Source organism: Papaver somniferum, chromosome 1 (genome assembly GCF_003573695.1).
Source record: "Papaver somniferum cultivar HN1 chromosome 1, ASM357369v1, whole genome shotgun sequence".
NCBI classification, from domain to species: Eukaryota; Viridiplantae; Streptophyta; class Magnoliopsida; order Ranunculales; family Papaveraceae; genus Papaver; species Papaver somniferum.
This window is the reverse complement of record NC_039358.1, coordinates 90,115,296-90,166,563: the sequence shown is the minus strand read 5'-3', so window position 1 is coordinate 90,166,563 and position 51,268 is coordinate 90,115,296. Positions and strand designations below refer to the sequence as shown.

At 35.6% G+C, this 51,268-nt stretch overlaps 6 non-coding genes and 1 pseudogene across 6 annotated transcripts; all 7 read right to left on the bottom strand.

Annotated features, from left to right (window-relative positions):
- Nucleotides 1–35,044: 35,044 nt before the first annotated feature.
- LOC113342324 lies at nucleotides 35,045–35,141 on the bottom strand (annotated as a pseudogene).
- A 296-nt stretch (nucleotides 35,142–35,437) lies between these two features.
- On the bottom strand, nucleotides 35,438–35,544 carry LOC113342314. Its single transcript, XR_003356601.1, has one exon. It is a non-coding gene; the product is annotated as a small nucleolar RNA snoR97 (small nucleolar RNA).
- A 117-nt stretch (nucleotides 35,545–35,661) lies between these two features.
- LOC113341964 lies at nucleotides 35,662–35,775 on the bottom strand. Its single transcript, XR_003356277.1, has one exon. It is a non-coding gene; the product is annotated as a small nucleolar RNA Z278 (small nucleolar RNA).
- A 94-nt stretch (nucleotides 35,776–35,869) lies between these two features.
- On the bottom strand, nucleotides 35,870–35,958 carry LOC113341882. The gene has a single exon (XR_003356196.1). It is a non-coding gene; the product is annotated as a small nucleolar RNA Z223 (small nucleolar RNA).
- Nucleotides 35,959–36,026: 68 nt separating this feature from the next.
- On the bottom strand, nucleotides 36,027–36,112 carry LOC113342442. Its single transcript, XR_003356663.1, has one exon. It is a non-coding gene; the product is annotated as a small nucleolar RNA U36a (small nucleolar RNA).
- A 3,456-nt stretch (nucleotides 36,113–39,568) lies between these two features.
- Nucleotides 39,569–39,657, bottom strand: LOC113342038. The gene has a single exon (XR_003356347.1). It is a non-coding gene; the product is annotated as a small nucleolar RNA R16 (small nucleolar RNA).
- A 68-nt stretch (nucleotides 39,658–39,725) lies between these two features.
- LOC113342024 lies at nucleotides 39,726–39,817 on the bottom strand. The gene has a single exon (XR_003356332.1). It is a non-coding gene; the product is annotated as a small nucleolar RNA R16 (small nucleolar RNA).
- Between the last annotated feature and the right edge of the window lie 11,451 nt (nucleotides 39,818–51,268).

Here is a 51,268-nt window from a genome sequence, read left to right as displayed (position 1 = left end):
ACTCTCACCATAGGTGTCCACATCAGATTATGTGGGACCAGAATGAAGGAGAATCAAGTTTTTTTTTTTTTGCAAACAAGGAGAATCAAGTATTTAGATTCAATTATCATCTTGTTAGATAGATTGATGACCCTAAAATTATTTATACATGTTTAGTTGTTCAAAATGTCCACATCGATTCAACAATAAATGCAGTGTATTCAAATCCATTTTGTAATTCCATAATTACTAGAACACCGCTGCCAAGGTGAAGGGTCGGTCGAAGAAAAACAGATCACCGCCAATTGCATAACGTCTTATACATCCTTTTTTTGTTGGAATGTTATTTTTGAGGTATATACATTGTTAGAGCATTGCTCGGTCGAATTCTCATGCGTTGCTATCTCAAGCATGTTTGTCAATGTTAGTGATCAAAACTATAAGTCCTGATTTCTAGCCTACATAGCTAAAGGTCTCGGACTAGGATAGAAAGTGTAGTTGAGCTCAAGACTCCATGGCAATCATCATACAAGACGAAGGACTACTCAAGGAACTGGTGGATCTTCATCGACTAAAAGGTATGTGGAGACTTGAACTTATCTTTCACTCAAAAGTCTATTTATTCTATCTCCTACTCTTGAGACAAAAGTCGTGTTGATGTATAGACTTTCATTATACACATTTGTTATTTCGAGCCGAGTTTAACTCGCCTATCTATTTTTCGAAATATGAGTTGATAAGCTTTCGCTTTAGCCAAATTCATCTTTACCTAGTGACAAATGTCATGTTATGTTTCAATCACTTTGAAAATTTCTCTGACGAAAAATGGTCTGTGAATAACGGCTACATAACGTCCTCTGAGAATGTTTCAATGATTGAAATGAGAGTTTAGATTACATAGCCATTGGTAGGATATAAGCATTATTGTGGAAACACATATATGTATAAGTCCTTATTCCTTGAACAAAAGTTTGCGAACTTTGTTGATCAAGAGAAACGGAATGTGTCCGCGAACTGGCGGAAGTTCTCGACCCGAGAATTTCTATTGGAGTTTGTGAACTCCTTCCGTGAGCTTAAGTCCGCGAACCCAGTCCGCGAACTTGAGCAGGTTATATCTAAAACTGGTTGTTCTTGAACTCATGTTTATTTAAACTAAGGAATGCTTTTGCAAACCGTGGCTATAAAGTTCATAAACCGATTCGAGTGAATCAAACCGTTTTTTCTTCGATTGTGTCTTGTGTAGTTACATAAGATCTAAGCAATTGAACAACTCTCTAACTAGTTCATTTGAGTCACTTGAACTAGTTTATGGTGAAGAAGAATATGGTGGATATGAAAGTGATCATATGGCTAACCATTTGGTTAACTATTGTTGAACCAACAAATGTTAATGTTTGGGAACGGTTCGTAAACCCAAAATTGGACATTTCATTTGTGTGTAACAAGCTAAGTTTTCGATCCAACGGTTGAGAAATATTAGCTTGAATCTAATCAGGTTTTCATCTAACGGTGAATATTGAATGATTTGATACCAAGCTAACATTGATTGCAAACCCTGATTTGAAAGACTATATAAAGGAGAACTCTAGCAACTGGGAAACCTAATCCCCACACCTTACGTGTGATACTAGTTGCATATCTAGAGTCGATTCTCTTTTAACCTTTGGTTTCTTCTTCTAAAACCAGGTTAACGACTTAAAGACTTCATTGGGATTGATAAGCCAGACCGAAACTACTTTTCTTGTAGCTTTGTGATCTGATCTTGCATCTTCTATCGTTACGAATACGATTGTAATAATTGGCTCGAGATTTATATCTCCGATAGGCAAGATAGAAAAGTAATCACAAACACTCTGTCTCATCGTTTGTGATTCCGGAATATCTTTTTTCGCTGCGTCGATTAGGATTATTGTGAGGTGATTGATAATATAGGCTGTTCTTCGAGAATATAAGTTCGGTTTATCAATTGGTTCATGTTCACCTTGATTTATCAAAAGACGGAACAAAACTCATAGGTATATTCGTGGGAGACGGATTTATCTATTACCGTATACTTTTCTGTGTGATACAGATTTGTTTATTAAAGTCTTCGACTTTGGGTCGTAGCAACTCTTAGTTGTGGGTGAGATCAGCTAAGGGAATCAAGTACGTAGCATCCTGCTGGGATCAGACGCGTAGGAGCATAACTGTACCTTGGATCAGTGTGAAATTGATTGGGGTTCAAGTACAGTTCAAATCGAAGTTAGTTTGGAGTAGGCTAGTGTCTATAGCGGCTTAATACAGTGTATGTTCAATCTGGACTAGGTCCCGGGGTTTTTCTGCATTTGTGGTTTCCTCGTTAACAAAATTCTGGTGTCTGTGTTATTTATTTTCCGCATTATATTTTGTTATATAATTGAAATATCACAGGTTGTGCGTTATTCGATCAATTAGAATATCCGACCTTTTGGTTGTTGATTTAAATTGATTGACACTTGGATATTGGTATTTGGTACCATCCAAGTTATTTCTCTAGTATTTGATAAAGACTCGCAGATTTATATTTGCTTGAGTATATATCAAATCGAGAGATTGAGATATAAACTCTTTGATATACTTTTTATCTAGATTGAGTCTGACTGTCTAGTTGATTCTCTAGAAAGTATATTGGAGTTTGTCCATACAGATTGCTAAGCGAAATATTAGGTGTGGTTGTTGTACCCCCACTTTTTCAATTGGTATCAGAGCAGGCAAACACGTTTAAGACCTTACAAGTCTGTGTTTGTAGCAATCTGATGATGGATGATAGTATCTCTGATAAACGCGTCACCAGAAATAAAGGCCCTGTCTTGTCTAATTCTACTAAAGAGAAAGATTCCTCAATCTCGAATATAGACGAACCATGTGTTCAAACAAGACATACAGGCTCCGACATGAGTATTTCCGATTACCCTTCAAAAGAGTCTATCTCTCCAAATGAACGGGAAACAGCTGAAGAGAGTGTCTTGATTCTAAATTGTTAGAGCATAGCTCGGTCAATCTCGCATTCGTTGCTACCTCAAGCATGTTTGTCAATGTTAGTGATCAAAACTATAAGTCTTGATTTCTAGCCTACATAGCTAAGTCTCGGACTAGGATAGAAAAGTGTAGTTGAGCTCAAGGACTTCATTGTGAATCATCATACAACGAAAAAGATCTATACAAGGAACCGTGGAACTTCATGATAGACGCATTTATGTGTATAATATATCTCAATTGTATAGATTGTTAGTGCTCGATTTTGTACTTATTTGGTTATTTTATGCTTTTGTAGGTGTTTTTGGAAAAATAAGCTTTTGCAGCGAAATCGGCTCGATATGTGGCATTTGAACCTCCGCAAATAACGTATCAGAAGCACCACAAAAGTGTGTTGGAGACACCCCAGAAACACCCCGGAGGAACCCCGAAAAATTACTGTTTATGCCCAAAAATTACTATTTCCACCCCAATTGCTAAAGGGATCCCCGAAATGGATAAGGGGGGGGGGGGGTCACCTTCTTCCCAAAATTCAAAACAGAAATTTTGGCGGGAAAGAACTTTGCTGACGGAACAGATTTGGAACTCGATTGTTGGACGTTCTTTGGAGAGATTCAACCGCCAAACTAAGTTGGGCTGGATTCGAATGGAGTAAACAGGGTTTGTACATGTGTTTTGATCGATTAAATTGGGATGGATAATCCGGAATATCGACTAACATGGAAGAAAAATACTCGGTACAAACAGAGAAAGAAAGTCCGGTCATGTTTGGTTTGTCGCCAGAAATATAGCGTGACTAGAATGCAGATATATCTTCCCACAGATTCTAATATATCTTATAAAGTCTTTGGAAAGTATACGGCTCAAAAGGAAGACGCGTAAAGAGAGTTTGGCAGAGAAAAAAACCCGTAACTTGTTGTGGAGATAAACGAAAATATTGGGGAAGATTTAGTCGACCTATTGTGTATAAAAAGGATGTTACGAGTCCAAGATAAGTTATCAAGAGTTTTGGGGTCGATCAGAGACTAGAGGGAGGTTGCATAGGCGAAGAACAGGAGTTGCAGGAAAGCTTCCTGCTACTGCTCGAGGAGGAAGAAGAAGACGAAGAACGGACCCTCCAGGGACGTCGTTCTTCAATAGTGCAAGCAGCGGAGAGGAAGTGTCGTAGTTTAGCTGCAGTTACCATCTATCGTTTCTTTCTGGACGCTAACTGAGGGTCGTAGATCCTCTGTGTTATCCTTTTTCAATCTTTTAAACATCTTGTGAGTCTTAGAATCATTGTTCCATAACTTTTGACTCTTTTAATCATATTTTGAGCATCAAATATATATTTTTAGAACATGATTATTATGAATAGCTAAACCCCATTACTGGGATGATGGAGGAAACCATTCTTTATGCATGAGTAATTCTATTTAATTCTTTTATGACTATTTGCACTATTATGAGTTGATTTATGATTTTTCTTGACTATTTGTGATTTTATCTGATGATGTATGCTTAGTCTAGGAACTCTTGATGCATCATGCTTATGATTTACATCTAATACTTTACAAAATCTATTTTTTGGCAAAGAAAAGAGTCGATATTTGTTATCATTATAAGCTATAATTGTCTAGAATTAATAGTTGATTCGCATGAGTATAAGAATTGGTGGAATCCTGAGTCCTAGTATCTCTTGATCCTGTGACAAATTTTGTATATATTTTTGTTTTAAAAATCTTTTCAAGTCCGAGCAACGAACTCTTATTTACCGCAATCGAAATATTACAACACTTTATCAACAAAAAGGTATGTGGAGACTTGTACTTATCTATCGCTCAAAAGTCTATCTCTTCTATCTCCTACTTCTTATGAGACAAAAGTCGTATGCTATATAGACTAGATCATACACATTTGACATTTCGAGCTGAGCATTCATTGCTTATCTTTTATCTCGAAATCGTGTGTTGGTAAAGCGTTTCGCTTTGATCAAGTTTATCTTCACCTAGTGACGAAAGTCATGAAAAGTTTCAATCACTTTGAGAATTGCTCTGACGTGAATCGGTATGTGAATAACGACTACATAGCGTCCTATGAGAATGTCTTAATGATTAAAAGGAGAGTATAGATTACATAACCATGTATTCCTTGAACCGAAGTTTTCGAACTTTGTTGATCAAGAGAAATCGGGAGGATTGTGGAATTGGCTTGCCAAGTCCGCGAACTGTCGGAAGTTCTCGACCGAGAATTTCTGCTGGGATTTTCCAAAACTCGTTTGTGTGCTAAGTCCGCGAACCCAATCCGCGAACTGGCGGAAGTTCTCTTTCCGAGAATTTATGCTGAGTTTGGAAAACTCAACCGATTAAATTAAGTCCACGAACTTGTTTGTGAACTTAAGAGGTTATGATCTAAAGATGTGCTCTGAACATGAAACATTAAATTACTAAGGAATGCTTTATGCAAACCGTGGCTATAATGTTCATGAGCCGATTCAATCGAATTGAATCATCTTTGTTTCAATTGTGTCTTGTGTAGTTATATAAGATCTCATAGCAATTGAACAACTCTTTATCTAGTTCATTTGAGTCAATTGAACTAGTTATGGTGAAGAAGAACAAGGTTAATATGAAATGCTCATATGGTTAACCTTTTGGGTTACTATGTTGAACCAACATACACGTACACGTTTGGGCATGGTTTTCACGAACCCAGTAAACGTCTACCCAAGTGTGTGTGACAAGCTAAGTTTTCAATCTAACGGTTGAGAAATATTAGCTTGAATCTAAATCAGGTTTTCATCTAACGGTGAATAAGGATTTCTTTGTAGTCAATGCAAAACCCTGATTTGAAGGCTATATAAAGGAGACATCTAGCATTGTGCAAAACTAATCCCCACACGTCTGTGTGCTACTAGTGCGCCCGCTAGAGTCGTTCTCCATTAACCTTTGATTTTCTTCTCTAAAATCAGGTTAACGACTTAAAGACTTCATTGGGATTGTGAAGCCAGACCGATACTACTTTATCGTAGTTGTGTGATCTGATCTTGCATCTTCTATCGTACGAGTACAATCGATTGATTGACTTGAGATCGTGAGAGTTCTCCGATAGGCAAGATGAAGAAGTCACAAACATCTTCGTCTCACTGTTTGTGATTCCTCGACAATCCGCTTATGTAGTCAGGAAGGATTGTAGAGAGGTGATTGATTAATCTAGGTTGTTCTTTGGGAATATAAGACCGGATTATCAATTGGTTCATGTTACCTTGATTTCATATCTAAAGACGGAACAAAACCTAGGGTTTGTCTGTGGGAGACAGATTTATCCTCTTATAGACTTTTCTGTGTGAGACAGATCTGTTTATTATCAAGTCTGTGATTTTGGGTTACAGCAACTCTTGGTTGTGGGTGAGATCAGCTAAGGGAATCAAGTGCGCAGTATCCCGCTGGGATCAGAGGCTTAGGAGTACAATTGTACCTTGGATCGGTGGGAGACTGATTGGGGTTCAACTATAGTCCAGTCTGAAGTTAGTTTGCAGTAGGCTGGTGTATGTAGCGGCTTAATACAGTGTGTATTCAATCTGGACTAGGTCTCGGGTTTTTTCTGCATTTGCGGTTTCCTCGTTAACAAAATTTCTGGTGTCTGTGTTATTTCTTTTCCGCATTATATTTTATATAATTGAAATAATACAGGTTGTGCATTCGTGATCATCAATTGGAAATCCAACCTTTGGTTGTTGATTGATATTGATTGATCCTTGGACATTGGTCTTTGGTACCGTCCAAGTTATCTCTCTTTGATAAAGACTCGCAGATTTCTATTTGCTTGAGTAAAGATCAAATCAAGAGATTGAGATAATAACTCCTTGAGATACTTTCTATTTAGATTGAGTCTGACTGTCTAGTTGATTCTCTAGCAAAGTGTTTCGGAGTTAGTCCATACAGATTTCTAATCGAAATATTGGGTGGTGTTGTTAGACCCCCGCTTTTTCATAAATCTTGCTAGAATCCAGCTGATAGATTTAATCGGTTAAAACATCATGTCGGTGTTCTGCTTGGTGTAATAAGAGACTGCAAATTCAAAGAAAATATTGAAGATCATTCTTCACGTATGAGTCTTGAGGCTAGCCTCAAAAAGGATGCTTTGTAAATTGAACATCGCTTGAGTAAACTCTCTATTCAAGGATGCTCTAAGCAGTTTAATATACCAAGTACTTCTGCTACGCATGAAAACGTTCCAGCTCTAGAAGTAAAATTGGAATCCCTTCCTGGTGCAAAGAATGTGTCTGAATTTCCCATTGTTCAAGGATGTTCCACATCACATGAAAGGAAGAAATCCCCTAACGAGGTTGTTAAGACTACCTTGTCTAGTCACTCTTGTGATCAGAAATTTTGCCTCTTTTGCGATGCAAAAGGCTCTGCTAAACAAAAGAGAAACTCTAAGTTGAATAAAACCTCCTTGGTTCAACTTCAACACACCTTAGACTTAATTCTCAAAGGTGTAACTGACAATCTTATGTCTAAACCAGTTGGTTTTCGTACTTACCCTTTGTATGTTACCAGGAAGGTCAGTTCAATGAGTTCCTCAAATGCTCTAAAGCAGAATAAGAGTCTTAACAAGAATCGTCCAAGGAAAGATCAAGTCGTTTCCTCCGGAAATAACATTTCCCTTAATATGAACGAAATTCCAGAAGAAAGAAGAAAAATTAATGATATGAGAAATAACCTGATCGAAATAATTGAAGGATATAAAGAAATTGTCGACAGGTTGTCATCCTCCGCAAGTCAAAATTCTTCTGGTAAGAACTCTAACTATGTCTTGTATTTTGATGACAGTAAGTTTATGATAATTTCTCACATAAAAAGGGATCTCTCTCTAATTCAGAGGAAAAAGAGACTCGATCATAAACACGGTTCTTTTGATGAGCTCAGAGCTCATACTTGTGCTAATTAATCACAAGGATTAAGAACTTGCTCATAAAAAATCCTGTTGAGCAAGATGTGTAAGGTTCAGGTATACTATGACAAGTTAGTGTTCTGCTTAGTTGAGCTATCCTCTTATCGTTTATAGCTAAACTAGTGCATGGAAACAATATTGCCTAAAAAGTATTTTTGTATCGTTTCTCTCTTTATGCATTTTCTTTTGCATCTTTGTGGGCTGCTACACATGTGCTCTAAATTACTCCTTTGGTAAGGAATTTATTGATCTATTTATGATTTTTCATGTAGCAAAAGTTCTTTTGTTGTTTTATTATTTATGGGCCATGTTGTATCGTATGTGTACACTTGTTACCATCACGAGTCAACCGTTTGGAAACCCTAAAGGTCTTCTTCCCTAAGAAAACATATAAATACCAAACCGCTGAGTCACGTTTGCGTACTCTAGGTTATTTAGGTTTATCAAGAATTTCGTCCTCTTCACAATCGTGTGGTTTTGCTAAAGGCTTTCTTGATAAAGGTATTGGTTTTGAATCCGAAGGGAGGAAGAAAAAAACCCTTGCATATGAAAATCATCCCAATGCCTCGTGTTACTATGCATATACTCATGAGAATGTTAAGAAGGATGATATGATTTATGTTATTGCTCGGTCGAACTCGCATGCGTTGCTATCTCAAGCATGTTTGTCAATGTTAGTGACAAAAACTATAAGTGTTGATTTCTAGCCTACATAGATAAAGGTCTCGGACTAGGATAGAGAGTGTAGTTGAGCTCAAGAACTCCATGGAAATCATAATACAAGACGAAGAACTACTCAAGGAACTGGTGGGTCTTCATCGACTAAAAGGTATGTGGAGACTTGAACTTATCTGTCACTCAAAAGTCTATCTATTCTATCTCCTACTCTTGAGATAAAAGTCGTGCTGATATATAGACTTTCATTATACACATTTGCTATTTCGAGCCGAGTTTAACTCGCCTATCTATTTCTCAAAATATGTGTTAGTAAGATTTCGATTTAGCCAAATTCATATTTACCTAGTGACAAATGTCATGTTATGTTTCAATCACTTTGAAAATTGCTCCGACGAAAAATGGTCTGTGAATAACGACTACATAACGTCCTCTAAGAATGTTTCAATGATTGAAATGAGAGTTTAGATTACATAACCATTGGAAGGATATAAGCATTGTTGTGGAAACACATATATGTATAAGTCCTTATTCCTTGAACCAAAGTTTGCGAACTTTGTTGATCAAGAGAAGCGGAATGTGGCGTGAGCCAAGTCCGTGAACTGGCGGAAGTTCTCGACCCGAGAATTTCTGCTAGAGTTTGTGAACTCCTTCCGTGAGCTTAAGTCCGCGAACCCAGTCTGCGAACTTGAGCAGGTTATATCTAAAGTCGGTTGTTCTTGAAATAATGTTTAAATAAACTAAGGAATGCTTTTGCAAACCGTGGCTATAAAGTTCATGAACCGATTCGAGTGAATCAAACCGAATTTGCTTCGATTGTGTCTTGTGTAGTCACATAAGATCTAAGCAAATGAACAACTCTCTAACTAGTTCATTTGAGTCATTTGAACTAGTTATGGTGAAGAAGAATAAGGTTGATATGAGAGTAATCATATGGCTAATCATTTGGTTGACTTGTTGAACCAACAAATGTTAATGTTTGGGAACGGTTCATAAACCCAAAATGGGCATTTCATTTGTGTGTGAAAAGCTAAGTTTTCGATCTAACGGTTGAGAAATATTAGCGTGAATCTAATCAGGTTTTCATCTAATGGTGAATATTGAATGCTTTGTTACTAAGCTAACATTGATTGCAAGCCGTGATTTGAAAGTGTATATAAGGGAGAACTCTAGCAATTGGGAAACCTAATCCCCACACATTCTGTGTGATACTAGTTGTGCTAAGCTAGAGTCGATTCTCCTTTAACCTTTGGTTTCTTCTTTTAAACCAGGTTAACGACTTGCCAGACCGATACTACTTTTCTTGTAGTTGTGTGATCTGATCTTGCATCTTCTATCGTACGAGTACAATTGAAATAATTGGCTTGAGATTTTATATCTCCGATAGGAAAGATAGAAAAGTAATCACAAACAAATTTCGTCTCATCATTTGTGATTCCACAATATCTTTTTTTCGCTGCGTCGATTAAGCTTATTGTGAGGTGGTTTTATAATACTAAGATGTTCTTCGGGAATATACCTCGGGTATTATTGATTGGTTCATGTTCACCTTGATTTATCAAAACACGGAACAAAACTCGTAGGTATATTCGTGGGAGACGGATTTATCTATTATCGTAGACTTTTCTGTGTGATAATGATTTTTTATTAAAGTCTTCGACTTTGGGTCGTAGCAAATCTTAGTTGTGGGTGAGATCAGCTAAGGGAATCAAGTGCGCAGTATCCTGCTGGGATCAGAGGCGTAGGAGCATAAATGTACCTTGGATCAGTGTGAGATTGATTGGGGTTCAACTACAGTCCAGACCGAAGTTAATTTGGAGTAGGCTAGTGTCTGTAGCGGCTTAATACAGTGTGTGTTCAATTTGGACTAGGTACCGAGGTTTCTTCCTTCCAGCTCCAGAGATTGTTAAGACTGCTTTATCTAATCACTTTTGTGATCAGAAAGTATGCCTCTTTTGCAATGCAAAAGGCTCTGCTAAACAAAATAGAAACTATAGGTTGAATAAAAACTCCTTTGTTCAACTTCAACACACCTTAGACTTAATTCTCAAAGGTGTAATTGACATTCGTATGTCTAAACCAGTTGGTTTTCGTACTTACCCTGTGTATGTTACCAGGAAGGCCAGTTCAATGAGTTCCTCAAATGCTCTAAAGCATAATAGTGGTCTTAACAAGAATCGTCCAAGGAAGGATCAAGTCGTTTCCTCTGGAAATAACATTTCCCTTAATGTGAACGAAATTCCAGGAGAAAGAAGAAAAATTGATGATAACTTGATGGAGATAATCGAAGGATATAAAGAATTGTCGACAGGTTGGCATCCTCCGAAAGTCAAAATTCTTCTGGTAAGGACTCTAACTATGTCTCGTATTTTGATGACAGTAAGTTTTATGACAATTTCTCACATAAAAGGGAATCTCTCTCTAGATTCAGAAGGAAAAAGAGACTCGATCATAAACACAGTTCTCTTAATGAGCTCAGTGCTCATACTTGTGTTAATTAATCACAAGGGTTGAGAATTTTCTCATAAAAATCATGTTGAGCAAGATGTGTAAAAATCAGGTATACTATGGAAATTTGGTGTTCTGCTTAATTGATCTATCCTCTTATCGTTTATAGCTAAACTAGTGCTTGCATACAATATTGCCTAGGATGTATTTTTGTTTTATCGTTTCTCTCTTTGCATTTCTTTTGCATCTTTGTGATCTACTACAAGTGTGCTCTAAATTTCTCCCATGGTAAGGAATTTATTGAGCCATTTATGAATTCTCATGTAGCAAAAGTTCTATTATTGTTTTATTCTTCATGGGCCATGTTGTATTCGTATGTGTACACTTGTTACCATCACGAGTCAACCGTTTGGAAACCCTAAAGGTCTTCTTCCCTAAGAAAACATATAAATACCAAACCTCTGAGTCACGTTTGCGTACTCTAGGTTATCAAGAATGTCGTCCTCTTCACAATCGTGTGGTTTTGCTAAAGGCTTTCTTGATAAAGGTATTGGTTTTGAATCCGAAGGGAGGAAGAAAAGAAACTTTGTAGATGAAAATAATCTCAATTCCTCGTGTTACTATGCATTTACTCATGAGAATGTTGAGAATGATGATATAATTTATGTTGAAGTGGTTCATGACTTTATTAAGTATTTTGAGGAAGCAAAATTGCAGCTCATTGATACTCTGAAAAGTCTTTATGTGTTGAAAACTGAGTTGAAAAAGGTTTCATCTGACCTTGGTCTCATAAAATCCCACATCAATGATCTTCACAAAGAGAATCTCTTCTCTGAAGATGCAATGAATGATGCTAATCACAGTCTCAAAGACACCAAGACTCGTGGGGATCATGAACCGTCTATTTGACCTTAGTTCGTGTTCGACCATGGCACTGGAGTCTGTTTTTGTTCCCTAGCTTGTTGATTTCTCTTATTGTCTAGTAAATCTTCTATTTTTCTGTTTTTGTTTAGAAGAATAACTAGAGGTTGGAATATCCATTATTGTGATTACACATAGCTATGACCAGCGTTTTTCATCTTCATGTTTTTAGATTTATTGGTTTAAATTCTAAACTTGTTTGGAAGATGATTCTTGCAGTATTAATCTTTATGGTTTTATATATTGCAATATTGTAATGGGATATGTGTGTTTGCGTCCGTGAACTTGATTTTCCCATATCTTGTCAAAAGTAAAGTCGTTCGTGAATTGATATGCATGTATTGATGAAAGAATGAATGAACTTTTGACAAATACAAAAGTTAAGCCTATATTGTCAATCTTTGACGGAAGATAGGTTAAAATCTTTTGTTTGCAAGGATTATGTCTATTAAATATCGTTATGCAAATAGTGATGGAAAATAGAATGAATCCTTGTGTATTCCGCAGTAATTGATCTTCCATGATCCATATTTTATGTATTACTGTGAAGCTCCGTAAAGTGTCTTATGTTGAGCATTAAACAACCAAGTTGATTATTTTTTATTAGCTATGTTGTTGTTCCGTAAGGTACTTTATGTCAAGCATTTTCAACTAAATTAATCATCTTGTTTGGTTATTTAGTTTTGACTCCATAAGTCTTCTTATGTTGAGCGTTCATGACTGGGTTGATTGTTTTCATGATTAATTTAGTCATTGCTCCATAGACTTTCTTATGTGAGTATGACCAATTAAATTGATTACTTTGTGATTAGTTTAATTGTGTATTTCGATTAGATTAATTATGGGTTTGCTTGTGATTAATCTAATTGAGCGTTGTTAAGTCTCCATAAGTTTACTTGTGTTGAACATTTTGTGTTAAATTAATCATGAACTTCTTGTGGTTAATTTAATCTTTGGATTCAAATTCATACTTGTATGTGATTTGTTATGTCCAAAGAAATCCTTCTTTTCTCTTTCGAAATTAAGGTCGCTCTTGTTGTTCCCTTGGGAATGACATTTTATGGGGGAGAGTTCTTTTTGAACTTGCACTTAATTGTCAAATCTTTGTGGGGAGTGCGGTTGTGGAATATTATATGGGTTATCTTGTATCTTTATAAACTCCTTGATGAATGCATTTAGCTTCGGCTTTATGATTGCATCTAAAGAACAAGTTGATATTTTTGCTTTCTTTTGGTCATGAAATGTCTCTTTCGGAAATTTCATTAGGATCCCGTTCTTGTACCTTTGCCAATTTTATTGACAAAAAGGGGGAGAATTAATATGTAATTCACACTACAAATACATATGGTTTTCGGATCATTATGTAAGGGGGAGTGGTTTCCATGTGAGATGGAGTATTGACTAAGGGGGAGTGATGCATATCACCATAGTATTGTTGTTGGTTGTGATACAATTGAACTTTGACGTTGTATAATGATACTATGACACTGTATAACAATGATTGAGAACTATTGTTTTCTTCTTGTTATAACTACGGATTTTCAACAACGATGATACTAAACTTACAACCTTTGGGATCATTGGAGTACTTGGAAGTGACGAAGATTTCGAGTAATGTTGAAGATTAGGGATGTGGAATAGGAGCTACAAAAGTTAATTTATTTATTTTTTGTATTCCATATGTATTAATAGTTTTGCCACTAAATTGACAAAGGGGGAGATTGTTAGAGCATTGCTCGGTTGAACTCGCATGCGTTGCTATCTCAAGCATGTTTGTCAATGTTAGTGATCAAAACTATAAGTCTTGATTTCTAGCCTACATAGCTAAAGGTCTCGGACTAGGATAGAAAGTGTAGTTGAGCTCAAGAACTCCATGGCAATCATCATACAAGACGAAGGACTACTCAAAGAACTGGTGGATCTTTATCGACTAAAAGGTATGTGGAGACTTGAACTTATTTGTCACTCAAAAGTCTATCTATTTTATCTTCTACTCTTGAGACAAAAGTCGTTTTGATATATAGACTTTCATTATGCACATTTGCTATTTCGAGCCGAATTTATCTCGACTATCTATTTCTCTAAATATGTGTTGGTAAGCTTTCACTTTAGCCGAGTTCATCTTTACCTAGTGACGAAAGTCATGTTATATTTCAATCACTTTGAAAATTGCTCTGACGACAAATGGTCTGTGAATAACGGCTATATCCGTCCTCTGAGAATGTTTCAATGATTGAAATGAGAGTTTAGATTACATAACCATTGGTGGATATAAGCATTATTGTGGAAACACATATATGCATAAGTCCTTATTCCTTGAACCAAAGTTTGTGAACTTTGTTGATCAAGAGAAATGGAAGTGGCGTGAGCCAAGTCCACGAACTGGCGGAACTTCTCGGCCCGAGATTTTCTGCTGGAGTTTGTGAACTCCTTCCATGAGCTTAAGTCCGCGAACCCAGTCTGCGAACTTGAGCAGGTTATATCTAAAGTCGGTTGTTCTTGAACTAATGTTTAAATAAACTAAGGAATGTTTTTGCAAATCGTGGCTATAAAGTTCATGAACCGATTCGAGTGAATCAAACCGATTTTGCTTCGATTGTGTCTTGTGTAGTTACATAAGATCTAAGCAATTGAAGAACTCTCTAACTAGTTCATTTGAGTCATTTGAACTAGTTATGGTGAAGAAGAATAAGGTTGATATGAGAGTAATCATATGGCTAGCCATTTGGTTGACTTTTTGAACCAACAAATGTTAATGTTTGGGTACGGTTCATAAACCCAAAATTGGACATTTCATTTGTGTATGACAAGCTAAGTTTTCGATCTAACAGTTGAGAAATATTAGCTTGAATCTAATCATGTTTGCATCTAACGGTGAATATTGAATGCTTTGTTACTAAGCTAACATTGATTGCAAACCCTGATTTGAAAGTGTATATAAGGGAGAACTATAGCAACTGGGAAACCTAATCCCCACACATTCTGTGTGATACTAGTTGTGCTAAGCTAGATTCGATTCTCCTTTAACCTTTGATTTCTTCTTTTAAACCAGGTTAACGACTTAAAGACTTCATTGGGATTGTGAAGCCAGACCGATACTACTTTTCTTGTAGTTGTGTGATCCGATCTTGTATCTTCTATCGTACGAGTACAATTGAAATAATTGGACTGAGAATTTATATCTCTGATAGGAAAGATAGAAAAGTAATCACAAACAAACTTCGACTCATCATTTTTCATTCCACAATATCTTTTTTTCGCTGCATCGATTAAGCTTATTGTGAGGTGATTGATAATACTAAGCTGTTCTTCGGGAATATAAGTCTGGTATTATTGATTGGTTCCTGTTCACCTTAATTTATCAAAAGACATAACAAAACTCGTAGGTATATTCGTGGGAGACGGATTTATCTATTATCGTAGACATTTCTATGTGATACATATTTGTCTATTAAAGTCTTCGACTTTGGGTCGTAGCAACTCTTAGTTGTGGGTGAGATCAGCTAAGGGAATCAACTGCGCTGTATCCTGCTGGGATCAGAGGCGTAGGAGCATAACTGTTCCTTGGATTAGTGTGAGATTGATTGGGGTTCAACTACAGTCTATACCGAAGTTAATCTGGATTAGGATAGTGTCTGTAGCGGCTTAATACTGTGTGTGTTCAATCTGGACTAGGTCCCGGGTTTTTTCTGCATTTGCGGTTTCCTCGTTAACAAAATTCTGGTGTCTGTGTTATTTCTTTTCCGCATTATATTTGTTTATATAATTGAAATAATACAGGTTGTGCGTTGTTCAATCAATTAGAATATCCGACCTTTTGGTTGTTGATTTAAATTGATTGACACTTGGATATTGGTCTTTGGTACCATCCAAGTTATCTCTCTTTGATAAAGACTTGCAGATTTCTATTTGCTTGAGTATAGATCAAATCGAGAGATTGAGATATAAACTCTTTGATATACTTTTCATTGATTGAGTTTAATTGTATAGTTGATTCTCATAAAAGTATATTGGAGTTTATGCATACAAATTGCTAAGCGAAATATTGGGTGTTTGTTAGACACCCGCTTTTTCAATTTCTGCTGAAGTGGTCCATGACTTTCTTAAGTATTTTGAGGAAGAAAAACTGCAGCTCGTTGATGCTCTGAAAAGTCTTGATGTGTTGAAAACTGAGTTGAAAAAGGTTTCATCTGACCTTGGTCTCATAAAATCTTACATCAATGATCTTCACAAAGAGAATCTCTTCTCTGAAGATGCAATGGATGTTGCTAATCACAAGCTCAAAGACACCAAGACTCGTGTGGATCATGAACCGTCTATTTGACCTTAGTTCGTGTTCGGCCATGACACTGGAGTCTGCTTTTGTTCCCTAGCTTGTTTATTTCTTTTATTTACCTAGTAAATCTTCTATTTTATTTGTTTTGTTTAGAAGAATAACTAGAGTTTGGAATAGCCATTATTGTGATTACACATAGCTATCCAACGTTTTTCATCTTCATATTTTTAAATTTATTGGCTTAAATTCTAAATTTTTTTGGAAGATAATTTTTGCATTATTAATCTTTATGATTTTATATATTGCAATATTGTTATGGGATGTGTGTGTTTACGTCCGTGAACTTGACCGTCCCATATCTTGTCAAAAGTAAAGTCTTTCGTATGTCGATATTCATATGTTGATAAAAGAATGAATGGACTGTTGACAAATACAAAAGTTAAGCCTATATTTTCAATTTTTGATGGAAGATAGGTTAAAATATTTTGTTTTCAAGGATTATGTCTATTGAATGTCGTTATACGATAGTGATGGAAAATAGAATGAATCCTTGTGTATTCCGCAGTAATTGATCTTCCCTAATCCATATTTTATGTATTAATGTGAGGCTCCGTGAAGTGTCTTATGTTGAGCATTGAACGACCAAGTTGATTATTTTCATGATTAGCTATGTTGTTGTTCCGTAAGGTACTTTATGTCGAGCATATTCAACTAAATTGATCATCTTGTTTGGTTATTTAGTTGTTGCTCCGTAAGTTTTCTTATGTCGAGCATGACCAATTAAATTGATTACTTTTGTGATTAGTTTGATTGTGTATTTCGATTAGATTATTATGAGTTCTCTTGTGATTAATCTAATTGTATATTTTGAGTCTCCATAAGTTCATTTATGTTGAGCATTTGTCGATTAAGTTAATCATGGGTTCTCTTGTGGTTAGTATAATTGAATATTTTGGATTCAAATACATACTTGTATGTGATTTGTTATGTCCAAATAAATCCTTCTTTTCTTTCGAAATTAAGGTCGCTCTTGTTGTTCTTTCGGGAATGATATTTTATGGCGGAGAGTTCTTTTGAACTTGTGCTTAATTGCCAAATCTTTGTGGGGAATGCGGTTTTGGAATATTGTAGGGGTTATCTTGTATTTTTAGAAACTCCTTGATGAATGCATTTAGCTTCGGCTTTATGATTGCATCTAAATAAGATGATATAGTTTTGCTTTCTTTTGGTCAAGAAATGTCTCTTTCGGAAATTTCATTAGGATCCCGTTTTTGTACCTTTGCCAATTTTATTGACAAAAAGGGGGAGAATTAATATGTAGTTCACACTACAAATACATATGGTTTTCGGATCATTATGTAAGGGGGAGTGGTTTCCATATGAGATGGAGTATTGACTAAGGGGGAGTGATACATATCACCATAGTATTGTTGTTGAAGTTGTGATACAATTGGACTTCGACGTTGTGTAATGATACTATGACATTGTATAACAATGATTCGGAACTATTTTTTTCTTGTTGTTATAGCTACGGATTTTCAACAACGATGATGCTAAACTTACAACCTTTGGGATCATTGGAGTACTTGGAAGTGACGAAGATTTCGAGTAATGTTGAAGACTAGGCATGTGGAATAGGAGCTACAAAAGTTAATTAATTTATTTTTTGTATTCCACATGTATTAATAGTTTTGTCACTAAAATTGACAAAGGGGGAGATTGTTAGAGCATTGCTCGGTCGAACTCGCATGCGTTGCTATCTCAAGCATGTTTGTCAATGTTAGTGATCAAAACTATAAGTCTTGATTTCTAGCCTACATAGCTAAAGGTATCGAACTAGGATAGAAAGTGTAGTTGAGATCAAGACTCCATGGCAATCATCATACAAGACGAAGGACTACTCAAGGAACTGATGGATCTTCATCGACTAAAAGGTATGTGGAGACTTGAACTTATCTGTCACTCAAAAGTCTATCTATTCTATCTCCTACTCTTGAGACAAAAGTCGTGCTGATATATAGACTTTCATTATACACATTTGCTATTTCGAGACGAGTTTAACTCGCCTATCTATTTCTCGAAATATGTGTTAGTAAGATTTCGCTTTAGCCAAATTCATATTTACCTAGTGACAAATGTCATGTTATGTTTCAATCACTTTGAAAATTGCTCCGACGAAAAATGGTCTGTGAATAATGGCTACATAACGTCCTCTGAGAATGTTTCAATGATTGAAATGAGAGTTTAGATTACATAACCATTGGAAGGATATAAGCATTGTTGTGGAAACACATATATGTATAAGTCCTTATTCCTTGAACCAAAGTTTGCGAACTTTGTTGATCAAGAGAAACGGAATGTGGCGTGAGCCAAGTCCGCGAACTGGCGGAAGTTCTCGACCCGAGAATTTCTTCTAGAGTTTGTGAACTCCTTCCGTGAGCTTAAGTCCGCGAACTTGAGCAGGTTATATCTAAAACCGGTTGTTCTTGAACTCATGTTTATTTAAACTAAGGAATGATTTTGCAAACCGTGGCTATAAAGTTCATGAACCGATTCGAGTGAATCAAACTGTTTTTGCTTCGATTGTGTCTTGTATAGTTACATAAGATCTAAGCAATTGAACAACTCTCTAACTAGTTCATTTGAGTCATTTGAACTAGTTTATGGTGAAGAAGAATATGGTGGATATGAAAGTGATCATATGGCTAACCATTTGGTTAACTATTGTTGAACCAACAAATGTTAATGTTTGGGAACGGTTCGTAAACCCAAAATTGGACATTTCATTTGTGTGTAACAAGCTAAGTTTTTGATCCAATGGTTGAGAAATATTATCTTGAATCTAATCAGGTTTTCATCTAACGGTGAATATTGAGTGCTTTGTTACCAAGCTAACATTGATTGCAAACCCTGATTTGAAAGACTATATAAAGGAGAACTCTAGCATTTGGGAAACCTAATACCCACACCTTACGTGTGATACTAGTTGCATAGCTAGAGTCGATTCTCCTTTAACCTTTGGTTTCTTCTTCTAAAACCAGGTTAACGACTTAAAGACTTTATTGGGATTGTGAAGCCATACCGATACTACTTTTCTTGTAGTTGTGTGATCTGATCTAGCATCTTCTATCGTTACGAGTACGATTGTAATAATTGGCTCGAGATTTATATATCCGATAGGCAAGATAGAAAAGTAATCACAAACACTCTGTCTCATCGTTTGTGATTCCGCAATATCTTTTTTCGCTGCGTCGATTAAGATTATTGTGAGGTGATTGATAATATAGGCTGTTCTTCGGGAATATAAGTTCGGTTTATCAATTGGTTCATGTTCACCTTGATTTATCAAAATACGGAACAAAACTCATAGGTATATTCGTGGTAGACAGATTTATCTATTATCATAGACTTTTCTGTGTGATACATATTTGTTTATTAAAGTCTTCGACTTTGGGTCGTAGCAACTCTTAGTTGTGGGTGAGATCAGCTAAGGGAATCAAGTACGTAGCATCCTGTTGGTATCAGAGGCGTAGGAGCATAACTGTACCTTGGATCAGTGTGAGATTGATTGGGGTTCAACTACAGTCCAGACCGAAGTTAGTTTGGAGTAGGCTAGTGTCTGTAGCGGCTTAATACAGTGTATGTTCAATCTGGACTAGGTCCCGGGGTTTTTCTGCATTTGTGGTTTCCTCGTTAACAAAATTCTGGTGCCTGTGTTATTTCTTTTCCGCATTATATTTTGTTATATAATTGAAATATCACAGGTTGTGCATTATTCAATCAATTAGAATATCCGACCTTTTGGTTGTTGATTTAAATTGATTGACACTTGGATATTGGTCTTTGGTACCATCCAAGTTATCTCTATAGTATTTGATAAAGACTCGCATATTTCTATTTGCTTGAGTATATATCAAATCGAGAGATTGAGATATAAACTCGTTGATATACTTTTTATCTAGATTGAGTCTGACTGTCTAGTTGATTCTCTAGAAAGTATATTGGAGTTTTTCCATACAGATTGCTAAGCGAAATATTGGGTGTGGTTGTTGTACCCCCACTTTTTCATACATCGTTTTGCGGTTGCAGAACCAAAATACGATTGTATAAACTGTTATGCATCATTTTTGGTCGCTCCGTAGTTCGTTATGCATCTTTTTTTGTTGGAATGATATTTTTAGGCATATATTACCTCTATTACGAATCCTATTATTGGGGCTTAAGTCCTTTTACTAAGGTTGATTCTCCATATGACAAGATCAGGACGATTTGGATTGAATCCATCATTGACTTGCACAAATTATAATGATTATAAAGGTTTTGAGCCACAAATTTAAGATTTGGTTAATGAATATGTCCAAGTGAATGTGTTCAAACACCAGAACTTGATAAAACTCGAAAAATACACCATTTATTTAACATTAGATTGTCTTAACATGTAAGATTGATGAATTTAGGGTTTAGGAAATCTGTTTCTGGGCTTATTACGGCTAGAGGTTCTAGTCGACCAAGTCGAAAATAGGTGGCTATGGGTGGGACACGAAGAACTCCCAGCCATGAAGTACCTCCAACGGTTGGGTCTTTCCTATCAGTAAATGGTCTTGTATCTGCACAAAAAAAAACTTAAAAATTTTCTTGACTTCGACTATGAATTCCTCTCCGTAACTTTAGGGTCGCAGCCGCGACAACCATTTTCAGGTCGATTACTGTTTATGGCTTGGTTGTACAATTATTTTAGCCGTAAATGTTATTGTAGTTGGGTTGGGAAGCACTCCTCAGCCATTAACCTCAACAACGGCTGTTTTTTTTAATCATTTCCTAATCGTGGGTGTCTGAATGAAAGTAAATTGTTTCTCTATTCTTATATAATGTTGCAGCTTTAGGGACCAAGGAAAAAATGCATACATATTTCATTACATTACATTTCATTGAAACTGAAAGGGAATACATATTTCATATCATAAACTTTAAATAAAAGATCATTACATTATGGGTATTAGTAATAGTGATCGGAATCAGCATAAGTACTTTCTACCAAGACACTATAGTAACCATGAAGGTCAAACTCCAAGTCGTGGACATCCTCATAATTGGCTTCGACCATCTCCTACTGAAAAACAAATCAATTAAAATTTTATTTTATGAAAAACAATACTTGATGGACGAATTACTGACAAACTTACTCTTTGAGCACGTGGCATATTGGGATTATTTTCCATTACAACTTAAGTTTCCTCTCTGAAAACATCCAATTGTGTAAAGAGCTTCTCGAATCTTTTCTTAATGAGTTTCATTGATCTTCCATTACAATTTTCATCTAACGCCACAAAAACGATACGCAAACGGTTCCAAAATAATATGAGGTTTCATCTATGAAAATGAGGGCATCTTCGAAATGCTTTGATATCGTTAACCACGCTTTGACGATTGCAACATCTTCTTTGGTGGTGTAGCGAGTAACCATGTTTTTCTTTTTTATTGGAACAATTAGAGGTTGAAAGTTTGTGAGCGAGAGTTTTTGCAAAAATTCAAGGTGGAGAAGGGTTTTTTTTATAGCAAAGAATGACCGAACGACTAGTTTTTCAAAAACTAGCCGTTCCTCAGAAAACTCAATGCATTGACACAGATTTACGGCCAGAAAACATGGAAAGACACCTGTATTTACCATATCGACTGGGTTTCATCCGTGACCAAGCCGTAAATCTGAAGTGAGATATCTCAGATAAACTTGCGGCTGAGACATATTTAAATCGGCTGGGAATGTTCATATTTACGGATTGGTAAGGATTGAAACCCAGCCGAAAGTGGAATACGACCTGGTCGTTCCATGGATTATGACCTTAAATCTGGGATTTCATATGATTTACTGGAAAATTCATAGTTACGACTTGGTTTTCCAACCTTAATGGCCGTAAATAGTTTACTGTCATGAGTTATTGCATTGAGTTTTTCAAGGAACAACTAGTTTTTTCAAAAATTAATCGTTGGGTCATTCTTTTCTATAAGAAGACCTTTATCCAACAAAGAATTTGCGCAAAAACTCTCTTTCTCAAATTGTTGTAACAAAAAATAAGAAAAATGGCTGCCCGATACACTACCGAAGAAGATATTGCAATCGTAAGAGCGTCGTTCACAGTGAGAAAGCATGACGAAGATCAAGGAATTAACACGGTCGAAAGAGTTGATTTTCAATGGAACCGTGTATTTATGATCTTTTTTTGCCATAGATGGTAATGAAAATGGAAAATCAATGAACCAAATAAAGGAAAGGTTCGAGGAAATCTACCTAGAAATGGAAGTTTTAAGGTGGAAATTGGAACGGGTGAAGACGAAGTGTCCCGAAAAATCCTTTTTCAAAAGAGTGAGTATGTGCAAAAGTTTTTCATCAAGTAAGTTTTGAATAATATACTAACTTAATCTTGATTTGTTTTTTAGGAAGCCTTGTCTCTTTCCAGATACAAAGCCATTCGTCGCAAAGAATTTGAGCATGAGAAATGCTATTGGATCACGAAAGAGTTTATTGATATTTTCAAGCAAGCTTGACTATTTAGGTGTAATACTAATGTTTTTTTTTCCATTTGGGTATAACTATTGAATGTAACGCGACCTAATTATGTAATGGTAACATTATGAATTGATGAATGTAAAGTGAAAAATTTGACGGAATACGGCAACAAAATTTACAAAACCAACCAAAATACGGCTAAGTAAACCAGCCATAAGTAGTCGTAATTATAGGAATCTCAACAAACGGCCAGAATATCATGTTGTAACCCGTTAAATCCCAGCCGAAAAAATAATTTCCAAATCGATATCAGGTTTACGGTTTGGAAACTATAAGAACCCAGCCGATTTATGGTTTATGGTTTGGTCAAGGTTCATTATTCAAATCGTAAATCTGAATTTTTCAGTTTTTCTGGTCAAAACGGCTAGGTCGTTTGTGATTAAAACCTGGCCGAAAATACTTTAAAAAATTTGAAAGTATTCGTTTTCTCTTTTAAGAAACGGAACAAACATAATACTTAATAGACTTTCTCAAACTCTTTCCCATGAAGTGCATCATATGTAAGATATATCATAACATTTGAAATAAACCCTTATTCATATCGGACAAAATCATAGGTAGTATTTTTCAAGATGTGATAGCTATCATTTTGTTCAAACTCTTTCCATGAACTGCCTCATATGGCCGGTGAGCCCTCGACCACTATAGAAACAAATACATTATGTTAGATAGTGTTATTTAAAATGATTTTTAATGAAAAAACTTATTAAAAAACTTACTCTTATCGCACCTGGCATTGTGGGATTGACTTCCTTTTGGGCTTTCATTTCCTTTTTGAAAACTTCGCATTCTTCAAAGACTTTGTCAAAATCTCTCCTCAACGATTGGCAAAGTTCTTCCATTACGATTTCCGTTTAGCGCAACAAAAACTATAAAAACACAGTTCTAAAAAGACATGAATGTTTGATCTACGTCAATGTATAGATCTTCATCATGTTGTTTGACCGTCGCTCATGCTCTAATAATCGTAGAATATTCTTCATTGTTGTAGGGAGTCACGATAGTGTTTTTTCTTGTTTTTTTGGATGAGAAATAGATGAGAATGAATATGAGGGCTTAAAACTAGAATTAGGGTGAGGAAGATATGATAGAATGTCTCCTTTTATAGGGTTTAATGACATAACGGCTTTTTTTTTTTTTTTGAAAATTAGTCGTTTAGTTTAAAAATAGAGGTCAACCGATGCATTTGAGAGTGATCAAGCCACAAAACGGCTGGGTATCACATCCGTGTATTCCTTTAACGGTTAAGTTTGCAGCCGTGATTGAGACACAGGTGACTCTGGATAAGTATTCGGCCGGGAGTTCATCTTAACTCAGCCGTAAATTGTGATTATGCCCAGGAGTTCTTAAATGTCGAACAGTAAATATTTATAACGGCTTGGAAAAGAGGATAGACAAAACTCTCTTTTCTAATGGCGTTGTATTATCGTTGGAAACTAACTTCTTCGAAGAGGATAAAATCTTACATACCTCAGTGGTTTTTTGAACAAGTTTAAGCTTGTTTGCTAGGCGATTTGCTCTTCGTTGAAGTTTCTTGACATGTGTCATCTTGTGTTTATACTTGAAACACTTTGAAAGTTCATGACCCTTGAGTGAACAATAAGAGCATGTCAATGGATAAGATGATTCAGACGCCTGAAATGTGGAAGCTGCTAGGCACAGAGTGGAACCTGAAAAATCAGACAGAGAGTTTCCAACATGAAGGTCAATTTTTTACTTCCAGATTAGTTTAGTTTTCTTCTGGAAGAATATCAAGATTGATGTATGTATTGCTACAATTATCAAAATCAATATCTTCACAAAGAAGTGCAACACTCAATTTTTCGTCTTCATTGGAATCATAGTGATCAGACATTTCATCAAGAGTTGCAGCAAGACCTTTGTTTCCAGTGTATTTTCTACGGTTCGGACACTCATTTGAAAAAATGACCAAAACCTTTACACTTAAAGCACTGTGGCATATCCTCATCATCAGCCTCGTCAGTATCCCTGTTTTTATGAGGAATGCGATTGTGAGGTTTAACTGACGACCTAAGTTTGTCTCTGGAAAACCGTTTACTTCTCTTCAATAAAAGATCCCTAAACTGTATTGTGATCATATAGACTGATTTGTCAAGATCTTCATCTGATGAATCAGTCTCAGAAAGATCATCCTCAGAGACATAAACACTTTTACTTTTATCAAGTAATTTAGTGTTCCTTTGTGCTTTGAAGGCAACATCCTTTCCAATTTTGGATGTATGCTCATGATCAAAGATATTTAGATTCCCAACCAACGTATTTCTGGAGAGAGCATCAAGGTTATTTCCTTCAACGATGGCATGCTTCTTAGAATCATATCTAGATGGCAGCGATCTGAGAATTTTCATCACAATGTCCTTTTCAGGAATAGTCTTGCCCAATGCAAAAGATGCATTAACAATTTCAGATACTTTGTGATTAAACTCATTAAATGAATCTTCATCTGCCATACGAAGGTTTTCCCAATCAGAATTTAGGTTTTGAAGCCTGGCTTCCTTTTCACTGGTATTTCTTTCGAACACGGTTTCAGAGATATCCCAAGCATCTTTAGACCGAGTGCACATAGTCACATGGTGGTGAAGATCTGGGGTAATGGCATGTATGATGGCATTCAAACCGTCGGAGTTTTGCTTTGCAGCAAGTATCTCAGCAGCATCATATGCACCAATGTTCTTTGGAACGGTTGCATTACCCGTTGCCACAACGGGAGCCTCATAGCCATTAACCACATAAAACCATGATTGAAAATCACGCGCTTGAACAAAGGCACGCATAACAATTTTCTACCACAAGTAATTTGATCCATCGAAGACTGGTGGTACGTTTATAGAGATAACACCTCTGACCATATCAGATCGCTACAAACACAGACTTGTAAGGTCTTTAACGTGTTTGCCTGCTCTGATACCAACTGAAAATACGGGGGTCTAACAACAACACCCAACAATTCGTTTGGAAATCTGGGAGGACTTACTCCAATACACTTTCTAGAGAATCAACTAGACAGTCAGACTCAATCTAAAATAAAGTATATCAAAGAGTTTAATATCTCTAACTCTTAATTCAATCCGCAATCAGAAAATAGAAATCTGCGAGCCCGATTGAATATAAGAGGAATTACTTGAACGGTACCAAAGACCAATGTTCAAGTGTCAATCAATGTAAATCAACAACCAAAGGTTGGATATTCTAATTGATTGATCTTAACGCACAACCTTTGATATTTCAATTATAAAACAAAATATAACGCGGAAAAGAAATAACACAGACACCAGAATTTTGTTAACGAAGAAACCACAAATGCAGAAAAACCCCGGGACCTAGTCCAGTTCGAACACCACACTGTATTAAGCCGCTACAGACACTAGCCTACTACCAATTAACTTCGGACTGGACTGTAGTTGAACCCTAATCAATCTCACACTGATTTAAGGTACAGTTGCGCTCTTTACGTCTCTGATTCCAGCAGGATACTATGCACTTGATTCCCTTAGCTGATATCTCCCACAACTAAGAGTTGGTACGACCTAAAGTCGAAGACTTGATAAACAAATCTGTATCACACAAAAAGTCTATAGGATTGAATAAATCTGTCTCACACAGAAATACCCAAGAGGTTTTGTTCCGTCTTTTGATAAATTAAGGTGAACAGGAACCAATTGATAAACTGGACTTATATTCCCGAAGAATAGCCTAATATTATCAATCACCTCACAATAAACTTAATCGACTAGCGAAACAAGTTATCGTGGAATCACAAACGATGAGACGAAGGTATTTGTGACTACTTTTCTATATTTCCTGTCGGAGATATAAATCTCAAGCCGATTTTACAATTGCACTCAATCACGATAGAAACAACAAGATCAGATCACGCAACTACAAAGAGAATAGTTGGGTCTGGCTTCACAATCCCAATGAAGTCTTCAAGTCGTTAACCTACAGGGTCTCGAGAAGAAACCTAAGTTTAAAGGAGAATCGACTCTAGTTATGCAACTAGTAACACACAGGAGGTGTGGGATTAGGTTTCCCAGTTGCTAGAGTTCTCCTTTATATAGTTTTCAAATCAGGGTTTGCAATCCAAGTTACCTTGATAACAAAGCATTCAATATTCACCGTTAGATGAAAAACCTAATTCAACCAAGCTAATATATATCTTTCAACCGTTAGATCGAACTTAGCTTGTTACACACAAATGAAATGTACCCTCATTTAGGTTTATGTAACCGTACCCAAACGTATACACCATGTTGGTTCACAAATAGTTAACCGAGGTTAGCCATATGATTACTCTCATATCAACCTTATTCATCTTAACCATAACTAGTTCAAATGACTCAAATGAAACTAGTTAAAGAGTTTTTCAATTGCTATATTCTCATAGATTTATATAAGAACACAATTGAAGCAAAATCGGTTTGATTCACTCGAATGAATACATGAAAATTATATCCACGGTTTGCAATGGTTGCAATCCTTATTAATAAATGTTTAAGTTCATGTACACTACCGATTTTAGAAAGTAACCACTTAAGTGAGCGTACTTAAGTAACCGGTTTTTTGAGTTTGGTTTTTCAAAACTCAGCAGAAATTCACGGACGTGAACTTTCAGCCAGTATGCGTACGGGTACGCGTACTTAGGTAACTGAATGAGTTGGTTTTGAAATTCCAACATCAGCAGAAATTCACGGACGTGAACTTCCGCCAGTATGCATACGGGTACGCATACTTATCCGGTCTCCTTCAACCATTTTGTATACGCACAAGTATGCATACTTTAGGTTCCCGGTTTTGGAATTATACACAAATGTGTGAACACACTCTATGCTTATATCCAAATAAGGTTACACGATTCTAAACTCTTTATTTCAATTATTGAAACATTCTTCTATAATGACAATAGCCGTTTTCACACACTATTAGCATCAAAGTAATTTTCAAGATATTGAAATAATCATTATCGAAACACTCCAAGTCTTACACCAAATGATTGTATCACACAAACCATGTAAGATGTTACTCGGCAATTTTCTCATGATATAAGATGAACTTGGCGAAGCGAAAGCTTACCAACACATATTTAGAGAAATATGTAAGCGAGATATACTCAACTCGAAATCTCAAATGTGTATATAGAAAACTATATCGTAATACGACTTATGTCTCAATATATGAGATAGAGTAGAAATAGACTTTCCAAGTGATAGATAAGTTTAAGTCTCCACATACCTTTTGTCGATGAAGTTCCTCAAGATCTCCTTAGTAGTTCTTCGTCTTCAAGCGATAAACGTCGTGAATTCTAAGCTCAACTACACAAACTATGTCCTAGTCCGAGACATCTATAAATAGGCTAGAAATCAAGATTTATAGTTTTGATCACTAACATTGACAAACATGTTTGAGATAGCAACGCATGCGAGTTCGACCGAGTAGTGCTCTAACACTCCCTTATATAGTCTTCAAATCAGGGTTTGCAATCAATGTTACCTTGGTAACAAAGCATTCAATATTCACCGTTAGATGAAAACCTGATTAGACTTAAGCTAATATCTTTCAACTGTTATATCAAACTTAGCTTGTTAGACACAAATGAAAAGTGCTTCCTTTAGATATGGGTAACCGTACCTAAACGTGTACACCTTGTTGGCTTAACAATAGTTAACCGAAGTCAGCCATATTAAGATTTTCATGTCAACCTTATTCATCTTAACCATAACTATTTCAAATGAGTCAAATGAAACTAGTTCTAGAGTTGTTCAATTGTTTATATTTTCATAGAAGTATACAAGACACAATTGAAGCAAAATCGATTTTGATTCACTCGAATCAATTCATGAACATTATATCCACGGTTTGCAAAACATTTCATTCCTTATTATATAAATGTATTAATTCATGAACAAACCGATTTTATAGCATAACCTACTCAAGTATGCAAACGGGTATGCATACCTAAGTGGCCGGACTAAGTTTGGGTTCGCCAGTACGCGAACGGGTATGCATACCACCAAACTCAGTTGAACTCCCGTACTGGTGCACATACCTAGTTCCAAGACTTTCATTAACCAACCAGTACGCATACGGGTATGCATACCATGGTTCCCGGACTCGGAATAACTTGCAACAGTTAGCATACAAGTACGCATACCATGTTGATGAAGTTCCACAAGCTCCCCTTAGTAGTTCTTCGTATTCAATCGATGAACGCCGTGAAGTATAAAGCTCAACTACAGTTTCTATCTTAATCTGTGAGTTACCTATAAGTAGACTAGAAATCAAGACTTATAGTTTTGGCAACTAAACTTGACAAACAAGCTTGAGATAGCAACGCTTGCGAGTTCGACTGAGCAGTGCTCTAACATGACTGTTAGTACCACTACTAACCCCCTAGTGAATGAGGATCTTCTTAAGTTGGTACTTACCGTCATCACTACTGAAAATAATGCTTTCCTGACAAGGTTCCTCGACATGGAGGAGATTCATAATGTCCTAAAATCTATGAAGTCTTGGGAAGCGTCGGGTTCTGATGGTTATCCGCCAAATTTTTTCCAAACTCAGTGGGAGGATTTAAAGGAAGATGTCACCAACATAATTCCGAGATTTTTCACTACTAATAACATATCTAGATTGATTATGTACTGCTTGTGTTATCCTATATTATAAAAAACAAAACAAAATAATGCGGAAAAGTAAAAACACAAGACACCAAAAGTTTTGTTAACGAGGAAAACGGCAACTACAGAAAAACCTCGGAACTTCGTCCATCTTTGAGCACCAAACTGTATTAATCCACTACAGACACTAGCCTACTATCAGACATCAAACTAGAAAGTAGTTGAGACCGAATTAACCCTCCAATCTCAACTGCAGTCGTGCTCCTTAGTCTCTTGAACCTTGCAAGGTTCCACGCAATTGATTCCCTTAGCTGGTGTCCTTCATAGTCTAAGAGTTGTTTCAAACTAAGTGAGACTTTTGATACCAATCTGCATCTATCAAATAATCCTATTCCTTTTTGATATTTCAATCTAGTTTTTGAAATATGTTTGCAATAGACAAATCCCAACAAACTTCACGAATCCGGAACAGTTACACTCAGTTAGTTGAGAAGCCTGGATTACTAACTACCTCTCAGGAGCAATCCAAATAAATCGTAAAAGAGTTTAAATATTTATCTTGAAGAATCACAAAGTCTGAGACGAATAGAACTTGGAAATTTATATTTATCTCATTCCAAATCTAAGATAACTAGAACCTCGAAGATCAATAAGAGTAAGATCTGGATAAACAAACTATCAGGTAAAAAGATAGTCAGGTCGGACTTTACGAATCCCTAAGTGAAGTCTTTTAAGTCATAACCTTATTATGTTTGTTAGAAGAAACCTAGGTTTTAGAGGACGACTCTAGCAAGCAACCATGAAATTACATAAGTGTCACGGATGAGAAATCTTGTTGCATGATGAGTCTCTATATTTATAGGTTTTCAAGGCTCTAGGTAGCTTTGAATTTAACTTGAGATCCAAGCAAACACTTTCTCAGTTTATACATGTAAACATGTGAGAAGTACACCTTTAAATCACACATAAAAATATACATTACGGTCCAGGATTCTGGAACCATGTACAATGATGGTTCATGTTGGAAAATACGCATTTTAAATGTTCAAGCATAAGTCGTGTTCATTAACACTCAAGACTTAAACCATGATTCACAAACATAAAGTGATTTAATGATTCTTTTCTTTTTCTTAGAAATGTTTATGAGAGTTGTATCAATGCCAAACACATTTGTGAAAATAACTTATGAGCATCTACTTAGTTCAGTACTGAGTATGTAAGTATAGGAATACGCATACCTATGGGGGCTTATAGATGCTTATAGTTGAGCTTGAACTTGATAAATAGAGGTTGAGATATCTCCAAAAGTTTCATTCTTACTAGTTGGTAGGTTGGAAAGCTAATTTTGTTGACTTGAGACTAGTTGCAAGTTTATAAGTTGCAGATCATTGTATATTTGTGTTCACTACACTGAGGATGTTTAAGACAAAATTTATAGCATCGCCAAGTAAGATGGTCAATGATCGGATCCAGTAGGCAGAAGGTGATAAACCAAGGCTTTCTATACACTTTAAAAACCAAGAGGAAGTAGCTAATACTCTATGTTGTGCAACTCTAACTTGAGAAGAGGATTTCCGGTTGTTACACCAAGTGGATGGGCTACCAGAGAATGGGACATCCATCAACCATTAATAACCCCATTTGTTCTTGGTTCCATAGCATTCAACACTCAGAATCGTGCAGTATAGAATAGAACCATTTTCTAGGGACCATAGTTTTTTTGGGGGACCATGGTCTTATTATGCCAACCTTCCTATATTTATAAGGGGTGTCCTAAAGTTAGGTAAATACACATTTACCCTTTATTTTAATTTAAATTAAAAGTAACCTAATAATTATATAAATCTAATCATATATATCTAATCTAAATGAATCTATTAACCAAAATCAAAATCAAAATCAAAAACAAAAACAGTGGGGAATCGAAATTTTTTAGTTTTGAAAAAAAAAATTGTTCTCTTCTTCTTCTCTCTTTCCTTGACGTTCCTCGTTCGATTGAAAAATGAGTATTAACCATCAAATTAGTTGAAAATGGAAGTTGCAGAGAAAAGTTCGGCTAGGAATTATGTGAAAAACGTTGTCGAACTAACCGAACCTAATAGAAATGATGAACATGAAGAACAGTTTGGCCATTTCGCAAAAAAAGAATTCCCAACCGAACCTTAGTTCGGTTATGTCGCAAAAACATTTACCAACCGAACCCTAATAGTTCGGTTAGTAGCAAAAAACATTTTCCAACCGAACCCTAATAGTTCGGTTAGTTGCAAAAACATTTCCCAACCGAACCTTAGTTCGGTTATTTCGCAAAGATATTTCCCAACATAATAACAGTCCGTTTACGTTGCAAAAAACATTTCCTAACCAAACTAAGGGTTCGGTAAAGTCGCAAAAAATATTTTCCAACCGAACCCTAATAGTTCGGTTAGTAGCAAAAAATATTTCCCAACCGAACATAATAGTTCGGTTAGTTGCAAAAAACATTTCCCAACCGATCCTTAGTTCGGTTATTTCGCAAAATATTTCCCAACCGAACCATAGTTCGGTTACGTCGCGAAAAATATTTCCCAACCGAACTAAGGTTCGGTTACGTCGCAAAAAATATTTTCCAACCAAACCTTTGTTCAATTTTTTTAATTTAATCTTGATTTAATCTTGCACTAATCACTTAGTTTAGTTTAATTTTTTTTTTGATTTAATCTTGCACTAATCACTAATTATGTTAACCTAATGATATAACTAATCATTGCACTAACTTAATTGGAATGGATAATTTTGATATTAATATAAATATTTAGATAAAGGATGACCTAGGTTTACTTCTAATGTCTTACCCAAAATAAAATAATGATCCCAAAAAAGAAAGGTTGGTCACCAAAAACCGTTCATAGAATATGAAGGAGTCGTTATACCAAGTGAATGGGCTAGCCGAGAATTGGACATCCATATTAATAACCCATTTGTTCTTTGTTCAATAGCATTCAGCACTCAGAATTATATAGTATATAATATGAATAAATGGGCTACCAGAGACTGGGACATCCATCGACCATTCGTAACCCCATTTGTTCTTTGTTCAATAGAATTCGGCACTCAGAATTGTATAGAATATGAAGGAGCATTAGTTCATATTATTTCTAGAGGTAGTTGCATATTTTTCTTTGTCGCTTCTTTTATGTTTCATTTTGTCATGTTTTGATATTTTAGGCGATTCATCTAATTCATTTGAAATTTCTGGAGTCATTTCAGTTCTCAACATTTCAATTCTCAACATTGCTAAGTATATATCACTGAACAAATATGAACGAATTTAATTTTACATTTGTGATTTGAAAATTCTGGATTCATTTCGTCATACTTTGATATTTTGGGCGATTCACCTGAATTCATTTGAAAATTCTGAAGTCATTTCACTTCTCAACATTGCCATAAGTATATATAGCATTCACAATTATGTAAAATAGAACAGCTCCACAGGAACTTCACTATAGACATAATGAGAAATGAAAAACTAGATCAATATTTAATGTTCTCTTCTTTAACTGAATACATCTTCCATGGAATGGTGAAAAGAGAAGCGTAATCTGAGTCCACTAGAATCCAAAGTTAGACACTGCCTTTGAAGCTCTCTACTTTGCTGTGATGGACTGTTGTAAAATGGATCTGATAGATTCAAAATAACAGCCCGGAAAGTTGGAAGCAATGTTTTACAAAGAATGATTTTTTTTAGGGACCATGGTTTTTTTGAGGGGACCATAATTTTATTAGACCATCTTCCCTACAGTGATAAGGGGTGTCCTAAAACGTTGAAATGAATAACCTATCCTTAACCTAATTTAATTTAAAACCAATCTAATAACCACCTATATATATATAACCACCACTTCCGCCCACCACCGCCGATTACCACCACCACCACCTCCGATTATCACCACCACCAACCACCGATTACCACCACCACCACCGTTGATTACCACCACCACCACCTCCGATTATCACCACCACCAACCACCGATTACCACCACCACCTCCTCCCGCCACCACCACCACCGCCTATTTAAGAAATGTAACAACATCAATGCAATCACAATTAAGTTCGGTTACATAATAATTTTATCGAGTATAAAAGACGCCAGCCACAACCTGATTCTGCCATGGGACCACTCCGGAGGTATTTTCCAACAAATCCTTCGCTTTAATTTGATTTTGATTGCTTCAATCGAATAGAAGTCATCAAAATAGGATTTTAATAGGAGTTATAGAGCCATGTTCGGTTAGGTCGATTTTCCAAAAAACCCTAGTTTACTAACCGAACTTCTTGAAAATGAAGAACACGAAGAACAGTTCGGTTCTATTGGATTTAAAACTAAGTCACCGAACTCTCTGTTCGGTTGTTTCGCAAAAAAATTTAAAATTACAAAGTAACCGAACTCCACCCTTATAACCGAAAAAAAAAACAAATCCAGTCTAACCGAACTGTGTTGTTGTGGCCACTATGTTGAGTTCCAAAATAACCGAACTTAGCCAATAGAGTTCGGTTTGTTCGAAAAAAATTTTAAAACTACAAAGTAATCGAACTTAGCCAATAAACGCTGGAACTTCACATTTTTTTTGTTTGTTAAGTTCGGTAACTTCACAATTTTATCGCAGAAACCGAACTCAGAGTTCGGTTGGTTAGCTGTTAGGTTCAAGTTTGCGAAAGAACCGAACTTTGTAAACTTATATACTCTTATATTACGTAAAGTTCGGTTAGATCAAAAGTGCATGCAGTTTGCGAACCAACCGAACTTTGTACATCAAAATTCGGTTAGTTGAGAACCAACCGAACATAACGCTGTAACTCCTAGAAATTATTAGAAAGTTCGGTAACCTGCGTGTTTGGAACAAGTACCCGGTCCCGAACTACACTTTCAGATGAGTTCGGTTACTTGTTCATCTCACGGGGCAACCGAACTACAGCTTCAGATGAGTTCGGTTACTTGTTCTTCATACAAAGTAACTGAATTACAGCTTCAGATGAGTTCGGTTACTTGTTCTTCATATAAAGTAACCGAACTGTTCAAAATCCGGTTCAAATCCGGATCATTTTGAAGATTAACAAATATTTTAGGAGAGGATGGAGATGAAGAATCAGATGAGTTTTCATCATTTGAATACTCAAACTTAGTGAATTGGAAAAAAAATCTATTTTCCACTTTTTTCTCCTTCATCTTCTCTAATTCTACTCTCTCAATAATTCTACTCAACTGATAATAAACCCATCTTTTAATTTAATCTCACTAATTGTTGTTAACTAAATCATTCACTAATCATAATCTAAAATTAATTAAGAGGGTAAATTAGGTATTAAATAAATCACTAGATATGGGATGACCTAGAATTACTTCTAATGACTTTACTCAAAATAAAACCATGGTCACCCAGAAAAACCATGTTCCCCAAAAAATCGTTCTTTACAAAGGCTTCAAAAAATCGTTCTTTACAAAGGCTTCGTTCTTTACAAAGGCTTCCAGAGGTGTTTTCAAGAGCCAAGATGGACCTTCGACCTGCATACTTATTAACATCTAGTGAAACACCAAAATTTAAGTAAACGTTGTAGGTCAAAAACATTGCATTAGAAAATGTAGTGCCTCCCATCTCGTTGATTACGAGAGAAGAAGCTGATAGACAACACACGCTGTATGAGTTTTTTCAGTCTTGATGTCCACCAGTTAACAGGACATGAAGAATAGTTAAAACTCAAAACGTGATACAGGAGTATCATCACTCAAATAAACAGGGAACACAAAGTGTTCAGGAACAAATTTGGATACTTTGCAGCATCAATACTCCTCTATGTGCATTTGCATTTTCTTCATTCTCATCCCTCGTAGTACAATAATAATACAATCCTAAGTGAAATTAGTGAAACAACAAAATTAAATTACCATGTTTAGTCAGATTTTTTACCAAGACTTAGAAAATGTAGTGCTGATATAAGTAAACTTTGTAGGTCAAGAGTTTTGCATTAGAAAATATAGTGCTGTCATATAACTCCCATCTTGTTGATCACGAAAGAAGAAGCTGATACACAACACACACTATATGAGTTGTTCCAGTCTTCATGTCCACAAGTTACCCGAACACACCAGCTAACAGGACATAAGTTGGCTTACTGTCCACAGACTCCACACTCAAAACATGATACCACACACTATATGAGTTGTTCCAGTCTCCAGTATGAAAAATGCCATAATGCCTCGGTTAGATCCATTAATGTCATATGAATATAGTTTCCCCAAGGGTTTCTCCCTGTAAACAGGGTCTCAGTTCCACTACATCTCAACCAATTGGATAACATCATCACAGGCTTCACAATTAACACGCTGATTCAACTCATCAATCTTTATAAAAATTTCACACACACATCTAGAATCTACAAAAAGATAAACAAAGATAAACAAAACTAAGCTCAGATATTTCTCAGCTTCTCTATCAAGAATTTTCTGAACCAGAACTGGCATAAAGCTGTGTAATAATCATCACTGCCGAATTTCACAATTACTTCAATCACATAACCAAATCAAATATCTAACTCTAGGTCGTTTAGTCTAATCAATAATGGCTCATATCAAGAAATTCAACCATTTTACCTTTTTAGCTTCATAGATTACTCTCAGAAGCTCGGGTATTTTGTGATCATAGCCAATTTTATGATCGAAGACACATAAAACATTTACTCATAATCTAACAAGAACTCAGATTCAATAATGTAGCCAGAGTTTTTAGAGGTAAAACCATCGAAATAAATAAACCCCCACGTGTAACCCGACCGATTTTCATATTTGCCTCTATGACTGAGCAAATCTAAGTAGATTATTTGATTAGTAAGCTCAAAGGTGTGGAGAGGCAACAATAATCAAGAAATTGCAACAAAAACATATGAGACCTAATTTTTTTTATTTCTGTTAAGGGAATAACTGGGTTAACTTTTCCTAGCCAATCCATACATGTCTAAAGAAGTGATGGACAGTGAAAAAAATTTAACTCTACTGGTAAGGGTGTGTAGCCCAAACACATAAGCACAGTTTATTCATAAATCTAGAAATTAACATAGGTGCATATGAATTTTTTTAAGTGGCAAATCATCTATATCTTGATGCACACCAAAACTGACTTAGTAGCAAGGTTCGAAAACGGGTCACGGCCCAGGTCACAGGTACTAGGCGTGACCGTTATAACGTGTTTTGACGGGTGTGAGCACGTTTTGGGTCAAAAACGCGTTATATAGGAATAAAACGCGTTTTTTTGACGTTTTTTTAAAATAACGGGTGTGATAACGTTTAAATAAGAAAAATAAATAATTTGTGATCTGAATTTCCTATGTAACGGTAATTACAGCTGTGAAAACGGTTACGACGGGTCTAAATAACGTTGTTACTACGTTTTTTCATATTTTTTTTGGTTTAATTTATTTATTTGATTTTTTATTTATTTGTTTATGGGTTTTTAACATACAAATTTATGGATATCTAGTAAAATTCACAACCCTAAGTCTATGACTTATAACAATGCATTGTAGTTATCGTCTACCGACAATATTTATACACGCATACTATCACTATCCACTTGATATGTTCAAGTTGTCACTCGAATAGTTCAATGCATTCCCCAATATTTGAATAATGCATATTCGGATTCAAAAGCAGTCAAAACTTTGTTGTCAAATAATACTCCTAGGCTCTTAGCTACTTGCTACAAGACTAACCAACAAGGAATGCAACAGGAAGAGAGTCAGAGACTAGCTAGAGAAAAAGAGAGTGAGAGAGGGAAGTCAGGGAGTCGATTTATCTTTTTATTTTGCATTTGGAGGTGTGTACAGTATATGCTACATGTGGTCTGTACTTTAGAGTTCAGACTCAAAAGTTAAAGAAATAAAACAAAAAAAAAGTAAAAAGAGTAGTTGTGATTAACCGACGATGGAAAGATCAGTTGAGTTCTCCTCTTCATGCTGCAGCGCATTTTCTGAATCCATATTATATCTACAACCCAGCAGCCAATCTCATCAACAATGAAATTTCTCAGCCCCAAATTTGTCTCAGTGAAGTTATATCAAAAATGATTAGTATCCCTCAAGAACAAGCGACATGCATGCTAGAGGTGTGAATTTTTATTAACAATTAATTTCGTAATTATATGAATTTCTATTCACAGTTTTTGATATTTTTAGGCGGGAAGAATGCAAATGATGCAAGGCCAATTTGCATCACCATCAGCAAGATTGGCTTCTCTGCAAGGTGATCCTGTAAGCTGGTGGTTGTCATACGGTGCTCAGTTTCCATCACTCCAGAGGATCGCGGTAAAGATACTAAGCCAGACAAACACATCGTCTGGATCCGAGAGGAATTGGAGTGTGTTTGAAAGAATTCACACCAAACTACGCAACCTTTTAGTTTCGTCAAGAATAAACGATTTGGTATATGTTCAGTACAATTTAAGATTGGAGCAGCAAAGAGTTCAAGGTAAAGCAAAGCGACATAACATCGATGTCCACAATGTTCATAGCCTGCTGAAAGATGAAAATATGCTTGATTGGATAGCAGGGGATGATGAAACACCAGTTTTACCTCAGGAAGAACATTGGTTAAATGAATTGGAAGAGGAAGCAGCTAATAATCCAGAGCCTCTCCCTCCACCATACGAATGGCATGATCCAGAAGTTGAAATCTCATATCAAAGGTTGCCAGTGAGTAACTTTGTTTATGACTTTGGTAACCTAATATTTGGAGACAATACACAAGGTCATGAAAATGAAAATCCCATATACAATTCTCATTACACTGAAGATCGTCCAGAAGAAGATACCCGAGGAATTAATGAAGAGTATAATTTCAATATTAATATCAATAATGAAATAGATAATCGTAATGATAATGAGGAAGAAGACTATGGTTATGAAGATGACGATACTGTTAACTACGACAGCAAAATGTATTACGTGAACCAATATGAGGCGGAGGAAGAGGAATCAACTGAGAATCATCGAGAAAACAGAAAATACTTGAATAAGTCGAAAAAAATGTCGGTACAAGTTGGTTTGTCTAAGTTTAAAATTTCAAGCACTACTGTCACTAGGTTACTTATTGTAAGTTTATAAAATTTGAAGTGTTTAATGATTATTTATGAAATTTTAGTTGTAAGTTTGAAATTAAAAATTGTATAAGAATTTCTCCAACTCAAATTTTTTTTTCTTAAAAACGGGTTTAACCGATATGAAAACGGAAAATACAGTGTAAAAAACGTGTGTTAAAATGTTATTTAGAAGAAAAAAACTGAAATATTAATTTTAGAAAAACGGTAATCACATGTGTGAAAACGGCATTTTTTCCTATTTATCGGTGTTATTTAGGTAAGCGTGTTGGCGAGCCTCACGGACACGGTATATGGACGTGAGCGTTATAACGGACGTTTTTTCGGAAAAAACGGCCGTTTTTCAAACCTTGCTTAGTAGAGTGTAAATTGCCAACATAATTGAGCTGAGTTATGGAGGCACAATCCGGATTTCCTGAGGAAGTTCATTAGCTTCTTTTCCACACAGTCAAAGATTATTTTGGGGGTTTTGTAACTTTATTCAGCTATTGTCATTATTAAATAATGAACTCGACCACACTGCTTGGTCCATTGTAGATCAATACTTATTTTTTTTCAACGCATATTCACAGTTTACAACCAGAATTAAACTCAAATGATACAATATGGAAGTAAAAATAAACCAGAAACTTTCTTAAGAATGGATTTAACAAAAATTCTTGCTCAGGGAGTAGCATTGGTTTAATCATAGACAAAAATCTCAGATGTCCAGACATAGTTATAAAGGAGCTTACTTCATCATTGCAAGATACTTGAATCACAGAATTTATGAAATATAAAATAAATTGAGAACAATCCATTTTCAAATCATGTTGTAGATTAAAAAACCCTCAGAAAAATTCCACAAGTGGAGATTACAGACATGTCAACATGGAATCATTTCAGACCGCCCGTCTGCTTTTTCTCATCATAGAGATTTCATTAATCATTACAGAATTCAGCTGCCCAATACTCAAATACAAACAATAAGTTTAAACACATAAAACTGTTGAAATTCAGAAACTTTATATAACCTAAGGCATCAGACAATATATTTGAGATGTTTGTATTCAACACAATTGAAATTCAGTGTGTAGGATAAGAATTATTCATCACTTGCCCCTTTCTAAGGATCTTAACAATCATAGTATAGTTAGAAAAACGGGACCTAAATAAGATATGAAATTAAATTAATGGCATCAGATAATAAGCGGAGATTGACTCATTGAGTCCACATAATATTTCAGGGTTAAGCATAAAACTGTGTTTACATCATTTGCCATTCTCAAATCTCATAAAATAAGGGATGGAAAAATATAATGAAATTTAGGTCGGACCATTTGACTCTGGAAGCAAATAGAAATAGTTTCTGCAGCGAGCTGGTAAGCCAACCTATATTTATGCATCAGTTTGATCTTCTAGATGCCATGAATATAACATTAGAAGGAGGTAAACAGATGCAATATATTGCACAAAAACTAATAAGAACAAAATTTCACAATCGACAATACATACAAACCACTATCATAAGCAAAGCATATTGAAATACCCAAGAGACTACAAGATTTGAGAACAAGAAAAATAGAACTTGCAGCCCCGGATGTAAGACCTAGTTTTACAGGAGAAGATCGGAATAGACTGTATAGAGAGAGATGGGAATGAAAAGGGTTTAAATAGGTGACTACAATTTACTTGTTAAACCCTAGATGCAATTTCTAGGGTTTTCTTTCTCTCGTACAGTACAGACACCGGTTGTGGGCTATTATATGGTGGCTAAATAACATGATCCAATCCGTTAGTTGGGTGCTCATGGCCCAAAGGCCCCTAACTACAAAATTTAGGGGTGCGCATTTCCATGCTTCCCCCTCAAATAGAAAAAGAATCAATGCGATAAATATCCTTAGAGAACCTTCTGGGTTTTGATTTTTGGATAAGGATCAAATCAATTCCCTGCTGCTTAAACACTTCCAACAAATAGGCACATCACAAACCAGCAACTTTGATTTTGATCTATCTATCATCATAAACCCTTGCATCAACTCTGAAGAAAATGCATCTTTGACAGTAATTCCCACTAAAGAAGAAATTTGGCTCACCATCTCTAATATGAATCAATGGGGAGCTCCAAACCCAAATGGTTTTCAGTCGGGCTTCCTTAAAGCCAACTGGGACTTTTTGGGAAATGATATAATCAACACCGTCCAGGAGTTCTTTCGCTCGGCCACCCTCGACAAAGATATTAATCATTCTTTCATAACCCTCATATCCAAAATTTCCACATCCCAAACTCCAGGAGATAAATAAATGCGATAAATTTACAAAATCATCTCAAAAATCTTAGTTAATAGACTAAAACCTATCCTTGGTAAAATAATCTCCTCAAATCAATCGACCTTTCTCCCTGGTCGACAAATCACAGATAATATCATAATCGCTCACGAACTTATTCATTCGATGATAACATATAAGAAAAAAAGGGTTTTCTAGCACTGAAGTTAGACCTATCAAAAGCTTTTTGATAGGGTTGAATGGAATTTTATTGAGAGAGTACTCTTGGCTTTTGGCTTCTCGGATTTATGCACTAAACTTGTTATGCAATGCATTTCAACAACCTCTTTTTCAATCCTTCTGAATGGTTCCCCGGGACCATCTTTCAACATTTCTGTGGGTCTAAGACAAGGTGATCCTTTATCACCGTATCTTTTCTTAATATGCATGGAAATCCTCTCTAGACTCCTTGAAAAGGCAATTGAAGACAATAGAATATTTGGTTTCCAAATAAACAAAGATGCTCCAAATATCTCACACTTCTTTTTTGCGGACGACTGCTTTTTATTTACAAAAGTGGACATGGGAGAAGCAAAAAGTCTATTAGAGATACTACATCTATTTGGGAACATTACGGGTCAAATGGTTAACCTTCAAAAATCCAGTGTCTATTTCAGCCCAAAAATACATCCAAGACATCGAAAGATTTTAGCAAAAATATTAAAGGTGTCGCGGATGACGAAAAATGATAGATATTTGGGTACACCGCTCTTCTTCAATAAAAACAGAAAAGCCAATACGCTACAAGGTTGGAAATCAAAACTGTTATCTCAAGCGGGGAGGACGGTTTTGATAAAATATATTCTTCAATCCTACCCAACATATCAAATGCAAGTCCTTGCTCTGCCGAAGGAAACTCTTGATCAGCTCGACCGCATTCAGAGAAATTTCTGGTGGAAGAAAGATGGGCAAAAGAGACAATGAGGATTTACAAGGGCTTGGAAAAGTATATGCAAACCCATTTCTCAAGGTGGTCTAGGAATTAAAAATCCTCATCACTTCAACTTGGCTCTCCTCACTAAACTTGCCAGTAGGCTGGTAACAAAACAACACCAAATATGGGTCAAACTCTTAAAAGAAAAATGTTTCCCAAATTCCCACACTCTTGAGAAATCCAGAACTTCGAATATATCGTGGATCTGGACCAGCATAAAAAAAGGATTAGAGTTAATAAAAGGTAACTTTATTCGGCAAGTCAAAAATGGAGCCTCGGTGAAAATCTGGGAAGACAGGTGTTCCTAATGCGGATATAATCCAAAGAATCCCTAACATTCAAGAACATGCGCCAACAAGAGTTCAAGAGATAATAACGGATCAAAATAGATGGGATCAGGAAAAGCTAAACCAATTCTTCTACCCAGAGGACAAGGAAAAAAATCAAGCTTTAAATCCAAGGAACCATGAACAAGACATTATTACATGGAGACACCATTAATCAGGAAAATTCTCGGCCAAAAACGTCTATACATTTTTAGCCAAACATGATATTGATAATAATGATTCCCTAGATTTCCCATGGAACAAGATCCGGAGAATTCAAGCCATCCTAAGAATCAGACTGTTAATCTGGAAACTAGCTCAAAAAGTGCTACCAACATCGGCTAGACTAGGTGCTCACAATACGAAAATCGACCCGTTTTGCCAATTATGTAACAACCAAGTGCAAGAAACGGAAGCTTATGAGTGTCCATTACAAGAGCCGTATGGTTTGGTCTCTCCCTTCATAACATTATACCTAGAAACTCTCACAGCACCATTATTTATTGGATTAAATGGTGGATTACGGAAGAAAATTTGAGCCATAATCAGGTTAAAATATCCACCAAAATTTGGTTCATTTGGAAATACAGATGCTTGGTAGTTTTTGAGAAAATCCACCCAAACCCAGTCATCTTAATAGGACAAATCAACAGTTTCTTAAATTCCTCACCGTCAAATATCCCTCAAAGCAATAAGATGAATCAAAATAAAATACCAACCAACACTAATTGGTCCAACCTAAATTCGTATTGGATTATATTCATTGATGCTTCCTACAAAAAAGAAGACTTTTTGATGGGATATGCGTTCATCCTATATTCTACTGATGAGGAGACTTTCATGCATCTTTCTGCGGGTTCGGAGTGGGCAACGTCAGCTTTCCACGCGGAAGCAAAGGTCTTGCTAAAGGCTCTTACATGGATAAAATAAAATATTTTATCAAGTGTGTCCATCGTAACAGACTGCAAAGCTTTGGCAGACAATATAAACAGGGTTACTACTGATTCTTCGTGGTCGGCAGTTTGCAGGAAATAAGGAACTTATTGGGAGATCTACCTCAAGCGAAAGTGAAATATATAAAGAGAAAAAACAACAAAGCAATGGACTACATCGCTAAGGAGGCAAGGATTAGAAGACTACAGCACATGTCGGATAACCTAAATCAAAAAGTTCACAAAACTAGCATTGACTCTAATACTTTTGATAAAAATGATTTTGTAAATCTTTTGTACTACATTTGCTAGTTTTTAATATATGAACTTTTCCATTAAAAAAAAAACGGTCATCCGTTTTATGGCGAGCTGATGTCTTGTCAGTGTCCTAATGGATAAGATGCTGGCGGAGTTAAATATTCATTGGACATCCATATCTGCTAAGGATATAGTTATTTTGTCTCAACATGTTTATTTTGTTCACTGATATTAATATTGGTAAAATAAGCAAGTATACAAATTTCATGATATTATTATTTCTGAATTGGAATTTAGATTATTATATATATTCGACTTTGGTTTGATGGGGGAGTATTAGTTAAAACTAAAAACGTTATCATTATATGAAATCGATGAGTTTGTTTGATAAGTGAGTAAAGGTTGTGTGTATTTGAATTAATATCAGTAATCATGGCAACGGTAATGAAATCTTACGTAATTTTATCTGAAAAAATATTTTAAATATTAATTATGGAAGAAATCTATTGGATCATCCGCATTCAACCCATTGGATGTCGGACCAGCTGCGGATGCCAAGATTAAAACCGTGAATGTTAGATTGGGTGTAGATGAAACAAAAAACGGACCAGTACAAACCATGCTCACCCCTACCACAAATCTTATTTTAGACTTAAGGAAGAGGTGATTAAAACTTATAGCTCGTGTTTAATATTTCAGTCGTTAAAGGATTAGTAAAAATACTCATAGCCTCGGGATTTATCCAACACGATCTTCAATTTGGAAGATGGGCATTTGATATGTCTATATCTAAAATTGGTTTGCACTTTTCAAACCCAGATAACTTAAGTTAAGGGTTGCCTACGTTCCTCTTGAATCACAAGGATCTAACAAATCTTAAACAAGGATACCTCATTATGAAGTCTTCAGATATATCACAAAGTGTCAGGGATTGATTTTCTCAATTGACAGAGAAGCTATATTTATAGTTTTCAAATACCAGGGTTAGCTTGAATTCAATCTAAGACAACTTGAGAATCAAGCAAACAAATTAGTCTTCAAACTACAATAGAAGACTATACACATAGGTTCGGTTACTCAACAATGTATAATGACTGTTTGGTTTGGGAAAATAGCCAAAGAACTAAAAGCTATTTTATGTTCATTTAAAAACCTAAAATATTAATCATGATTCATACATATAAGTGTTTAAGTGATCAATCGAAGTCTTAAAAAGTGTTCAAGCAACGCTAAACGTTTAAAAACCTAAAATATTGGTACAACGCTTTGTCAACGGTGGGGCTTGTTCACGAGTCAGAGTGTTACGGTTTGTGAACTGAGTTCGCCAATCTGACTAGACTACCGAACTCATTTTACCACGGTTCGTGAACCGGGTCCGCCAACTGTTAGCCAATTTATCCAACTTATAAAATAGTTCACCACGATTCTCCAACCGGGTTCGTGAACTGTTCCCAACCTGAACTTGCGGTTTGCAAACTGGTTCTCCAACTTTCCTGTATTTATATATGTCAAATATCTATGGTTTACGAACTGGTTCGCCAATCTACCCTGAGTAGAAATTTCAGTAAGTTCATATTTCTCTCTTATGATGTTTGAAATATTCCCAAGTGATATAATCATTTGCATGGGAAATTTTTAACTGATCCACAAATTAATTCATGGAACTAATATTGTTAAGCACATTTGAACATCTAATCGCTAAATCATATTTCGAGATTTTTCACAAGACAAACTTGAATCGAAACATCTTCTTTGCAAATCTACTATAACTCATACGACATAGTCTCAATAGATAGAATAATGATATAATGAGTAAAATAAAATGGTTCAGTCTTCACAAAGCAGACACAGAAGTTCTCCAGATGCCTTCGTCGATCTTCAGTCTTCAAGGCTGATTTCTGATACTCAACTACAATTCTAACAAATCCGAAACTTAAATTAGTAGACTAGAAATCAAGATATAGTTTTGATCGCCTAATATTGACAACAAGCTTGAGATATCAAAAATTTTGGTCTCAACCGAGCAATTCTCTAACACATACCTAGTACGCGTACCATGGTGTTTTGAATTCGTGAATAGGGGAGGCACACATACCAAGTAAGTGTACCTGAAGAGCATGAGTTCGTGAATAGACTTAGGGTACGCATACCCACTACGTGTACCTTGGATATGTGAATTCACAAACTGGTTCATAAGTACGCGTACCCTTTCACATACCTAACCAGCACGAATTAAGCAGATACTTATGAACTATTTTCACAAATATGTTTAGTATTGCTACAACTCTCATGGACGCCTCTAAGACATCTTTGATCACTAAAACACCTTGTGTATGTGCATCATGATTCAAGTCTTAAGTGTTTAAATGAACATGATTATGCTTAGTAGTTCTTAAGGCATACTTTCCATTAACTATCATTATACACGGTTTCGGTACTTTGCACCATAGTATATATTCTTCTATATAATTTCAAGAAAAACTTATTACATTCCTAAATAAAATTCTAATAAGAGTTTATCAAAATAGAGAAAGTGTATGCTTGATTTCAAGTTATCTTAACTTGATTTCTATGCAACCCTAGTCTTGAAAGTCTATAACTATAGAGATTCAATCAACTGGGAAATTCAATCCCTGACACTTCTGTATCCTAGTTGTTTATAAGTCTTCTTCTATGAACCTACGTTTTCTATGAGAAACATAATTAGGTTTACGACTTAAAGACTTAGGGATCCGTGAATCCGGGTCCAACTATCTTTACCTTGATAGTTCGTCTATCCTGATTTTGTTCTTCCTGTTATCGAGGTTTTAGTAATATTTTTCACGGACGAAATAAATATAAATCATAAAGTTTTCCTTATCTCAGACTTTGTGATTTCTCAAGATAAATATCTAAAATTATTCTTTATTGATCGGTTTAAGATTGTTCTTGATAGGTGGTTAATAATCCACGTTTCTCAGCTAACTGAGTGTAAGTGTTCCAGATTTGTGAGGTTTGATAGCTTTGTCTATTTCAAATATATTTCCAACCCTTGATCAATAAACCTAAAGGGAAATCAAATAGGCTTATTTGTTAGAGGCTGAAGGCTGAAGCAACTCTTAGGATGTAAAGGACGCCGGCTAAGGGAATCAATTACGTAGAGCCTTGCAAGGTTAAATAGACGTAAGGAGTACGACAGTAGCTGAATTGCTTGGAGGGTGAATTCAGTCTCAACTAGATTCCAGTCCGAAGTATAATAATAGGCTAGTGTCGATAGCGACTTAATACAGTTTGGTGTTCAAATCTGGACGAGGTTCGGGGGTTTTCTGCAAGTATAATTTTCCTGATTAACAAAACTCTTGTGTGTGTGTGTGTGTTTTACTTTTCCCCGCATCTTTTGATTGTTAAAAGTACAACATAGGTCCATACTCCCATCAAACAAAGAAGTTGGTGGTGTACTTGGTACCCTCTCATTTTTAGTTGGTACCAGAGCAAGTTCGTGTATTACGATGTCACAACCGACATGACGATCTCTTATTTCATAGAAGCATTCAGGCTACAAATTCCGAGTGTGTTCTAGAAATCGTCGATGATTATTTGTGTACTAATCTGAATAAATTCATTGTTAATATTTTTCACGAAAAATAACGATTGATAAAGAAAACTGGTGGATTTCATTATGAGCTATACATCAAGAATTCTGATATTCGTGAAGGTTCTGAAAGTGAAAGGGTTCTTCGGAATGAATTGGATAATCAAATCCGTATTAACAAGGAAACTGTTGTCATGTTAGCTAAATCAAATGATACTTTAGCAAAACTTATTGAGGATTTTAAATCTTAATAGGGAGCATACAATTCCCTAAAGAACCCGATTCGTCTCTTGATTCTTGTTTAAAGAATTTTCGACGATCAGCAGGAAATAATCGAGGTCTTGGATTTGTTAAACCTCATATGACTAAGTTTTTATCGGAAAGACCTGTTGATGCAACCACCACTTCTGTTTTCTCCTGTATATTTTGTGGTTCTTGTAATCGTTACCAACATAATGTAATCTCTTTCGACAAAAGCTAAAGTTTGTTAAAGTTCTTCACAAAAGAGCCAAAAATTATTTGTCTAATATTAAAATACATACAAAGACTCTGACAAGATATCTTAACACAAGCAAAAGTAATTTCGGTATGGGATATGTTGCTTTAAATTCCACGTCATTCCCTTTCAGTGGTTTCTTGATAGTGGTTATAGCATACACATGACATGTGGTCTTTCATAGTTAGTGAATGCTGGCGATTTTAAAGGAGGACTGTAACTTTTGGAGATGAGAGTTGTTGCTATATTATCAAAAAGGGAAATATCAAGCTTCATGGAGTACCTAAATTCATGATGTTGTTTATGTCAAAGGTGTGTCTGTTAATGTTATTTTTGTTAGTTAAATCTGTGATAAAGGCCATAAAGTTGTCTTCAATGAGAAACGATGTAATATTGACGATAAGTCAGGAAAAATAATTTTCCATGGCATTTGTGGCCAAAAAAACAGTTATCTTCTTGATATTCAGTTTAATCTTTGTTGAAATTTGACTAAGGTAGAATCTATACACCTGTGGCATGAACGTTTTGGTCACATCAATTATTGCCTTCTTGGCAAGATCATTAACAAATAACTTGTCAGAGGTGTACCCGCAATTAATGCCAAGGTTGATGGTGTTTGTGGTGCTTGTCAAATGGGTAAACAAGGTATAGTTCCACATAAGTTGTCACAAGACATTGCCATCAAACCTCCTCTTTATTTAATTCATATGGATCTCTTTAGCCCAATTTGAACAAACCACAGTTGAAGGGAAAAAAATATTCTTTGGTAATGGTTGATGATTACACCGGGCATTCCTAGTTCATAATAATGACACTCTAAGTGACTTTTATTGTGAATGGAATTCAGAATGAACAATGTCGCAAACTAAAGAAAATCAGGAGCGATCGTGGAACAGAGTTCAAAGATACTAAGGTATTTGAGTTTTGTGACACATTAAGTATTATTTAATAATACTCTTTACCTATAACTCTACAAGCTAACGGGGTTGCATAAAGAAAGAATAGGAATGTCCAGGAAATTACCAAGGTAATGCTCCATTATAAAAACTTACCTCTAAATTTTTGGGGAAAAATTGTCTTTACAACATGTTGCCTGATCAATAGGGTATACTTACGGTCATGTACCTGGAATACTCCTAATAATTTACGGTATGGTAAGAAAACTAACTTGAGTTATCTCTGTGTGTTTATAAGCAAGTGCTACATTCTCAAGGATATAGAACTAAAATGTAAATTTGACTCTAAACGTGACAAAGGAATATTGCTAGGTTATGCCTCTGATAGTCCAAGTATTCGAGTATACAATCTCAGAACCAATATCATGATGGTATCAACAAATATTATTATTGATGACTTGATCAACCTTTCATCATAATAAGTATCCCGTTGAATTGCTTCTTATGGACACTACATAAAATTTCAAAAAAGCACCTATGTTTGTATAAGTTGTTCCAACTGTTACTAATCTTAATGTGACTAGTGACGAGGAGAAAATCCCTGACAAGGGTGTTCCATCTGAATCTCCTACTACTCGGCATTTGTGGGTTCAAAGGAATCATGGTACTAATAATATCACCGGGGAAATAAAATCCATTGTTAATACATTGGGTCAATTTCAAAATATATGCAACTTTGCATGCTACCTATCACAAGTTGATCCCAAGAATATTGATGAACATCTAACCGACCCTACCTGGGTTAATGATATGCATGACGAGTTAAATCAATTCAAGAGACAATATGTTTGGAACCTTGTCCCTTGCCCTTCCAATGTGAACATTATAGGTACCAAATAGATAATGGTTCGAAATAAATCATGACTTGTCTCTCAAGGCTACTTACAAATAGAAGGGACTGATTTTGATGAAACCTTCATTCTTGTTGCACGCCTTATGCCCGTACCTTTGGTACCATCTCATGCTTGTTTTCTCAAGATTAAGCTATATCAAATAGACGTGAAATCCGCATTATTAAATGGATGTCTTAAAAAAAGAGATATATGTTGCCTAACCTAAAGGATTTGAAAATGCAGAAAATGTCAATCATGTCTTTAAACTTAATAAGGCATTATATGGATTAAAACAAGTACCTCGAGCTTGATATGTACAACTAACAACTTATCTTCTTATAAAAAGTTTCTCAAAAGATGAAGTCGAGAAAATGTTTTTTTACCAAATAAAGTGGAAAGATGTCTTAATAGCTCAGATCTTTATAGATGATATCATCTATGGATCAACATCCAGGAAACTTGCAGAAGAATTCCAATCCTCTCTAGGTAAAGAATCAGAAATGAGCAATGTTGGTGAATAGAAATTCTTTCTGGGGTTATAAATTCAACAACATAAGGATTTACATCACTCAAGAACAATATGCCAAGGAACTTGTCAAAATCTTTGGCCTTGAGAAATTCACTCTGAAACTAACTCCAATTTCCACAACTGGATAAAGAGTCGAGAATGGTGTAAAGGTAGATCAAAAAATTTATAGTTTTATTATTGGAAGCATGTTATATCTAACAAAAATAAGACCTTACATTGCCTTCAGTATCGGTTGTTGTGCAAGATTTCAAGCAAATCCCAAAGAGTCTCATCACGCAGTTATAAAAGTATCATATGATATGTTAATTATACTATTGGATATGGTTTATCTTACACTTTTAATACTAATACTAAACTTACTGTTCATTCTGGTGCAGATTGGGAAGGATATGTGGAAGATAAAAAGAGTTGGTCGAGAGGATTTTTTCATGCAGGACTAAACCTTGTTGCTTGGTATATCAAGAAACAAAACTCAAAATCCTTCTCAACATGTGAAGTTGAATACATCGTTGCAGGATCGTGTTGTACTCAACTCTTATGGATGAAACAAATGCTTACTGATTGTGGAATAGACACTAGAACTATGATGATCTTTTTGTGATAACTCAAGTGCGATTAGAATTACTAAGAATCCCATTGAGCACTCAAGAACAAAATATATTGACATAAGATATCATTTTATTTGAGATCTCTTTGAGAATGGTATTGTCAAAATTGAGTTTGTGCCTTCTGAAAATAATTGGTTGATATTCTCACCAAGCCTCTAGATACCCGAACATTCTTGGACCTTCGACAAGCTATTGGTGTTAGTCTCGTTCATTAACACAAGATAGTACCTTTTCCCCTGATTATATTTGCAACATTTGGGCCATAAATCTTGAGTTCAAGTAAAATATTTGGCGTTGCTTTTATTTCCCTCTCTATCGTGTCATGCATATGTGATGATTCCTTATAGTCGTGTGTTCTTCTGTCACTTTCGCACTCAAAGGACTATAATTTTCACCTTAAAATGTTGAGCTCTCCGCTCCTAAAGATGTGTCATATGATCAATCGGTTCTGTAACCTATTGAATCCATAGGTATGACAATAATCATAATTGTCCTCACTATTTAAGTCATATATTGACTTGGAGCTACCATATCATTAATAGTGAGTCCAAAATGTAATGAATCAATGTGGGTGTCAATAATTCTCATGCACTTAGTACTGAATTCTCTCTGCCTACGTAACTCCTAAGAAAAAGACGAGAACATGATCCATCGGAATTTTTTCTTAATTAGTTGAGAAAAATATGCGCTAAGATTCGTATCTTATCATAATATTGGTATTTCAACTTAAAACAAATTTAAGCAGAAATTATTCAATTTATCACGGGAACTCTAAGGAATAACATCCACCTTAGGCTGACCTGAAAAACTCTTGTTCATAAGAATTATTTTCTAAAGGAATTTGAGAACTACTTCAGTTTTTGTTCCTGCATTTGCGTTCCATGGTTGTTTACACCGTTCTGCTAAATGTTTTCCAAGAAATATGTTTTCTGATGATACTCCACCTAGTACACCTGCCGAATAT